Source organism: Notolepis coatsorum (genome assembly GCF_963971535.1).
Source record: "Notolepis coatsorum genome assembly, chromosome: 16".
Taxonomy (NCBI): domain Eukaryota; kingdom Metazoa; phylum Chordata; class Actinopteri; order Aulopiformes; family Paralepididae; genus Notolepis; species Notolepis coatsorum.
Window position 1 is genome coordinate 115,190,532 of NC_140180.1, and position 72,089 is coordinate 115,262,620.

Here is a 72,089-nt window from a genome sequence, read left to right on the forward strand (position 1 = left end):
TTCCCCCAAACTTAGGTCTGTTATGATAAGCTAAGAAATCTGCTAAGAAGCATATTATTTATTATTATTTTATTTCATTGGGTTTTAGCCCTAGTTGCACTTTTGTTGCAAACTCAGTTATCCCATTAGTTCCCCCAAATTTAGGTCTGTTATGTTAAGCTAAGAAATCTGCTAAGAAGCATATATTATTTATTATTCTTTTATTTCATTGGGTTTTTAGCAATAGTTGCACTTTTGTTGCACTTTTTTGTGTTTATTTCATGTTTTGAAAGATTGCGTATTACTGCAAATTTTTTTTTTTACATAAATCATAGTGGTTCAAAATTTTGGGTCGCGACTTAATGACTAAGGAAAATGTTGGGTCCCGAGGCTAGACCAGTTGAGAACCACTGCTCTAGATGATCATTTAGGAGTTTGTACCAGTTCCTTCCGGACTGTTTCAGACCATAAAGGGATTTCTTTAATTTACATACCAACTTCTTCCCAGTCTCTGATACCTCTTCATAACCCTCAGGTTGTTCTAGGAATATGTCTTCCTCTATAGGAGCATGTAAGTATGCCGTTTTGACATCCATTTGATGGACAATGAGGTCATCTTGTACTGCGACCTGCATCAATGCCCTTACTGACGTAAGGTTTGCTGTTGGAGCAAACGTCTCATGGTAGTCTATGCCTTCTGTTTGATTGTAACCCTTAGCAACGTATCTAGCTTTATATATTTGGCCTCTTTCAGCATTTTCTTTAATGGCATAGACCCATCTACCCCCCACTGTGTTCCTGCCCTCAGGCAAAAAGGTCAGTTCAAAAGTGTCATTTTCTTTCAGTGAGTTGATCTCATCGTTCATCGCTTGTTCCCATTTGGGTGACTCTGGTGACCTCAGAGCTTGTCTATAGGTTTGAGGGACTCCACAAACCGCCCTGTAACAGTAATCAACACATGTATCGGTTACATCATCATCTGTAAAATCTGATACATAGTCGTGTAAGTATTGTGGTTTCCTCCTCTCTCTTTTTGGATAGCGGCGTTTTTCACTAGGACTAGGTTGTGGATCTGCATCGTTTTCATCCTGTTGATCTGTATCTGTATTTACAGTCTCGTCGCTCCCCTCTAGAACCTGACTCTCTGTGTTCTCCTCAACCTGTGGCTGTGGTACATGAGTGCTGTTCTTACTACCAGACTCTCTGCCTTGTGTCAGGAATTCTGTATCATCCTCATCAGTTTGAGTCTGTTGTTCCACACCGGGGTTCACAACCGAGGCGCCCAGCACGTCGCGGGGACAAAACAGCGAGGCATCGCTCCTCACACCGGCACCGGCCGTCGAGATCAACAGCATCCACGCAACAGCCAGCAGTTGCACCAGCCGACCAGCAAGCGGCGACACACCCTCACCGAAGCCCCAGCAGACTTGGCGAGAGGCTAGAGGGAGAGCGGCGCAGGACATCGAGACCACCAAGGACCCAACGGTTAGCTTGGCTGGCCCCGCCATGCCAGCTAGTCTACCGGGGCCAGGACAAAAGGCACCCCCCCTCCCCCACAATGGAGTACAATCAGACACATCTGTAAACAACCAGCCCCCCCCCCTACATCGCGGGCTTTCACACAGAGGAATACAGACTCCAGCAAAGGACAAAGAATCACCCCCTCCCCCCCTCCCCACCCACGGCACAAACAGCAACAACGCCCCCCCTCCCCCCACCACAGGACAGGACACAAATGAACAGAGTTACCTCAAGTGTGACGACGTCAATCTGATTACCAGCAAAAATGGACTTCACATATTTCATCTTAATACAAATAGCCTGAGACCTAAACTGGCTGAAATCAAACAGTTGTTTTTAAACGGTAAGGCTAACATATTGTGTTTCACAGAAACAAAATTAGACTCATCTGTACAGGATCCAGAGATTGAAATTGAAAACTACTCAATAGTCAGGAGGGATAGGAACCAGTATGGGGTATGGAATCCAACATGACTTGGATTCAAAACCAAATTCACAGCAATACTCAACAACATGGCACCCATAAGAACCACCAGGGTTAAAAATCGCGCTGAGGCATGGATGCACACTGAAATACTGGCCGCTATGAAAACCAGAGACAAAAAATGCTCTGAACTTCATAAAAGTCAGACAAAGCTTTCCAATAGCTCAAACAGTGAACTCCAAGCCCACGTGGTTGAACTAAAAATCCAAAGAAACAGACTAAGAAATGACGTAAACAACATGATCAGAACCGCAAAAAGAAATTTCATCAACGACAAAACTGAGGAAAACAAAAACAAACCCTGCGAACTTTGGAAATTACTCAATAATCAACTAGGCTACAGTAAAAAACTTAAAACCAGATTCTCAAACATAAACATAAAGACGGACAACACGCTCATCACAGACAAGCTGGATGTAGCCAATTACTTAAACATCTTCTTCACAAACATAGCCACAACACTGGTGTAGTAACTTCCTAGCTTAATCTATGCTAGGAAATCTGCTCTGCGTTGTGTTAAACCTTAAAAAGCCCTTGATGTACTATATCTACAAATGCAGATAACCAGGTAATGGTTTCTGCTCGTTACCAACAGAGAAAACGGCGCGGCGGTTGAAGAAAACGAGTTCCGAGCAGATCGATCTTTGAAGAATCCGTGTTTAATGAAAAGGATTTCAACAGATATTACAAAAGAATAAATGCAATGAACCTACGAGATGCATCCAATATGCCGGAGGATCGTAGAATTCAGACTAAATATTCAATATAACCTAAAAAGCTTGTCTATAAGCATCTCTCGTCTCGGCTTCTTCTGATGGTAGTTGGAATTGCCGTGTCTCTCTGCCGGTCGGTTTGTCCTTGAGTCAAAGGGAGTGTGTAGAGTGAGCTGTTGAGCGTTGTCTCGTTTGTGGGGTTGTGTCTCTGATTTCTCCGTGGAGCCGGCCATATTCAAATCTAGACTCCGCCCCTAATTTTACGTCAAGCGGGCGTATCCGTCTGATTCGTACCGAGCTTCCTGATTGGAGAAACAATAGCTCTGGCTGTCATAGGCTAGTCCACTACAGTGACGTCAGAACTGAATTTATTAGTGGGCGTTTTTCCAACAGTTTCAAGAACCCCAACGGGGCAAAAGGGGAACTCTTTGATGTAGGTTATTTACGTGGTTCCTTTTGGTCACCGTGGGGGGGGGGGGGATAGTCATCGCCACCCTTGGCAATCTATCCCTCCCCCCCTTGTGAACCCTAAGGCCTTCCTGAGTATATCCTGTGTATTCAAACTCACAGGCTAGATGTCTACTGGAGGTTCTTTGATCTTAAAACTGTAAACCACGCAGCTGCTGATCTCATCACCTCCTCAGGAGATGAGACGACCACCTGGTTCTGGTTGAATTGTCTTTGAATTTTCTAATTTGTAGTGTGCATTATGTTGGTGCAAATTACCTGTCCCATTTTCGCCATTCTGTGCAGGCTGGTACATTTTTACACAGATTGGTTGATAAAACTACCACAGTTTCCCCGGTTTGGGGATTAATGATCCCCAATATACTTGTTAGTATTTTCTCAATCAAACTGTTTACAATTACCTTAACCTTACTGTTTAGCCAAATCACCTAAGAACCAAATATTTCCAGAATCCTTCTAACTCATTTTTCATATTTGTTAGTATCAATTGCTTTCAACACCCACATTAGCTCCCTTTTCCACTGACCGACTATGAATCCATTTATGTTTACACGGGTCACGGCACCAATAAATGTAGTAACTTCCTAGCTTAATCTATCTATCTACCTGCTCTGCGTTGTGTTAAACCTTAAAAAGCCCTTGAAGTACTATATCTACAAATGCAGATAACCAGGTAATGGTTTCTGCTCGTTACCAACAGAGAAAACGGCGCGGCGGTTGAAGAAAACGAGTTCCGAGCAGATCGATCTTTGAAGAATCCGTGTTTAATGAAAAGGATTTCAACAGATATTACAAAAGAATAAATGCAATGAACCTACGAGATGCATCCAATATGCCGGAGGATCGTAGAATTCAGACTAAATATTCAATATAACCTAAAAAGCTTGTCTATAAGCATCTCTCGTCTCGGCTTCTTCTGATGGTAGTTGGAATTGCCGTGTCTCTCTGCCGGTCGGTTTGTCCTTGAGTCAAAGGGAGTGTGTAGAGTGAGCTGTTGAGCGTTGTCTCGTTTGTGGGGTTGTGTCTCTGATTTCTCCGTGGAGCCGGCCATATTCAAATCTAGACTCCGCCCCTAATTTTACGTCAAGCGGGCGTATCCGTCTGATTCGTACCGAGCTTCCTGATTGGAGAAACAATAGCTCTGGCTGTCATAGGCTAGTCCACTACAGTGACGTCAGAACTGAATTTATTAGTGGGCGTTTTTCCAACAGTTTCAAGAACCCCAACGGGGCAAAAGGGGAACTCTTTGATGTAGGTTATTTACGTGGTTCCTTTTGGTCACCGTGGGGGGGGGGGGATAGTCATCGCCACCCTTGGCAATCTATCCCTCCCCCCCTTGTGAACCCTAAGGCCTTCCTGAGTATATCCTGTGTATTCAAACTCACAGGCTAGATGTCTACTGGAGGTTCTTTGATCTTAAAACTGTAAACCACGCAGCTGCTGATCTCATCACCTCCTCAGGAGATGAGACGACCACCTGGTTCTGGTTGAATTGTCTTTGAATTTTCTAATTTGTAGTGTGCATTATGTTGGTGCAAATTACCTGTCCCATTTTCGCCATTCTGTGCAGGCTGGTAAATTTTTACACAGATTGGTTGATAAAACTACCACACTGGTAAACAAACTACCCTCCCACTCAGGGCATTATGGGGTAGAATACATAGTAGCATACTACAAAAACCTAGGGGTCCACAAAGACGACTTCAAACTTGAAATGGTAACAACCGATGAGGTACTCAAAAAATGTTGCGCCCTCCAACCTAACAAGGCCACTGGCCATGACAACATCCCCTCCAAATTCCTCAGAGACGCAGCAGCCGCCATCACCCCAGTCATCACACACATAATAAACCTCTCTATAAAACAGGGGCACGTCCCCAAGGACTTCAAAATTGCGAGAGTGACCCCTCTGCACAAAAAGGGCAGCAAATTAGACCCAGGCAACTACCGCCCTGTTTCTATTCTTACCTCCATCTCGAAAGTCATGGAGAAAATAGTCTACGAACAGGTCGAAAAGTACCTGGCGGAAAAAAATCTAATCTACGAATTCCAATCTGGCTTCAGAACGTCCCACTCCACTGACACATGCCTCCTCTATTTGAACGACCACATCAAACAAGAGGTGGACGCGGGCAAATACTGCGGCATTGTCATGCTGGACCTACAAAAGGCCTTCGACACTGTCAATCACTCCATTCTAATGGACAAGCTAAAAGCAATTGGTTTTGATAGCTTATCAGTGAGCTGGATGCAATCCTACCTGGAGGGGAGAGAACAGATGGTAGAGGTAAACGGTACTCTACCCCCCCCCCCTCACAGTGAGCTGTGGTGTTCCACAAGGAAGCATACTAGGACCGCTACTCTTCCTAATTTATGCAAATGACATGTCGTCAGCCTGTGACTGCAACTTGTTCCTGTTTGCGGACGACTCAGCCCTGCTGGTCTCTGACAAGAACAAATTACAGGTTGAAAAAACCCTCAGCACGGAACTAGTCAAAATCTGCATATGGCTCGCTGATAACAAACTATCATTACACATGGGCAAAACAGAGTCCATTCTCTTCGGTTCAAATAACAAACTCAGCAAGACCGACGGCTTCTCAGTTACAGTGGGTGACAATATTGTCACAAGGAAAGACGAAATTACCTACCTGGGTTCCATCCTAGAGGCAAATCTTTCCTGTGACAAAATGGCATCCAATGTAATAAAAAAAGTCAACCAACGAACTAGATTCTTGTACCGGATCTCCTCTCTGGTAAACAAGAATACCCTGAAGACTCTGGCAGGAGCACTCATTCAAGGGTACTATGATTATGCGTGCACCTCATGGTACCAAAGCACCTCAAAGGCGCTTAAAACAAAATTACAAACATCACAAAACAAACTGGTCAGACTACTACTTGACCTGAACCCCCCACCCCCACCCCCTCCTAATAGACAGTCTCCTCCCCACCGCATGTGATCCCAAGGGGATCAATAAAGGAATATCTTATCTTATGTATATATTCTCTCCCCGCCGTATGTATATTTCCCTCCCACCCACCCACCCCCTCCAAATATACAGTCTCCACCCCACCGTATGTATATTTCTCTCCCACCCACCCACCCCCTCCTAATGTACAGTCCCCTCCCCATCATATATACTCTGTCAGGATCTATGTGTAGCAGGGTGGATTATCCCTGCTTCGTGGGAACGGTTGCTGGCAGTCACAAGGTAGCTGGACACAGTAGAGCTCCGTCTGACTGCACCCTCGTCTTTGGGCCTGGAGCGTCGACTGGAGGCTGGTAGTGTGAGTGGATGGGGCCCGGGATTTACCAACCTGGTCTGGTACTCTGGTCTTCCTCCCCTGCAGCAGGGCGGTCAGCAGTACTCCCCAACACGCTCCCACTTCCCCCAGTTGCTCCTTAAGCCCTCCCACACCTAGTGACTGAATTGTAAATAAATACCCTGAGTTCCCCCCGCAAGCAGTACCCTCCCTCAATGACCCTAGAAACCTTACAATGAAAAGGGAAAGGTGGAATAGGAAGGGGTTAATTATGTTAACGTTACCCACACCAAAATAGTCGTTAAACGGCTCATGGATAGACACGCATACAGAGCTCCCATCCAATTCTTTACTGTTATTTATACTGTCAGTTACAATGATTTACTACTAGTGACCAATTGGACTGAAGTCCCACTATAGTTCCGTTGGTAACTCCATACCTCATAAACACGTATATTATACACCCACCTCTGGGTTAATATCAGGGATCATATACTTCAATGTGTTTGACTCATCGCCCACGTCTGGGTCTTCACCCTGTATAATACCTCCAAAAGGCTTTAATTATACAGCAAGAATAATACCTCCAAAAGGCTTTATCTATAATGCACCAGGTCTGTAACTTCCCCACAGGGAAAGGGTTAATTGGATGGGAAAATATTATTAAACACACACATGTTATCACACTCAAAGAAAATGAAAAGAAATCAAAAGGTGGGCCCACAAATACCTTACAAAAGCCCTATGCTAATGCCGGCATATATTGTTTGGGGTTCCCCTTATGAACTGTATTAGCAACGTTAACTTCGCCCGCAGGCTGCACCACACTGTATACTGTGTAATAGCTCCGGGGAATAGACGCTCAATTGTACTCATCCAAAATGGCGGCCTCGCCGCACCACCACTGTCCGGGTGGCAAGATGGCGTCGAACGCTCTCGTCATGGGCGCCAGCAAGCGGGGCTGGAGCAGGCAATAGTATCCAGCTGCAGAACCCCAGAACCACCACAGTAGCGGCGGTTTGAGGCCCCGGCGGTTAGAGACCCCGGCGGTTACAGACCCCTCGCTTCCATTGGCTGATTTGGGTCACGTGACCGTCCCACCCAATGGCTGAGGTCCGGCGGGCGGAGACCCCTCGCTTCCATTGGCTGATTTGGGTCACGTGATTTGGGTCACGTGACCATCCCACCCAATGGCTGAGGTCCGGCCGCTCGATTCCATTGGCTGATTTGGGTCACGTGATTTGGGCTAACCAAAACACGGAAGTGAACACTAACAGATGTAAAGTTTGTAAACAAAATGGGGGCATCTTTGGACACCCCTGCGGCGTGTCCTTTGTGTAGCTATGCATATCGGGACCCGATCACGTTGAAGTGCAAGCATCGTTTCTGCAAGCGCTGTATTGGAGACTTGTGGAGTGACTCCACGACCGGGCCGTATTATTGTCCCGAGTGGCGGCTGGCGGTGCAACACCTCGTACAAGACGCTGCCCTTTGAGCGGAACGCAACACGGCCGTCCGCGTCTGGACCCCTCGCCCTCGCTGCACCGCAGGTATGTCAGAGCTTCAATTGGTCATTCAAAATTAAATTAAAAGATAAACATGTTTACCACATGCCCCCCCAACCTCCTCCAATGTACAGTTTCCCTATCCCACCTACCCAACCTCCTCCAATGTACAGTTTCTTCCCCCTCAAATGTATACTCTCTTTTTTAGACCCTTTTTGTATCACAAACAGTACTGTATTTGTAGATCTGGTATGTCATAAATGTATAGATGTAGCAGTACTGTCTATCTGTATGTCATGTATGTCATATGATGAATTGAAAATGGGGGACCCTGATGTAAACAAGACAAAAGTCTTTCTCTGGTCTGCATCCCCTTAACAATTGTGTATTGAGCTGTACTGTACTGTACCCATTGATTGATTGATTGAAAAGTTTATTAACAGATTGCAGAATGGGTACAGTACAGTACAGCTCAACAATACATACAATTGTTAAGGGGATGCAGACCAGAGAAAGACTTTCGTCTTGTTTACATCAGGGTCCCCCATTTTCAATTCATCATAACATACACGACATACAGATAGACAGTACTGCTACATCTATACATTTATAACATACCAGATTTGCAAATACAGTACTGTTTGTGCTACAAAAAGTGTCCAGAAAAAGAGTGTATATACATACTTCCTTAACTGTCTCAGGTGGTAGAGGCGCTGCTTCGCCTTCTTTACGACTGAGTCTAATAATAATAATAATAATAATAATAATAATTTAGGACCTGCTCAGAGGCCATCAATCGGCACACATGCGATGCATGCATGCAATTCGTATCTGCGATTAACCCATCCCGTCGTCCTTCCCCCCCCAAGGGCAGCCGAGAGCAGACAGGCGTCAACGTGAGCCGCGCCAGGGGACCAATCCAAGTGCTCCTGTCCGTCTTCGTCAAGGACGCCACAGCGTTAGCGATCTATTGTTGTGCATGTTTTTCCATTGGGTTTATCTTATCGGGGGGGAAACCCTTGCGAGCACGGGGAGAACATGCAAACTCCACACAGAAAGGCCTGGGAGATACCCCACCTGGGTAACTGGCATCATGGAAACCTGGTCCCCAAGCGGGAATCGAACCCTGGACCTTCTTGCTGTGAGGCGACAGTGTTAACCACTACACCACCGTGCCGCTATCGTCTATGTGTGTTGTCCATGTCAGGTCCTCTGAGATGTGGACCCCCAGGTACTTGAAGCTGCTCACCCTGTCCACGGTAGCCCCGTTTATAACATTACATCTCTAATATATTATATAACATTACATCTCTAACATACTGTAGTATTATAACATTACATGTCTAATATATTATATAACATTACATCTCTACCTACTGTAGTAGTTTAAGTAACAGGACATGTCTAACTCATCTCTGATCGCCTGTCTTCCTCTTGTATAGCTGGGCATATCTCCACTGTTGTTCCATGAGGTCTACCTGCCAAAGAAGGACGATGGGGTAAAGACCGTGTCCCGCCGCCTGGACAACCAGAAGGGACACGGAGGCAGAGAGGACGGGGTAAAGACCGTGTCCCGCCGCCTGGACAACCAGAAGGGACACGGAGGCAGAGAGGACGCACTGCGTCGCGAAGCGGCCGACCCGGGTTCGATTCCCGGACCCAGCGTCCTTTGCCGAATGTCTTCCCCCCGCTCTGTCTCCCGTTCTTCCTCTCTCTCTCCCTCTGCCGGACTGCCCGGTGGAACAAACAAATAAAAACCTACCAAAAACATAATTAAAAAAAATTAAATAAACACTCACCTTAACACCCACTTTAGACACAATTTAATTTATATTTATTAACAAAGAGATTTGCACTACAATTCATACCTCATTGCACCTTACCCTACGTTTTACCTCATCCCATTTCTGCATTGTACCTCACTGTTACTCTTTTTACTCTGTATTGTGTATTGTATATTATGTATATATTGACTGAACACTTTATTTCATGTACTTTTGACTTTTTCTATTTGATACTTTTTATCTATTTTTATCTAGCACACTCCCAGGGGCTCATACAGGAAAAAGCATTTCATGATAAAGTATTATGTATTTTACTATGACAACTAATAAACAAACTTGAAACTTGAACTTGAAGAGGTCACTGTTTGGCGATGTTACAGATTCTACCTTCAAACTAAATGTTTTTTTTGTTTTTCTCTTTAAGGTTTCAGAGAGAACAGCTGATGTGTGATGGAATATCGGGGGATGATTACCAAGAAGGCCATCGGGAACACCAGGAATATGGCCTATACTACTAAACTGAATCAGTAGCACTGCAGGCCCTGTCCTCTACTCTACACGCACTCCGCTGCTTCTCCTGACGCAGGACTGAACCCCCTCCGTCCACATCGCACACCTTCCCTTCCTCTCTGGACCACGGCGACGGAGAACCGATCCGTCTCTCTTGACCTCTGCGACCTCCTGCTGCCCTCTTCGAGGGGAAAGTGCGATGTGAACAGAAGGGGATTACACGCCGCTTGGATTAAATTATTTATCTTAATTACTGTGTAATAATAATAGATGAAACTTTGTTTTGTTTTCAAAGAATAAACGCCATCGTGATTCATTGTATGCTGCAGCGATACTGGGGGGAGGGGAGGGGGGTGTACGCATTAAACCCATGTCGATTCGCCATATGATTGGTTTATTAAACTGTTCTTAGGCTTTTATGTAGCCTATTAGTAAGATTAAGAATACATCATGTGTTGTGTTTATTTTGACCTTTCCGTTTATAAAATAAAAGTTTTGCCATACAATTAGCCCCGTTTTTGTATTCATCAATGTATGTATCAATATCTGGAATTACTCCTATTTCCTATTAGTTGGCTATTTATATATTATATGGTTATTGTAAGGAAGTTATTGTATCTTATTTCTCAGGCTACACACATTGATATGAGATATAACCAAACCCTTATGCAAGCCTAGCTTAATACAGGAAGTATCAGTAGGCCTACCGACCATAAAGCAATAGTCTCAATGGGTTTCAGAATAACCAGGGAGTGATACTGGAGTCCCTAAACAGTTGGTTGTTGTTCTGTATCGTTAGGGCTCAGCTTGGCTTCGCCTTCTGCACTATCTCGCGTACGTGCACGCGTACTGAATAAACCACAAATGTACCTCTAATACCAGTATTAGTCTGACCACACCCCTCATCAGCTTACCTTCATAAGCAGGTGTGTGGTCACCTGCTCTCCTCCTTCTCGCTTTCACCACAAGGAAGAGGTGCCTCGGTAGATCCCCACACTTGACACCATGATGGAAGAAATTGGATTAGGAACAGCTTGGGAAACAAGGATACGTTGACATCATATCTTTATTTTCTCTCTCACTATTTTCGAGAAAATACGGCGATATTGTCTTCGTACTGGAGTGTCTAGAAGATGATGATCATTCTACAAACCCTCCACCGGTTTTCGTATTGGGAGCACGCCGCTGCATGCTTCTCAACTGCAGTTCCTTGCTGTGTTTGTTGGGGTGAAACCTGTCAAGCCACAGCTGAACTGTCGGACATGCCGCTGTTGTGAGGAGCGGTGCGTTCCAGGTTGGGTGAGTAGTGTTTGCTGGCGGGCTCCACTTGTCTGTTAGTGCTATGGGGGCTACTAGACGAAGTTTATGGAAACCGGCCCCAGGCTAGGGTCCTTTGTTTAGCCGTCTAGGCGACAGAAGGCCTTGGTCTGGCGACCATTATAGTTTTAACTAGTGGGCCGCGACCATTGACACTGGTGATCCCTGTGTGTTCTGGACGAGTGGATTCTCTCTGTCACCGTGTTAAGACCCCATCTTTCATATCCAAATGAGAGTATTCCTTCACGAGGGGATATGTGCATGTAATGTGCGATAGCGGCAGATTCATGTTCAAAGTCAGCTATACAGGCCAGTTGGTACTGTGCTGATTCCGCCGGACGTGTTATTATCACCGTTGTGAAGCGGTGTTGACGTCTTGTTTTTCCTTTTCTCTTAAAAAGTGAGGAGGGTTCAGAACGGCGGCCTGTCTGGGTGAGTGTTATGTCATTGTTTACATGTTCATAGCTTACGGTTAGCCGGTCGGTGGCCTGGCGCGGGGTGGCTTGGCTTCTCGCGCGCCGCCGGGAGCTCGCTCCTGATCGCGTGCGTCGTAGATCGGCGTCTCGCGAGCGGAAGCGATAGCACCCGAACGGCTGGAGCAGCCGTTAGCTTGATGCTATTCTGTTGAACGTGCTTTGATTTTTAACATGTTTTACACTTTTGACCACGACGTCATCCTTGACAGGGGATGTTCGTCAACCCTGCCCGAGCCTAGACGGGGATTGCGTCAACAAAGAGGACTGTAGCGACTGGTGGAGCGGCGACGCTGCCCGGATCGAACAACACGGGACGCTTGTGACTGCACTTCGCTGATCTGCGTTCCGGGCAGGTACGGGGTTGGCCAGACCCTCATAACACGTCTTCTGGTTTTACCTTGCTAAATGTATTGTGAATGACGGTGTTTTTTCCCAAAACGTGTGTTGTTGCAATGCATTTGAGATACGTTGCGGGTTGTGTGTGAGCTGTTTTTGTCACTGGCAGTAGCTTCTCCGTGCAGGTCGTGATGTATTGATCTGGTTGTTGTGTGAGAAACATCATGGTGTTTATGTGTACCGTGTACTCACTACTAAGGCAACTAACCTATGAAGCTATGCTTGGTGACGAGTGAGTAAAAGAATGTTCTTTCTCAGACTGTAATGACAATGAACAGTGAGTTCACACATTAACGGGTTTTCCTGTTTTAACTGGCCGTATTGAGGGTGAAATAGGAGGATTGTGTTTCCCCCCCCGGTTCCCTGGGGACTTTATCACCTCCTATCAGACATGTTGTGCATTAATTGTGTCTTTTGTGTGGTAGGGATACGATGTAACTCTCAGCTTGATTGCTGAGGTTGTGCTAAATCTGCTGGAGAAACTTATTTCCTAAAGGGAAATTGGTTTGGTTGCTGTCGTGTGCTTAGCAAGGCCTGTGGTCGATACTAATCAAGAATGATGTATTCTCTCATTGTGATGATGATGGGTTGTGTGTGTCATGTGACCTACAACTGGGTTGTACTGGCCACAGAAGCACATGTGTATGTTGGACCGGGGTTCTTAGAGCCCTCTCTATTCTGTGTTTTTCCTTAGTAAAAATCAGATAGCAGGTTAGCTCGTGCGCTGTGTGGAGCTGTGAAACGCTTCATAGAGCTGACTATGACTGTGTCATATTCTCTTTTTGTCGTTACGTCGTATCATGGGTGTGGGGTCGTAAAGGGGTGAACTGGTAACCTTTCCTCTCCCCATTGTTCTGTCGGTCAGGGGTACACCCCCTGTCCTTCAAGGTTCCCGTCACGTGGCGGTTCGGCACGTTACGGGGGGGGGGGGGGGGGGGGGGGGAGGGAGTTCCTGGTCCCACGGCCTGGTATATTGGGCGTGTGCACCGCAGGAATTCCCCCGCCATAGAGTACGTCACCGTGCGCGTCTCTGTTGGTAGGACTTCCGTGTGCTGTTCAGGTCCATGTGATGGATCTGTTTTCAGGGGGGGTGGTCAGGGCTCCTCCTCACCAAGCGCCTACTCAGGCCTTCTGTGAGTTCGGACTCCTTCTTCCATGTGATCCATGTGAGGAAGCCTCCATCAGAGTACAGAGCCTTCCTCCTCAGATTGTCAAAGTGAGTGGACCCTCTAGAAGGGTCCTTTTCTATTGTATGTATATTCGATTCAATTCGTTTATTGAGTGTGTATGGGTTCGGTGCCTCTTCCCCGGAGGCCCTAAAACCAGTTTTTTACATGGCTCAAGGTGCAATATATTCTTTTCAATCTGTACAGCTCGCGTGGGAAGTCTCTCTGGGGATCCCCGTCTCTTTCCTATGGGAGGGTGGTGGGATGTAAAAATGTGTACATTTTTTACCCCGGCTGTGTAGACTGGGATACATACTGTTGATGCTTCCTTCTTTCTATTCCAGAAGTGTTGGAGTTAGGGAGTGTCACACCCCTCTTGTCGTTCCCCTGGGCGCCTTGGGGATTCAATGGCAGGTCTAAATAGCCTGTTCATTGATGGGGGTGTGTCCCGACGCACGTATAGTGCTAGCTCGCTGTAAACAGGCGATTGACTGGCACGCCTTAGTTGCTTGTGGTTGAAACAGCGTTTTTATAAAGCAACTGAGATGGGGGTTTTTCCTCTTCCGGCGACCACATCCCATGACCTGGGTGGGTTGTCGACGGATCCTCGTTCATGTCTGGGGGATGATGACGGGATGGATCTGAACATATGTAGTGGGGTCTCACGCCCTTGGGGTGGGCCACCAGGCGCGGTTCGTCCCGACGTCTGGGTGGCGCCTTCTTTTCATGTTAAGATCAACACGCATATCTGCCCTTTTCCTGGGGCATGTCGGCGTGGTTAGGGCACGGGACTGGTTCTGGTCACGCTGGTCCAGATCAGTTGAACCCGTTGTCCGCCGGGGATGCAGATCTGCTGTTCTGGTACCCTGAGGGACTTGGGCTTTTTTCAGGGGGAAAAATGCCAGGTCGGTCTGGGTGTCACAGGGTTAAGCGCTATGGAGACCCTGGTTGGGTATGTTTTTACTCAGCACTGTCGTCATGGCTTACAGCCATGCCATTCTGTACGCGCTCGATCTCGTCGGATCTCGGCCGCTACACAGGTTGGTCCTGGTTAGTACTTGGTTGGGAGACCGCCGGGGAATACCAGGTACGGTGTGCTTAGGGGCTGGTTCTCCATTGTTTTTCGCTCCTCTCTCACGCATGGCGAAGAGGGGCCTGTGGGGGTGGTTTTTTGACCTCCTCTGGTGACCCTGTGCTTCCCGTACCGCCAGGCCCGGTCCGAAGTGATGTTTGCGACCCGTAGGCCTGGGTTAACCCTTTTTGGAAACTGAAACACTTGTACTGCGGTATAGCCGGTGTATACCCGCAGGTGTGTTTTGGAGTTTTTTCTTGAGGGGTTATAGGAACAACCACCGCATTGGGTAACACCGAGGTGGTTGATTCCCTGGTGTGTTGGAGCAGTGTCAACTCCCGGGTTCACCGGTTGAGGGTGCCCCTGCACGTTCATGACGTCTGCCAATCGTGTCAGCCTTCTCTGCCTCGACCCCTCTGGGTGGGGGTTGTTGAATGGAGGCTTGGTCATGCAACACCGCCAGCTTACGCTCCTTCCGCCGGGGCGGCTGTGTTCAGCTGTCCCCTCTGGCGCCTGTCTCGTCCGCAGTCTCCAGGCTAGGGTTAACAGCCTGTTGCCTGGTTTTTCCCCGGTGCGCTGCCTGCTTCCGTTGGTTAACCTTTTTTGTGTGCTTACGGCCATGCTGACTGCCTATTCTGCAGGGTCAGTGTGCCAGGCGGTGTACTATTGGGGGGACGGGGCCCGCTCGGCTTACTGGCCTGGTTGGTTCCGCCTGGGAATACCAGGTGCAGTAACTGAGGGGCCTTTGTCCGAATACGCTGGCGATGTGGGGGGCGGGGCACTACGTGCCCACCTGGTGGGGTCTTGATGCTGGCATCATGGACTTCTCCGGGCCCCCATTCCAGGGAGTCCAGTCCTTTTGGTGGGTCTGGGTCTTCCTTCGTGCTCCGCTGCTACGGCCTTGCCACGGGGTTGGGTTTGCCCTTGACCCCGTGATTCTGGGGGCAGTAACGAGGTTGTTCCTCCGTTCGTTCCCGGGTGGCATGCGGGTTGTGCGTGTGTGTAGTCGTGGGTCAAGCCACGGTCTGCTCACCCTGTGCGTTAAGTTGCTTGAGAGCTCTTCGCACGGTCGGGTCCGTCGCCTTCCCGTGAAGCCTCTAATAGGGGGGATACCCTCCATTAGGGGGGGTCGGGGGGGCTCGGCCCTCCCTGTTCTGATGGTTTTGGGGGGCTGTCAGCGGGGTGTATTTGTCAGCCAAGTGGCTCCGCTTGGCCTCCCTTGTGCAGAAGGCGAAGCCAAGCTGAGCCCTAACGATACAGAACGTTAGGTTATGACTATAACCAAGTTCTGTTAGTTAGGGCGATGCTTGGCTTCGGACGGCCGCTGCAGCCCTTGACCTCACCTTGTGGTGAAAGCTTGGGAAGGAGGAGAGCAGGTGACCACACACCTGCTTATGAAGGTAAGCTGATGAGGGGTGTGGTCAGACTAATACTGGTATTAGAGGTACATTTGTGGTTTATTCAGTACGCGTGCACGTACGCGAGATAGTGCAGAAGGCGAAGCCAAGCATCGCCCTAACTAACAGAACTTGGTTATAGTCATAACCTAACGATATATAGTCTATCCACCGAAACGTTTGTTTAGGCTTCGATGTTCTTTCATGATAGGATATAATAGCTTACGTCTTCCATTGATCTCGGGAGGAAATTGGTTGTTCATGCCAAAGGTGGTGTTCTTTAACTCCCTGCCCCTACCCTTGACAAGCTCCTTCTGCTGGTGATGCTCAAAACGAGCCACTATTGCCCGTTAATCTCGCGAGGATCGGGGCAATATTCGGCCCGTGGGAGCAGTCACAGGTTAATACAATGTTCAGAGTGCAGAGAGGAGGTGTGCAGAGGGGATTCCACACTCATGATTCTTATCACAGCCCCGTTTTAAACTTTTAGGGTGTGGCAGTCAGCTCGAATCTGATTGGCTAGGATCAGTTTTGGACTCTAGATACATGAATCACATGGTTGAGGCTGGAGAAAGAGACCTACCCCCTGCCTCCTCTCCTCTATAGCTGCACTGAGCACAGTGAGTCTGACAGTGTGTTAGAGGGAGTGAGAAGGAGAAGAGGGAGACATTTAAAAAAAAAATATATATATATATATAACACAGATGCACAGATGAAAAAGAATGTAAACTATATTAAAAAAAATATATATATATATATATATTTTTTTCTTCATATTTCATATTTGATATTAATTCATATTTTAATAGGGAGGCCTGGCTTCCGTTGGCTTCCATAAGGATTCGCCACTGGACTGTTCACAGCAACATCCCAAGCAGAAGAGAGGGTCTCTCCCCTTCCGCTTCCATATATCTCAGGGAATATGTTCCCAGTGTCAGAAATATTGTGTCTGTTAGTAGGCTTGAGTAAATTGTAATGAACCAAAGAATTCTATATATATATATTTTTTAATGTTGTCATCTTTGACGGTGAATATCACCATGCTAAAATTGACCAGACATGGAAAATCATTCAACACCTTCTTGAGATCACGTGTACAAAAAATCTAAGTAAATGAATAAAGGGAAGATGATTAAACAGAAGGTTTTGTAGATACAGTATACTGAATTCTGCCATCCGGACATATGCAATTTGAAATATGATTATAGAATATCAGAAATGTTTTATCAGATTGCAACGCCGTTTTTTGCTAGACGTCACAGAAAGGTAGAGAAACTAACCGCGTTGTTTTATGGCAATAACGTTAAAAAAAATTCTAAAGTAAATTGATTGATTGATTGAAAACTTACATATTGCAGACAATACAGTACGGCTCAATACAAAACAACTGCTAAGAGGATGCAGACCAGAAAAATACTTTTGTCTTGTTTACATCGGGGTCCCCCGGCCATTTTCAATTCATCAGGACATTTATGACATACAGATATAATGAATGAATGAAAACTTTATTTAACAGATTGCAGAATGGGTACAATACAGTACGGCTCAATACATACAATTGTTAAGGGGATGCAGACCTGAGAAAGACGTTTGTCTTGTTTCCATCAGGGTCCCCCATTTTCAATTCATATAGACATTTATGACATACACAACATACATGACATTTATGGCATAGGGACATATAGGTATTTAGTACTGATACATTTGTGACATAAACGGTATTCAAATATACAGTACTGTTACCCCTAGATCCTGACAGAGTATATATATTATGATGGGGAGGGGACTGTACATTAGGAGGGGGTGGGTGGGTGGGAGAGAAATATACATGCGGTGGGGAGGAGACTGTCTATTAGGAGGTGGTGGAGGTTTTGGGCATTTACGGTGGCCAGTTTCGAATTGCAGCTTCCCGTAGGTGCTCTTTAAGAGCGGTTTTGAATGTGGGTAGGGATTCACATTCCTTTACAGCTTTGGGTAGGGCGTTCCACATTGTTGTGGCATAATTGCGAAACGTGTTTAGTCCCTTGTTTGAGCCGAATCTGGGTTTAACATGATTTGTTGAGCTTCCTCTGGTGTAGTGGTTGTGGTATTCACTGACCTTTGGGAAGTATTTTGACATGTACATGGGTACCCCGGTCGTATAGTGTATCTTGTAGACCAGGCCCATTGCAAGTTGCTGTACTCTGTCGTCTACTCTAAGCCATCCTAGGTTGTCAAAGTGGGCAGGGGTGAGGTGGGTTCTAGGGGTAAGGTCAAGTAGTAGTCTGACCAGTTTGTTTTGTGATGTTTGTAATTTTGTTTTAAGCGCCTTTGAGGTGCTTTGGTACCATGAGGTGCACGCATAGTCGTAGTACCCTTGAATGAGTGCGAGCCATATGCAGATTTTGCCTAGTTCCGAGCTGAGGGTTTTTTCAACCTGCAACTTGTTCTTGTCAGAGACCAGCAGGGCTGAGTCGTCCGCAAACAGGAACAAGTTGCAGTCACAGGCTGACGACATGTCATTTGCATAAATTAGGAAGAGTAGCGGTCCTAGTATGCTTCCTTGTGTATTGAGCTGTACTGTATTGTACCCATTCTGCAATCTGTTAATAAAGTTTTCAATCAATCAATCAATCAGATATACAGAACTGTGTAGTAAAAAGAGATAATAAAAAAATATATACATCGGAAGGGGAAGAAGCTGTACATTGGTAAACAAGACAAAAGTATTTTACTGTATTGTACCCATTCTGCAATCTGTTAATAAAGTTTTCAATCAAGCAATCCCTGCCCGCCTTTTCTCTTCTTTTCGCTGCCTCTCTCTCTCTCTCTCTCTCTCTCTCTCTCTCTCTCTCTCTCTCTCTCTCTCTCTCTCTCTCTCTCTCTCTCTCTCTCTCTCTCTCTCTCTCTCTCTCTCTCTCTCTCTCTCCGCACGTCTCAACCGAGCCTGGTCAAGGGGGAGGGGCTAGAACCAATGTGGAGTGACGTCCCCTCTCCGCCAATCAGCGCGCGGTCTCTGTGGCCGCCTCCATGAGCTCAACGTAACGCGGAAGTGCAGACAGTTAGCAGAACTCTACTGGAGCAAGACTTCACATCTGGAGCAAAACGTTCTTCCTGAGAAAACACACATCACACTGTGGACACCACAACATCTGTAAGTACCATTATGTTCACATTGTGTTCCTCTCTTGTGCTGCTTCCTTGCAGCAGCGGCACAGTAGCTGTTAGCCCCTTACGTGACTGCGAGCTGTAGTTTCACGTTTATTTAATTGTATTTGTCACATATAAGGTACAAGTACATTACAGTGAAATGCTTGGTTCTGTGTGGCCCCTGAGATTGTGCTTCATACAGTACAAATGAACCAAATCCAGCAACATTTGGACGGAGCCCCAGAGAGACAGAACACTGCGGCTCCATCTGGTTGACTTGTTGTTGTTCACTGTTCACTGTGTTCAGCCAGACCGACGTTACGGGGAGCTGCTGCCATTAGAGGTTAACTTTAACGTGATGTTAACGGTAGTTCTATCCGCCCATTCAAAGTGTATTACATGCCTCACCGGGTTGTATTGCTATTCAAACAGCGAGGCATCGAGCTAACGCGGCTAACAACAATGGACATAGGACCCCCTCCCCACCTACCACCCCCCTCCCCACCTACCACCCCCCCCCCCCACCTACCATCCCCCCCTCCACACCTACCATCCCCCCTCCCCACCTACCATCCCCCCCCCCACCTACCATCCCACCTACCATCCCCCCTCCCCACCTACCATCCCCCCTCCACACCTACCATGAGATCTTGTTAGAAAGGGCGAAATCTGTACTAGTAGGCAAATGGTATATATTCATAAAGATACCAAATCCATCAACCATACTGACCTGAACCATGATGAAATTGAAACTGTTTGGGAGTGGATTGATTGATTGAAAACTTTATTAACAGATTGCAGAATGGGTACAGTACAGCTCAATACATACAATTGTTAAGGGGGATGCAGACCAGAGAAAGACTTTCGTCTTGTTTACATCAGGGTCCCCCATTTTCAATTCATCATAACATATATGACATACATGACATACAGATAGACAGTACTGCTACATCTATACATTTATGACATACCAGATTTGCAAATACAGTACTGTTTGTGATACGAAAAGAGTCCAGAAAAAAGAGTATATACATTTGACGTAGAAACTGTACATTGGAGGAGGTTGGGTAAGTGGGGGGGACTGTACATTGGAGGTGGGGGGGGGAGGTTGGGTAGGGGGGGGGGGTTGTGTAGGAGGGGTGGGTGGGGGTGACTGTACAACTGTACAAGCAAAACTGTACATTGGAATATTGACAAGACCATACTTGGTAATTTACTGTACATTGGAGGGGGTTGTGTTAGGACATTTACAGGGGCCAGTTTCGAATTGCAGTCTCCCGTAGGTGTTTTTTTAGAGTGTTTTTGAAAGTGGGTAGTGATTCACATTCCTTTAGGGTAATTCCATGCAAATGTCAACCTCACCATGAAAAAATTAAAATAACATGATCATAACCTAACCAATTTCAAATGTATCATCAAGGTATATATTTTGAAGTACAAAATAGATTTTATTGTAATATTTATGAGAATGCATGTTTTTTCACACTACAGGAGGAGACACAATGATGTAAAAAATAATTTTTCGATTAACCTAATTGTATGACTTTCTGAATGGCCAGAATGGCACAAAAAAATCAACAGATATTTGTCTAACCTCACCTTTGGTCATGAAGGGCTGTTGTATCAATATGTGAATCAATTATGTACTTTGTGTCTTTCCATTGGCAGGTGAAGCATGCTGTTATAATGCCCCTTTATGGGACAGCGAATGTAACATCCATAACGTTTTCCAGGAAAAGTTGTCATAAAACATGCATCTGGAATGCAATGTCAACCAAACTTCCTAAGCAAAGTTAACTTTTATAAAGATGACATATTAGCAACAATTAGTCATTCTGGTCTTATTTTTTGTATTCTTTACAAGTGTTATGGATGTTACCGTTATGGATGTTACATTGCAAGTGACGGATGTTACATTGCGAATGTGTGTTGTTAAGTCCGATTATGACCCCTTTGTTTGAAGTATAATTTACATATTTTAGTTACACTTATTGAGATAAAGATGAGCCTGCAATAAGAAATGTTTTGACCTTTTGGATTTTGAGATAGGTGACAATACACAGCGTTATGGATGTTACGGAAATTGACAAGCTTTTCGGACTCACTGAACACATGATGAAAATTCTGTGAATATCTTTTTCAAAGAATAACATGTTTACTATCACTTTGTATGGAAGGGTTTGAGGTACCCAAAAAGCACATTCAGAAAAACCTGGCATTTCCTCTCAAGGAATGAATCACAAAAAAGTGCCGTTATGGATGTAAAAATTTTGCGTTATGGATGTTACACGTCTGAAATAGACAAAACACTATCAAAAATGTGTGTTAAGTCCGATTATGATCCCTTTGTTTGATTTAAATCAGAAGTATTTTATGACTCCTTGTTTGATTAAAATCCAACATATTTCCAGACACAACTTTTTCACACATTGTTGGTCTAGGCAGAGCAGTGTCCACGTTAGCCTACTGCTAATCGGCTGCTGTCGGCCATCTCCCCCTCGCGTCTGCTCAGCCTACATGTGTATTTGTTATTGTTTTGCCGAGTATCGTGACAAGAAACCCACCCCAAAAAACACAGAAACCCCAAATGAAACCAAACAGAAAGTAAATGAGTATTATTCCAGGGACGACATTTCAAGACAGGCCCCAGGAATGAAGGATGCAGTGACCATAAGAGAAGGAGTCAAGCAGAGGGTTCAGAAATGCCACATGTCCATGTCCCTTATGGAGGCTTACATGTAATTTGCATAAATTAGGAACAGTAGCGGACCTAGTATGCTTCCTTGTGGAACACCACAGCTTACTGTGAGGGGGGGGGGGGGGGGTAGGGTACCGTTTACCTCCACCATCTGCTCTCTCCCCTCCAGGTAGGATTGCATCCAGCTCACTGATAGACTATCAAAACCAATTGCTTTTAGCTTGTCAATCAGAATGGTGTGATTGACAGTGTCGAAGGCCTTTTGTAGGTCCAGCATGACCATGCCGCAGTATTTGCCCGTGTCCACCTCTTGTTTGATGTGGTCGTTTAAATAGAGAAGGCATGTGTCAGTGGAGTGGGATGTTCTGAAGCCAGATTGGAATTTGTAGATTCGATTTTTTTCCACAAGGTATTTTTCGACCTGTTCGTATAAAAAAATGTCCATGACTTTCGAGATGGAGGTATGGATAGAAACAGGGTGGTAGTTGCCTGGGTCTAATTTACTGCCTTTTTTGTGCAGGGGTGTTACTCTCGCTATTTTGAAGTCCTTGGGGACGTGTCCCTGTTTTATGGAGAGGTTTATTATGTGTGTGATGACTGGGGTGATGGCGGCTGCTGAGTCTCTGAGGAATTTGGAGGGGATCCGATGTTGTCATGGCCAGTGGCCTTGTTAGGTTGGAGGGCGCTCAGTTTTTTGAGTACCTCATCTGTTGTTACCATTTCCAGTTTGAAGTCGTCTTTGTGGACCCCTAGGTTCTTGTAGTATGCTACTATGTGTTCTATCCCATAATGCCCTGAGTGGGAGGGTAGTTTGTTTACCAGTGTTGTGGCTATGTTTGTGAAGAAACTGTTTAAGTAATTGGCTACATCCAGCTTGTCTGTGATGAGCGTGTTGTCCGTCTTTATGTTTATGTTTGAGAATCTGGTTTTAAGTTTTTTACTGCAGCCTAGTTGGTTATTGAGTAATTTCCAAAGTTCATGTGGTTTGTTTTTGTTTTCCTCGGTTTTGTCATTGATGATTTTTTTTTGCTGTTTTGATCATGGAGTTTACGTCATTTCTTAGTCTGTTTTTTTCCAGTTTGAGTTCAGTCATGTGGGCTTGGAGTTCACTGCTCGTGCTTATGGTAAGCTTTGACTGACTTTTACGAAACTCAGAGCATTTTTTGTCTCTGGTTTTCATAGCGGTCAGTATTTCAGTGTGCATCCACGGCTCAGCGCGATTTTTTACCCTGGTGGTTCTTAATAATAATAATAATAACTTTATTTGTATAGCACTTTTCATACAGAGGTTGCAGTTCAAAGTGCTTCACAACAGTAAAAAATACAGGCATAAGCGGGCATAAAAAGATAGACAGGTAGCAAGGTATGGCAAATCACAGTGTTTCACATTAGGATCTAGCATCCCAATAGGCTCTCCGCTTACAGTTTTCAGTAACGCAAATAGTAAAAATAGTTTAAAATGATTCAGTTTAAAAATAGTCAAAAAATTATAAAATAGAACGGACATAAAAAATACAGACATGAGCGAGCATAGCAAGGTATGGCAAATCACAGTGTTTCACATTAGGATCTAGCATCTTAATAGGCTCTCTATTCAGTAATACAAATAATCACAGTGTTTCACATTTGGATCTAGCAAATAATAAAAATAGTTTAAAATGATTCAGTTTAAAAATAGTCATCAGTAAGAAGTAAAAAGTGCAATAACCGACACATGAATTTGATAGGCAGTGTATAAGAGTAGGCAGGGTAAGAATAGTGCAGGTAAATACAAGTTGTGTCAGGATATCCCTGATGTTTCCTCTTGCCACTAGGTGGTAGCAGATATCTATCAGTGAAATGCCTGAGCAAAGAGATAGGTTTTAAGCTGTCTTTTAAAGATGTCTAGCGAGTTGGCTTCCCTGATGTTTTGGGGTAGTTTGTTCCATAGTTTTGGGGCCTAGTTGATAAAGGCTGCATTACCGATCCTCTTTTGACTGCTTCTGGGAGCCTCTAGTAGTCCAGCAGCTGATGATCGCAGTGTTCTTGCTGGTGTGTAATTTATTAGAGTGTTGGCGATGTAGCTAGGTCCCTGTCCATTTAGAGCTTTGTATGTAAGGAGAAGGACCTTAAAGTCAATTCTAAATGTTACAGGAAGCCAGTGTAAAGCAGCTAAGACTGGACTAATGTGCTCTCTCCTTTTGGTTCTAGTTCTGGCTGCAGAGTTTTGGATTAGCTGAAGCCTCTCTGTGGTTTTCTTAGGGAGACCTGTGAAAAGTGCATTACAGTAGTCTAACCGGCTAGATATGAATGCATGAATTAGCTTCTCAGCATCGTTCTGATTAATAAATGGTCGTACTTTTGCTATATTTCTGAGATGGAAGAATGATGTTTTCGTCACTTTGCTAATATGAGAATTGAAGTTCAGTTCTGAATCTATGATAACCCCAAGACTAGTGACCTCAGATTTGATCCAAGGGGTTAGTCCCCCCAGGTTCTTTATTAATGTTTCTTTTTTAGTTTTGGAGCCGATAATTAGAATTTCTGTTTTGTTCTCGTTTAGTTTCAGGAAGTTCTTACTCATCCATTTATTTATTGCCAGTAAGCAGTCTGTAATGGAGCTAATCGCTGTATCATTTGGTTCAGCAGATATGTACAGTTGTGTATCATCCGCATAGCTATGGAAATCTACATTATGTTCTCTGATGATATCACCCAGCGGTAACATGTAAAGGGAGAAGAGTAAAGGACCTAAGCAACTCCCTTGTGCAACTCCATAGTTGTTGTCGTATATATCAGACATGTGATCTCCTAGTTTAACATAGAATTTCCTCCCTCTGATGTATATTTTAAACCAGCCCAGCACATGTTCTGAGAAACCGACATGGTTTTCAAGACGATCGATTAGAATATCGTGATCGATTGTATCAAATGCTGCACTGAGATCTAACAGGATAAGGATGGAGATCTTATTCTCGTCAGAGTTTAGTCTGAGGTCACTGATTATTTTGGTGAGGGCAGTTTCAGTGCTATGATATTTTCTGAATCCTGACTGAAATTCTTCTAAGATGTTGTTTTCTTCAAGAAAGGAATTTATTTGAACTGAAACTATCTTTTCAAGTACTTTACTAATGAATGGTAGGTTGGATATTGGACGATAATTTGCCATTTCATTACTATCCAAGTTAGGTTTTTTTAGTAATGGCTTTACAACTGCTGTTTTAAAGGCATCTGGGAAAATACCAGTCCTAAGGGAAGTGTTTATGATATCTAGCACAGGGCTTGAAACACTATTAAACACCCGTTTGAAGAAAGCTGTAGGTATAGGGTCAATGTCTGAGGTGGAGGAGTTACATTCTGAGACAGTTTTGCAGAGTACATCTAATGTGATGCATGTGAAACTTCTCATGGTTACATTGCACGGTTTGCCGCAATCAGCTTTATTTCCATCATGAGTAATGCTGGCCCTGATCAAGGTTATTTTGTTGTTAAAGAATAGTGCAAGTTCTTCACACTTGACCGTTGATGACTGAGGAGGTGTAGGGGCAGTGTTGAGTAGTACATTAATAGTGGAAAAAAGGATTCTGGAGCTTCCAGCATTTTCTGTAATGATTTTAGAGAAGTAATCTTTCCTTGCTAAGCGGATGGTTTTATTTTAAGCAGTTAAAGCATCTTTGTATATATCACAGCATATGGTGGTTTTAGTTTTTCTCCATTTTCGCTCCGCTGCACGACATTTCCTTTTTTCTTTGTTGACCGTATTATAGTTCAACCAGGGCGAGGCTCTAGTTTTTTTCTTTTTCGTTTTTAATGGGGCGACAGAATTTAATAATGACATTGCATCATTGAGATTTTCTACCATTTCATTTAGAGAGCTGTCATGATTGTGTGGTTCATGTAGTCTGATAAGATCAATGAACTTTGATTCTTAGGGGGGCCATGTTGTTTAGTATCGTTGAAAATTTGGTTTTGAAACCAAGCCATGTTTCTTCAACAAGTGTACTGTAACTGAGGGGTACAATTCCCTGACTGTATTGATAAGTATGGTATCATTAAACCACTACCGCTTTATGTACTTTAATTACTGGCCATACAGTACATGATATATAAATATGATGAACACTTCCCACAATGAATCGGTTCCACACAAAGGTGTAATCAAGTATTTATTGCAGCAAAAGGTACATAATATACTTCTCTATTTTACTTTGGATGCGCTTATAAGGCAAAGGAATGTGCGTAGGCAAATCAATAATGAATGTCCATTCTCTGGTTACGCAGGAGGTAATTATACAACCTGAATCTTAGGGAATTATATCTATGGTACACTAGTAATATATATCGGGAGATACTGGAAGGGTCCCCCCGGTTGTAAGCCAGCAGGGGTAGAGGATCTGTCGGTAGTAGAGAGTCTGGTCAACGATGACTAAGGAGACTCCAAGTACAGGAGACGGTGCAATAGTCTCTTGATCCACAGACGAATACAGCTGTTCTCCGTAGACTGTAGCTCCACAGTGAAGAAAGCTAGCCGGCCTCAGGCTCTCTGAGGCGCAGACTCGACGTGGCTCCTCACAGGGTAAATCCCACACGTGTAGGCGTCGGCGATTCTCCGCTCCATAAATCACAGGACCAAAACAAATATAATCCAGCCGCAAAGGGCTATGTAGTCGTTGGGTAGATTAATCCAGTGTACATGTCCACACGGTTCTCGTCTAGGTCTCCTCGGGTGAAAGCGCCATGAAAGCAGCCCAGCCTGGATAAGCACTCTAGCTGATACGAGGAAGTAGGGGTGGACGGTATAAACGGTATACGGTATAAACGGTATGAATTTGCTCTACGGTATGGATTTTGAGTATACCGTGTAACCGGTAGTGCAGCTCTAAAATAGCAATGACGTCATGTAACCACAGCGCGACTATTTCACTGGCATTTGCCCCTAAAAATAGATAGAATTAGTCATAGATAATAGATATGTGCGAACTGGAAAAAGTTATTTAGGAGGCTTCGCGCAGTGGGCGTGCCAGCCCCTACCGCACGCATGTAAACACGGGTCTAGTAGTCTAGTGGGACGGGACACGGGAGCTGTCGGCGTCTCCCTGAGCTAACGTTAGCTTAGCTACCGTTACAAAATGACCCAGTCAACTATTCACTTTTAGTTTAATACATGATGGGGCATTGTCTAACCGAACGGTATCTAGTCGGCCAGCTACCGATAGCTCCTGACATCAACAAACGCTCCACAAAGTCTAGTACTAGAGACGTGTATGCTACCTGTTAGCTCACGTTAACACAAGTTAGTTCACCGTTCAAAACGAAATGTCCCATTGAACTAAATAATTCACTGAGGCGTTGTATTAACGTTATATATGCAGTAGCTACAGATAGCTCATGATATCAATGTCTTATAACACTGATTCGATGCGTATTCGAGCTGAGGGCTTGCTAACGTTATAATACCAATACAATAGGGTCCAGGTGCAGCGCCGGAGAATCCTGGCCGTAGCTCTGCTCGAGGCTACTCGAGTATAGGTCCAGGTGCAGCTCTGGAGAATTCTGGCCGTAGCTGGAGGCTACTAGAGTACACACAGACAGTGGAGCTTGTTGCGTGGTGGCGATGTCTCGCAGATAATACCAGTACAAGTCTAATTATATAATATATATATTTTATAAAAAAAATATATATATATATAAAATAATTATTTTTTTTTTATCAAAAACGATGATACCGTGATATATACCGTTACCGTCTATGCTTCAAATTATACCGTGATATAAATTTTAGACCATACCGTCCACCCCTACGAGGAAGCGTTGGTGATGCTGGTCACTGTAGAACTTTAGCCGCACGATACACTATACACAAATAGACTATTACTGACTTAATAGAAATATGTCGCACTCGACGGTATAGCGCCAAACTCTGACAATTCAGTTATTAATTCGCACGCGGTCTCAATGCTCTTATTTGGGGCCAAACAGGCCATACTTCACCGCACGGAGTATCGTGGGTGAGGCTTCAACTTATTGGGTAACTCTACTTCTGTATTCACCTGCGCCATATTTATATGCACGGCGAACAATCTAGTGCCAACCTCATTTCTGTCTCGTATTCCTGGGCAAGGCCGGGCATGTACAGACATGTCTTGACGGTGGCTTTGAACCTGACTCTGGAGGCATGGCCCTGGCGCCTGTGGACCGCTGTCCAATAGGAGAATGAAATATTATGGTCTGTACTAGGCTAAAGGGATATTCCGTGTATATGTACAAGGAATATACAAGGGATATCAAACGATATACAAATACTATGCAATATACATCAATCAATAAATATATATATTCGGTTTAATCTGAGCCTTTGTAACAGCCGCCTCCTAATTAGTCCCACCTAATTAGCTAAGCAGAGACAGATTAACCGCACTGTCCACTACTCAATGTCTGTTGTGAGGGGTCGGGCAGTTCACAAAGTCATGGGGTCATGGTCGTCATCGATAGTATCGGGGAGCCTTGGCAGTTCTATTAGCCTCGCCACGGGTCGGGTGTAGATCCGTCCTTGGACGAGCACTTCGGCTGCTCGGACCTTTCCGTCTGCACCGGTGATCACTTTGCTTACGCGGCCAGCCGGCCACATAGCTCGGGGTAGTGACTGGTCGATAATCATGACGACTGTTCCTTCTGTCAAATTGTCTCTCTCTTTCACCCATTTCTGGCGGGTCTGTAGAGACGGTAGATAGTGGAGTAGGAAGCTGTTCCAAACTTGTCAGCCAATACTTGACTGTACCTCCACATTCTTCGGCCGTTCGCTTCTTCAGGCCTGTACATTGTCTGCGGTAGCGCGGGGTCCAGCCGCCCCATCAAGAGTGTGTTGGGGTGACTGGGTCGACATCTGCTACATCACTTGAGATGTAACCGAGGGGCTTTGAGTTCAATACTCCCTCGATCTCCGTGAGGACTGTCATTAGGACTTCTTCCGCCACGGTCTGGGCCCCAAGCACGGCGTACAGGGCTGTCTTTATTGAACGTACTTCTCGTTCCCAAGTTCCACCGAAGTGAGGTGCGTTCGGGGGATTAAACTGGAAGTCAATCTGGGATGGAGCGAGGTGGGTCTTAAGTTCTGGGCCCATAGCTTGGAAGCTCTCTCTCAGCTCTCTTTCTCCGCCTTTGATGTTTGTCCCGTGATCAGACAATAATATAGAATATAGTTTGCCTTTCCGCGATGTGAATCTTCGGAAGGCCATAAGGAATGAGTCTGTGCTCATGGTTGGAAGGAGTTCTATATGCATCGCTCGGGTGGTCATGCATTTGAATACAATACCCCACCGCTTCTCGGTTCCTCTTCCTTTCTTTATATACAGCGGGCCGAAACAGTCCATACCGGTGGAGTGAAAAGGCTTGTCGCCGAGTCGGAGGCGACAGGGAGGTAGGTCAGCCATCCGGGGTACACTGGGCTGCGCTCGCCACTTACGACACTCTAGACAGGTTCGCTGGAAGCGCCGCACTGCTTCTCTCCCTTGCAGTATCCAATAACGACGTCTGATCTCCGCGAAGACTCTCTCTGCCCCGGCGTGATGCACATCCTCGTCGTATTTCTTTATGATCAGCTCTGTGACCTTGTGTCGGCTGTTTAAGACTATCGGGTACTTGACGTCATCCGGTAAGTCTGGAGCTCTCCGCAGACGACCACCCACTCTGATGAGACCATGGGCGTCGCTCTCGGGGGCTAGGTGGAGCAGTCTGCTGTCTGATGGGACGGGCTTTGCTCCCTGTAGACAGTCTAGCTCATCGGGGAACGAGTCTCTCTGGGCTCGTTGTAGGAGAAGAAGTTCTGCTTCTTCGTAGTCAGCTGCAGTAATGTCAGTAGTGAGCTGAACCTCTGGGTGGTGCCACAGGAATGTCTTTAGCTGCGCACTCTCTAGGGTGAGGCAATCGTCTATGTCGGGGTCTGTGGAGACGAGTGTGTTCAATCCACAGAACATAGATTTCTTGTTTTCGGCCTCCTCTTTACTCGCTTCCCGTGGGGTGGGTGTAGGCCACTCTTCTTCCGGGAGCTTGAGGAACTCTGGCCCGTCACTGTATAGGTTGTGACGGGTGAGGTCATCCAGGGACATTCCCCGGGTGATGACGTCAGCTGGGTTGTGTTTTGTGTCCACATACCTCCAGCTTGCTACTTCTGTTAAATCTTGAATCTCTGTGACTCTGACTCCCACGAAGACCTTGTATCTGCACGAATCAGACCGGATCCATGTGAGTACTGTCGTGGAGTCTGACCACAAGATTGTTCTTTGCACCGGAATGGTGAGTTCACGTTGGATTAACGTGGCGAGTTGCGCTCCTGCTAGGGCTGCGCAGAGCTCTAGACGCGGGATAGATTGTTGCTTTCGTGGGGCTATTCTTGAGCGAGCCAGGATGAAAGCAGTATGTATTTCTCCTCCCTCCTCTCGGGCACGCAGGTCCATCTGGCACGTCTCCGGCCTCACTGTGGGTGGGAAGTAGCTGCGGCGTATGTTGACACCTGGGAGTGAGCTGAGTTCCGTCTCCCACTCTCTCCATGTGGATGCAAGGTGTTCGGGTATGGGGTCGTCCCAGCCCTGGTCCTTGTCCCATAACGCTCTTACAATCATCTTTGCCCTGGTGGTGTAAGGTAGAATACATCCCCACGGGTCATATTGTCTGGCGAGTGTTCTGTATACACTCCGTCTGGTGGTCGGTAGTGCAGTCGACCTTCCCTGCTCCTTGGTCAGGGGTGTGTGTTTATAATGGAGCGAGTCTGTTTTGAAGTGCCAGACTAGTCCTAATGTCATTTCTTGGGCTTCTCCTGGGATGGTCGCCATCCAGGTCTCGCTGCTTGCTGCCTTGTCCTCGGGGGAGAGGCTGCGCAATACTTGCGGGTCGCTGCTGGCCCACTGCCTGAGATCAAAGCCGCCTTTGATCAGGGAGGCGCGGAGCTTGAGTAGAAGGGCCTCGGCTTCTTCTTGCGTCGAGACGCTTTGCAGACAGTTGTCCACGTAGAAACTATTTCCTACACTTTGTCGGACCTCTTCATCAGCTGCTGGGTCCTCTGCGACGTGTTTTTGCAGTGCAAACGTAGCACAGCATGGGCTGCATGTGGTTCCGAAAGGGAGGACTTCCCATTGATAGATGGCTGGTCGCTCATCCCCGATCCTCTCTCTCCATAGGAACCGCAGCAGGGGCTTATCCTCCTCCACTAGTCTCACCTGCAGGAACATCCCTTTGATGTCGCCGCTGATGGCCACCTTGTCTTGGCGGAAACGTAGTAACACGCCCAGTAGAGAGGGGCCGAGTGTTGGGCCGGGCAAGAGCTCTTTATTCAGATTTTGTGATCCGATCTGGTAGCTGCAGTTGAACACAATACGATCCTTGCCGTTGTGGTGGACTTTGTGGTGCGGCACGTACCATGATTCGGTCGTCTGATCGGCCTCTTTAATGTCAATTTTCTTTGTGTCCCGCTGTGATTAGCTTGTTAATCTCAGCGCGGTACACCGTCTCTTGAGCGGGGTCTCTGGCTAGGCGCCGCTCTGTGTTCAATAGATACCGCTCCGTCGCTTCTTTTGGGGCGTGGAAGGTAGGCATACCCTCTCGCCTCAGGAGTGGAGTTGCGTATCTCATCACTCCGTTGACTTTGACTCTCTTTGTCCCCTGCTCGAGGAGGGCTATAGCGTAAATGTCTTCCTTGGGACGAATGTCTTTCTTTTCGTTCTTAAAGGGCATTGTCTCTAGTGTCCATAGCCTCTCGACATGCTGTAGGAGGGTGGTGTCTTCTTCTGTCACTCTGGAGTGGAGGCAGCTAGTGGCTGCTGTTCGGTTAAGAGACTTAGCGAGGGGGCCTTGTAGTGTCCATCCTAGGCGGGTCTCGACTGCTGCAGGACAGCCTCTGGGCCCTGTGTGGACCCGGTCAATCGGGACGATGAGGTCTGCATGGTCGGAGCCTATCAGCAGGGTCGGGGTGGCACCGTCTATGAGCGGTATAGGTAGTTGACGCAGGTGCACATATTTATCCATCAGCTTGGCGATGGGGTAGGTGTACTGCGACAGGCCTATTTCTTGGCTGGTGAAAGCGTTAGTAATCCTATACCGTCTCTCTGGCTGCCCGCTTGCTGCGATAGTGAAGGAGACATTCTCGCCCTTTATCGTCTTTAGATCTCTTCTTATTGTCCGAATCGTCATCTGGTTTTCGCTCCCCCGCAGCCCCAGCTGGGCCGCAGCGGACGCGAGGAGAAGGGTCTTCTCTGACCCGTCGTCAAGGACGGCGTAAGTGTCCATGACCTTATCTTGGTAACTCAGTGTTACGCGGACCACCTTTAAGAGCACCCGGGCGCCCCCGCTGCTGGCGGGGTCAATGTACATAACACTTGCCTTTGTGCTGCTTGAGGGTGCAGGCTTTCTTCTGTTACTGTCGTGTAGGACATCTAGGTGGGCTCCGTCACACCGACTACACCTCTTCTTTAAGCGGCAATCGGCTGCCATGTGACTGCGCGCACATCGGTAACAGCGTCGGTTGGACTTTATCCATTGACTCACCTCGTCGGCGGTCATCTTCTTGAACGTGTCACATTGTGACAACCAGTGTTCCTTTTCGCAGTACGGGCACACCATCTTCCACTTCTCTTTCATCGAGGGGGTACTGTGGTTCTTGCTGCTCGGTACTGATTCTGATTGGTGCATGACGGTCACCAATCTTCAGCCATCGTTTGCTCTCCTAGGTCCCTCTCTGGAGCTTGGGGTGCTCCGCATGAACGTATCCAACCGTAGGCTGTTGACTTCTCTTGCCAGGAAGTCGGCTAGGTCTAGGAGGGATGGCTCGGGACCGTTAGGATCACGGTGGTCTCTTTGCCGCCTGAAGCGCTCTTGTCGGGCGGGCGGAAGCTTCTCTAAAATCCTCTCGACATTAGAGTTCGCGTACAGTTCGTGCATACCCTTTTCTCTTTGCGCCCCCAGCATCCCTACCAGGGATTGTACCTTGATAGACAGGTCATCTAGTGAGCGATTGTCTGTGGCTGGGGGTAGGCGGTCAATATGCCTTATCTCTTGTATTACGTAGTCCCATATGCGTCCATATCTTTGGTCGAGTGCTGCTAGAGCCGCTGTGTATGGGGTAGTAGAGGTGGCATAGGTCAGCGCTATATTGTGCGCTCGGGGCACCTTGAGGTGCTTCAGTAGGATAGCATACTTGTACGGTTCATCAGCTACATTGGACATCATTGTCTCTAAGCACATTCGTAGCTCCGTGTACTGTGCTCTGTTCTCGTGGGTGAAGTCTGGAAACGTCGGTGTGCCAATGTATGATGCCATGGATGGCTGGCACATCGGTGAGCGTTGGAAGAGAGGCCTCCTAGGCGAGTCTCCTCTTACGCCTCTTGGTGGGCTGGTACCTGCTGGGTACCATTGCCCGCGTATCCAGGTGCTGTTCCTCGGGGCTGGTCGTGCGTCAAGCTCACCCGTGAATTGAGTCGGGGGTCTGTAGCGCAGAGCCGCGGGGGTAGAGCCTGGGCTGTACTGGACCTCCTGGTCCTGTGGAGTACTGTGCTGCTGTCGGGCTTGACTCTCCTCCTCTCCCTCTTCTTCTTCCTCTGGCAGGTCCTCTAGATCCTGTAGTCGTCTATTTAGCCTCTCCGCGGTGTAGACCGTTTCTTCCTTGTAGCTGGGTCTCACTTGGACCGGTCGGGGAAGGGGTTCGGAGGGGGGTATAGGCTCTCTCTGGTGGTCGGGCTCAGGGTCGCTTGATCGGGTAGGGGAGGGTGCCCTTGACCCTTGTCTTGACGAGGCCCTGGAACCCCGTGCGGAGGGAGGGGGTGTTGCCCTGGTGATCAGCTGCTCCATTATCTGCGCTTGTAATCGGTCACGCTCGGCTGCGCGCTTGGTGAGAGCGAGGTCGCGCTCTGCTTCTCTTTGGGCACCAGCAGCGGCGCGCTGGGCTTCGGCGGCGGCGCGCTGGGCTTCGGCCCGGTCCCTTACCATATTCTCTTCCGTCTGAAGGCGTCTAATCTCTAGACGTATACGATCTTCGTCGCTCCGTTGCTGCGCCTGAAGGCGTTCTCTTTCCATGGAAGAATGTTCGCGCTCACTAAGCGTCTGTGCTTGGAGTCGATCGCGCTCTGTTGAGGCTGCTAGGCTGGCGAGGAATGCCTGTGCCAGCATCTTGTCCGCCTCGCTGGGGGAAGACGCTGGTTGAGGTGATCCGCTCCTGGCAGTACTCGTTGGAGATCTGTTCTCCTGTGGCGAGTCCTGGAGATCCATCTCCGGGGTGCTCTCCTCTTCTTGTAGCGGGTAGAGTTCCATCCCTGGAGGGCTGTCTTTATCCTGGAGCTCTCCGGGGACTACTTCTTCGGTCTTGGCGGGGGGTAAAGTCATGTCGGGTCCCTCCTGGTCCCTACCGTGAGCTTGGTCAGTTACGTTAGAACCCACTAGGGCCTCTATTGGCGGGGTAGCCTGGTCGATAGGGTCGGACATAATTTTACTATCTACTTTTTCCGCGTTTACCGTCTGTAGAAGCTAGGTAGTATATTGGCAACGTAATCCTCTAAGTACTGAGGTGTCTGCCGTCTACGCTGCGGGCGATCTACTTTAGGAGAACCGTTTTGTGGAGTGTTCATCATTGGCCATGTCAATATTAATACCACTATATTAATATTACACTAGTTACCCTCCGGCTCGAAGGACCAATTGTAACTGAGGGGTACAATTCCCTGACTGTATTGATAAGTATGGTATCATTAAACCACTACCGCTTTATGTACTTTAATTACTGGCCATACAGTACATGATATATAAATATGATGAACACTTCCCACAATGAATCGGTTCCACACAAAGGTGTAATCAAGTATTTATTGCAGCAAAAGGTACATAATATACTTCTCTATTTTACTTTGGATGCGCTTATAAGGCAAAGGAATGTGTGTAGGCAAATCAATAATGAATGTCCATTCTCTGGTTACGCAGGAGGTAATTATACAACCTGAATCTTAGGGAATTATATCTATGGTACACTAGTAATATATATCGGGAGATACTGGAAGGGTCCCCCCGGTTGTAAGCCAGCAGGGGTAGAGGATCTGTCGGTAGTAGAGAGTCTGGTCAACGATGACTAAGGAGACTCCAAGTACAGGAGACGGTGCAATAGTCTCTTGATCCACAGACGAATACAGCTGTTCTCCGTAGACTGTAGCTCCACAGTGAAGAAAGCTAGCCGGCTCTCTGAGGCGCAGACTCGACGTGGCTCCTCACAGGGTAAATCCTAGGGATGCCCCGATCGAACGGCCACCGATCGTTATCGGCCGATATTCAGTATAAATATGCGATCGGGGAATTCCGATAATGAGTCATATTCGCCGATCGCGGAAACTGATCAAGTGGATATCTCACTCGCTTGTCTCAGACGCACAGGACCTGCACACTGCTCCTCCTCCCTAGCCCCGCCCGCACCTGTGTAGAGTTTGTAAACACAGAGGAGGCGGCTCCTCTGCTGAGTCTAGATAGTGCATTTGACCTGAGCTAACGTTAGCTACCTAGCTATCGTTACTGTTTTATTTTCGCCGATCGTCAAAACAGATCTCACTCGCTGAGTTCTGTCTCAGACACCGGGAGCTGCACACAGTGCTGCGCGTCTTCTGCTCCTCCTCCAGCTCCTCCCGCACGCATGTAAACACGGGTCTAGTCTAGTCTAGTGGGACGGGACCTCCATGAGCTAACGTTAGCTACCGCTACAAAATGACCCAGTCAACTATTCACTTTTAGTTTAATACATGATGAGGCATTGTCTAACTGAACGGTATCTAGCCGGCTAGCTACTGATAGCTCCTGATATCAACAAATGCTCCAGCAATAGTCTAGTTATCTAGTACTAGTGTATGTTACCTCTGTTAGCTCACGTTAGCTTAGCTCACTGTTCAAAACGAAATGTCCCATTCAACTAAATAGTTCACTGAGGCGTTGTCTTAACGTTATATTTCCGGCTAGCAGTAGCTACAGACAGCTCCTGATATCAATGTCTTATAACACTCATTCGATGCATATTCGAAGCCCGGCTTGCGTCGCAGTCATTAACGGGGATAGCTGAGGGAGTAGGGTATATCTGCAGAGCCTAGGGTAAATCTGCAGAGCCGAATGTGATTTGATCAAAGCAGAGTATGTACACACAGACAGTGGAGATAGCGAGCATTTTGACTTGTTGCGTGGTGGCGATGTCTCGCAGATAATACAAGTACAAGTCTAATTATATAATATATATATTTTATAAAAAAAAAAAAAAAAAAAAAAATTATATAAAATAACGTTTAATTTCTTTTTAATCAAAAACGATCGGTATCGGATCGGTATCGGCCGATATGGCTCACGACGATCGGTGATCGGTATCGGTGGCAAAAAACGTGATCGGGGCATCCCTAGTAAATCCCACACGTGTAGGCGTCGGCGATTCTCCGCTCCATAAATCACAGGACCAAAACAAATATAATCCAGCCGCAATGGGCTATGTAGTCGTCGGGTAGATTAATCCAGTGTACATGTCCACACGGTTCTCGTCTAGGTCTCCTCGGGTGAAAGCGCCATGAAAGCAGCCCAGCCTGGATAAGCACTCTAGCTGATACGAGGAAGCGTTGGTGATGCTGGTCACTGTAGAACTTTAGCCGCACGATACACTATACACAAATAGACTATTACTGACTTAATAGAAATATGTCGCACTCGACGGTATAGCGCCAAACTCTGACAATTCAGTTATTAATTCGCACGCGGTCTCAATGCTCTTATTTGGGGCCAAACAGGCCATACTTCACCGCACGGAGTATCGTGGGTGAGGCTTCAACTTATTGGGTAACTCTACTTCTGTATTCACCTGCGCCATATTTATATGCACGGCGAACAATCTAGTGCCAACCTCATTTCTGTCTCGTATTCCTGGGCAAGGCCGGGCATGTACAGACATGTCTTGACGGTGGCTTTGAACCTGACTCTGGAGGCATGGCCCTGGCGCCTGTGGACCGCTGTCCAATAGGAGAATGAAATATTATGGTCTGTACTAGGCTAAAGGGATATTCCGTGTATATGTACAAGGAATATACAAGGGATATCAAACGATATACAAATACTATGCAATATATATCAATCAATAAATATATATATTCGGTTTAATCTGATCCTTTGTAACATGTACCATTGAGCTCATCTGACCAGTCCAGACTCTCCAGTTCAAGGTTAAAGGCCTTGCTAGAGTAGGTTTTGAGGTCTCTAGATGTGACTGTTTTGTGACAGCCAGCCTTTTGTTTTAGCTTTTTGCGGGTACAGAATATCATATAATGATCACTTAACCCGCATGCTATAACCCCTTTATTGGAGATCTTGGACTTGTCAGAGGTCAGGATGAGGTCAATGGTAGTCTGAGTTGACTCACATACATGTGTGGGTTGGGTGATTAGCTGGCTGAGGCCGTGCAGATCACAAAACCTATTGTAGGATTTGAAGACGGGGGCATCTTTTTGTTGCATATCCGTGTTCCAATCACCAATAAGAATCTTTTCTGCATCCTCAGCTCCAGCTAAGCACGCATCCAACACATCATAAAAGCCATTTTGGTCTGGCGGTCTGTAAATTGTGCCGACTAGAACAGATTTAGCCCTTTCAAATAGAATTTCTACAAAAACAGTTTCAATAGCCTCATGATCTAGGTCTGTACGGTTAATGAATTTGGTGTCTTTATGAATGTACATGCAGACACCTCCTCCATGCCTGTTCCTGTCATTACGGACTATAGAATAGTTCTCCAATTCTCCAATGGAGAGGTCAGATCTAGCCTGGAATAGAGAACATAATGTTGATTTTGTGATGAGTAACTAGTACAGTGCAGGGGTGTCCAGGGCCCAGAGAGCTGTGTGAGAGTGGTACCAAGTTTCAAGTTTCTTTAATAGTTGTCATACAGAAGTACAGAATACTTTTATACAAAATGCTTCTTACTGTTACGCTCCAGAGACTGTGCTAGACAAGATAAGTATGAAATAAAATAGTATAGCATGTTAAATAGAAGTAAAAAAAGAGGTCACAGTGTTCAGTATAGACATATGTACAATGTTCGATGCAGAATAGAAGTAACTGAGTTACCATACAATATACTATGCAATGTACTAATATACAATACTATATAGTGCAAAGCAGAAATGGGATGAGGTACAATTTAGGTACAATTTACAGTAAGGTGTACGAGTTGTAGTGCAAATCCTTTACCAATAAATATAAAGTGTGTTTAGGCAGGGTACAAAATAGTCACACGCCCACCGCCACAGGCTTGTAGATATAATGTTTGGCCGTCATAAATTAAGGCCTGGGCGCCATCTGGCTGCCAACTAAATCCACTGCATGATGCAGGGAGTAGTCCAGCTGAGCGGGAGAAATGTCGTGGGAGCGGGTGGAAGTTGCCCAATCTGGAACAATCTCCGGGGCTGCAGCTGGACCCTATTGGATGCGGGCGTGGTGAGTTGAAACGAAAGTGAAACTGTGTGTGTGTGTGTGAGATGCGCTCTGCTCACGAGATCAAGTTTGTAACATGAGACGCACATGAGATCTGTCTTCATCCGTTCTTTAGCCTACTACAAAAAAAACCTGCAATCGCGTTTTTGATTGTGCTCTGATATTTAATTTTGCATTTGATTTGACCAAATATGTGGAGGCATATTCCCGGAGTAGCTCCCCCGGGTCCCCCCTCAAAATTAAGAAAAACAGGCGACAACATTAACGTTGACGAGTCAGTTGCTACCACCAGCACCACCGATAACACTGCACCTGCTACTAGCGTCGGTGTAGTTAGGAAATTTAACCAGAAATGGTACACATCTGATTCCGGGAAACCACGAGAATGGCTTAAATTTGAGGGGGGGGGGGGGGGGTAAAGTTTTGTATACCATGTCGTGCCAAAGCAACGGATAAAAGAAAACGAAATTCATTTGTCATCGGGACGTCGGTGATGAAACTGGAAGCCATCAAAAGCCACGAGACGTCACGCTGTCACAGGGACTGCTCTGTTGTATACAAAGCACAGTCTACTCCGCTCCTGGCTGCTCCGACTGTTGACCAAGCTGTCAGAGTCGACTTTGGCTAAAATGCGGATACTATTCCGTAACGCCCACGCTATAGCGAAAAAATCAAGACCATACAGGGACTTGGATGTGCGAGTAAGTTTATTGTGTTTTTTTTATAACGTTAGTCCAGCATGTTCATATAGGTGTGTCGGCTTTCACTTTCAGCTAATTATGGTTGTAAAGCCTACCCAGTGGAATTGTTTACATAACAATGCATGATATTATATATTATTATATTATTATTCCATACAAGGCTGGATGCATTACAGACTCCGCTAACATCCCTTGTTGCCTTGTAGGTGGCAAGTATGGATTTGTTTATCTTGTTTGAAGTTGTTTTAATATGTTCTTTAATTCTTTTGCTTCCATATTGTAAATAAATTCGCAATAAATTATTTGCATTTAAAACTATTAACGCTGACTCATTCCTTCAGTCCACTCAAAATTAGGCTAATATTCCTTATGTTGTTTATGATATTAATTGAAAATAGCATTATTATATAGTAATAATAACACATGGCGATATACTAAAAAGCTATTTATAATTTTTGGCTTGTAAAAAATCTGGATGGCTGGTAGTTTTTAAAATCTACCAGCCAAATGGCTGGTAAGTCAAAAAGTTAAGTTTGTTCCCTGGTTTAGGTGATCTAAAGTGTGGAGAGTGGGTGCTGCAGTGTGTTGTTTGTTTAAAGTGAGTGTGTGTGTGTGGATGTGTGTGCTGTGTGCATTTGATGGTTGTTGCATAGTGTTTATTGTTCGTTGAGCAGCCTGATGGCCTGGGGATAGAAGCTTCTTCTGAGTCTTTCTGTGCTCGCCTTGAGACTCGCTTGCCTGACCGCAGCAGTTCAAAGAGGCAGTTGTTCGGGTGGCTGGAGTCCTTGATGATTCTCTTAGCCTTACCCCTGCACCGCTTGTTGTAAATGTTCTGGAGGGTGGGAAGCCCCCCTCCAATTGTGCGTTCGGCTGAACGTGTCACTCTCTGTAGTCTGCTTCGGTCTTGTGCAGTGCTATTCCCAAACCAGGAGGTGATGTTGCCAGTCAGGATGCTCTCTATTGTACATGAGTAGAAGTTCTTAAGGATCTTCTGACTGACTTGGAACTTCCTTAGGCGCCTGAGGAAGTAGAGGCGTTGTCGTGCCTTCTTCACAACACTGTCAATGTGTGTGGTCGATGTCAAGTCCTCGGATATGTGGGCTCCGAGGTACTTAAAACTGTTCACTCTCTCAACCGGTGCCCCGTCGATGCTGAGGGGGCTGTAGTCCCTGACCCCCGACCTCCTAAAGTCCACAATCATCTCCTTTGTTTTGCTGACGTTCAGGGAGAGGCTGTTCTCCTGGCACCATCCCGCCAGGACCTTGACCTCTTCCAGGTAGGCCCTCTCGTCGTTTGCAGAGATCAGGCCCACCACTACTGTCGTCAGCAAATTTGATGATTGTGTTGTTACTCCGCTGAGCCACACAGTCGTGTGTGTACAGGGAGTAGAGGAGGGGACTCAGAACACAGCCCTGGGGGGCCCCTATGTTGAGGGTGATGGATGAGGAGGTGCAGTTGCCTGCTCTCACCACCTGGGGTCTGCCCGTCAGGAAGTCCAAGACCCACTGGCAGAGGTCATAGTTCAAGCCCAGGTCCCTGAGCTTGGCTATGAGTTTGGAGGGGACTATGGTATTGAATGCCGAGCTGTAGTCGATGAATACCATTCTCACATAGTTCCCCTTCCTCTTGTCCAGGTGTGATGCTGCTGTGTGCAGCACATGGGCTATGGCGTCCTCCGTGGACCTGTTGGGGCGGTATGCAAATTGCAGGGGGTCCAGGTTGATGGGGAGGGAGGAGCAGATGTAGCCTTTTACTAGCTTCTCAAAGCACTTCATGGCTATGGAGGTGAGAGCTACAGGGCGGTAGTCGTTGAGGCAAGCAGGCTTGAATTTTTTAGGTACAGGGAGTCAGGGATGATAGTGGACTTCTTTAGGCAGGTGGGGATGACAGCCTGTTCTAAGGACAGGTTAAATATGTCAGTGAATACCGGGGCCAGTTGGTCGGCACAGACTTTTAGGACGTGGCCGGGGATACCGTCCAGTCCTGCTGCCTTCCTGATATTCACTTTCTTAAAGGTCCTCCTCACCTCATGCTCTGTTACCCTGAACACTGAGTCTCCATCAGCAGACCCCCCCCCCCCCCCCCCCCCCCATTGCCGTGGCTTGTAGGCTGGTGTTGTTATTACCAGCCTCAAACCTCGCATAGAAGGTATTGAGATCATTTGCTAAGGAGATGTCACTGTTCAGTTTGAGGGAGGTGCCTTTGTAATCTGTCATCGTTCTGAGGCCCTGCCACATAGCTCTGGAGTCAGCCTGTTCAAACTGAAGTTCAATTTTACCCATGTAGCGCCGTTTTGCCTCTATTACTGTGCTCCTTACGTTGTATCGCGCCACCTTGTGGTCATTCATGTTGCCTGCCACCAGGCCGGCGTTGTATGCTGTGGTGCGCGCTTTCAGAGCTTCACGGACGGATTTGTCTACCCAGGGCTTTTGATTTGGGTAAACTTTAATTATGGTAGTGGGGATTGTTTCTTCCACCAAAGTCCAGCACTGTCTCCGTGTAGTCATTATTATTATCTGTGTCACGGATAGGGGTGGGACGATACATCGATCCAGATCGATATATCGATCTATTATCAATAATCAAATAGGATCGATGCAACGTAAAAAGATCGATTCATATTGCGATACTCTTATTTTGAAAATCCGGCGACGGCTACGTAATCGCCCCGCGCCCAGTGTTGTGAAACTCCGTTTAACATCAACAGCACACAGCAGTAGCGTCTAGACCGCCACTAGAGCAAGACTAGTGTGCCTATTCTGTGACCCAAAACATGTCCCTGCTGTTTTATTCTGCAACGGGTCCAATGCATCTAACCTGCTTTGCAATCCTTGTCACTCCATTATGCCCACGTCGCGTTAAAGATCAAAGATAACGTTACGTTAGCTAACAAGCTAACCCAGAGCCATAGGCAGAGAGAAGTGGGGACGGACTGGGAAGGAGGGTGCATTCTCGGGATAGCCCCACTAACAGGATCTGGCCGGTACTGCACCTTAATACTGCTCTGTGACAGTGAATAGGATATTAATATAGAAAAAAAAGAAAAACGAACCAAAAACAGTGAACAGGAGGTATATTTGTATTAAAAACAACATTGTTTTTCATTTAAATGTCTGGAAGAGCTCAAAAATAAAAATGTCAAATGATATTTCCATTGCCTTTTTGTTTATTTAAATGTTACTGATTGTGTTAAATGGGCATACAATTGTCTCATATCGATCGCAGGCACCTGAATCGAATCGTATCGTATCGTGGCAGACTTTGTGATATCGGCAAATATCGTATCGTTGTCCAAAGAATCTATATCGTATCGTATCGTGATGCAACTGGTGATTCCCACCCCTAGTCACGGAATACACTCCAGTCTGTGCATTCAAGCGCAGCCTGTAGCGTCTCCCCTGACTCCACATCCCATTTCTGCACCTCTCGCGAGACTACCGGACAGCATCTGTAAGAGGATGAAAATCCTTATCCCCCATGTTCAAAAGTTGAGCTCTGCAGATTAGCCTGGGCCCACTTCTATCCAGAACAATATATAAGGGGACTGCATGTTGTTTATATTCACTGTAGGGCTGACCAGGGTTTCCGTTAGAAAAAATTGTTGCCGGCCTCAGTGTCCGGTAGATTTCAATCTACCGGTCAAATGAGAGAAATTCCGGTCAGAGTTTATTGAGCTTAAAAACAATTGATAGGCAAAAGAATGACAACAAAACAAAAGAATGACATCATCAAGGCATGTAGATTTATAATATTTTTACTTAAAACTAGGCTACTTTTGCGTATAAAGTCATTATATTCCAAATAAAATAAGTCCCGAGACTCGTGCTGCTGCCGACTTTAAATCAAATAGGTGTCTGTGGGCAGTCGCCCGACATTAATAAACAACAGTCTGTTATAATCACATTTTTATGAGCTAACGAATTCCGTTATATTGGACATTTGTATTAATTATATCAAGCGAAGAACTGAGAAATTTGACAGAGAGAGACGGCAACATTATCGTGGGTTTGCGTGACGACTCTCTCTCTCTCCACCTCCCAATGACTTATTTGCGAGAGTATGTCGATGCAGAGCAGCAGATTCAGCTGTTATTGGCTCTTTTCTGGGGACCGCACAGCAGTGCCCCCCACCCAACATTGAATTGAAAATGGCTGAATTGGAGTACTGCACTGTGCCGCTGCTGCTCCGGCTCTGCAGCTTCACAAAAGTTCGCACACCCAGCACTAGGCTCTCGCTGACAACGTCGTTGTCATTATTAGAAGCAACGATGAAACAAATGTAATGATTGTTTCGTTCATCGCATAGGCTATTTAATTTTAGCCTATTTTAATACAATTCAAATAATCAAATTGTGCTTAGACTCAGGGAATTATTTTCACCGGACATTAAGACCGGAGAGATTAAATATGTCGGACTTCAACAGATTTTGCCGGTCAAATACCGGTAATTACCGGCTAACGGAAACGCTGGGGCTGACCCCTATTAATCGATTAGTCGACTAATCGGTCGAAATGAGCCGTAGTCGACTGGCCAACCTCTTAGTCGAATATAATTTAAAAAATAATAATAATAATATTATAATTTTTTTTAATCATTCTTTCCAAAAGAAAAGAGGCCTAGAAGCGTGGCTAACGCTAATGGCACACATACCAGAAGCTAACTGCCTACGAAAACAGACACAGAGGCACTGAAAGAGGATTTCACCTGTCTAATGAACACACTAGACTAGACAAATATCAAGATGTATCCATCAGTGGACCAATTGCATGCTTTTGCAGAGGACAAGAAGCCTTCAGTCGACTCCTTCAGATATTAAGCACCCCCCACAGCCCAAATAGAATGATACAATTTAAAACATTATATATATATATATTTTTTTTTAGTCGACCAATAGTCGAATAACGGCAAAATTTGGCCAATCCTAGTCGACCATCCAAATCCTTAGTCGGGCACAGCCCTAATTCACTGTGCTGTTTACCATGGCCTCTCATTCAATCATGATATATATATATATTAGAGCTGGGCCGTTAACGGCGCTAACGTGCTGCGTTAACGCTATACTAGTATCGCGCGATAATATAATTAACGCATTAATCTAATTTTTTTTTTTTTTTTTTTTTTTTTTAACTTTTTCTTTTTTTTACCTTTATTTACCCAGGGTAGGTTCGCTGAGCACAGATGCTCTTTTTCAGGAACGCCCTGCTTCACATTCACACAGTTCCATTCACACCTGGGAGCTGCCCAGTACAACCACAGTTGACACCATTGGCCACTGAGCACCTCCACTGGAGCAGTTGATTCAAGCCATGTCACATAGTTCAAGTTTGAAATGATTCTTTCTGTTTTGCTCCTGAGAGTGCTAGATACTGTACTGTACTGGTAATATTATTTATTTGTGTTAACTTCTGAATAAAACAACTTATTAAACACAAGTACATCTTATTGAACATTATTTTGATATTTCATTACCAATTATCATAGCAAAACAGCTGTAATGGACCACCTGGCCTGAGAAACATAAGGAGGAAAGAAAAAGTAAGGACTTACTTCTGGTCATTATTTGGGTAGAACACACATATTTTGAATGCCTTCGGCAGTTTTTTTTTTTTTTTTTGAGCCATTTTAATCTAGATTAATCTAGATTAAATCCAGGATTGCAGATAGATTAATCTAGATTAAAAAAATGTATCTATGCCCACCTCTAATATATATATATATATATATATATATTTTTTTTAAAGACCTGTATAAGTGCAGTTGCCACTCTGATAATGGTTCTGGATATGGAGCAGGGCCAGAGTCACCCCAAGAGCTCAATCTTTGCAAGAATACGATAGACCCATCAGGCTAGTTTAGATTAGGCCTAGAAGATATCTGTAGTGTGGTCCAAGTCAAGTCAAGAGTTTTATTTGTCACGGCATACAAGCATACTAGGGGTGCACCGATATATCGGTCGGGTATCGGTATCGGCCGATAAGTGCCTTGTTGACTGCTATCGGCCTATCGGCCGATAAGCTCAAATGTGCCGATAGCAGTCGCCGATAAATAAGCATCAATTTGTGTAGCGTCAAAAGGCAAAAAAAAAAAGTTCACTCGCGACCTACCTGCACAACGCCCGCCATCCCACACACACACACACAAGCTACTGCATCACAGTTACTACTTATGATTAACAAGGCATTCGTTTTGTGGCATTAACGGGATATAGTTAGTGTTACACGGACAATAACATCAGCATATTATTATTACCCATAGCAGCAAGGCATTACTCGGAGTCCGTTCATAGCTCAGTTCCATTCCGTTGCTCATTCCGTACCCAACTACCCACTACTAGTTAGTTAGGCACATCCAGGCATCAACGTGAGCTCCCGGTACGGTAGCTAGTTAGTTAGCACCATCCAGGCATCAACGTGAGCTCCCGGTACGGTAGCTAGTTAGTTAATAACGTTATATAGTTAGTGTTACACGTTCAATATAACATCAGCATATTATTTACCCGAACACAGCAAGTAAGCAAGGCATTATTCCGTTCACAGCTCCGTTGCTCATTCCGTACCAAACTACCCATTCTGCAATCTGTTAATAAAGTTTTCAACCAGACAAATGTATAGAAAGGCTTTGTTTTATTATAACATTTGTTGCAGTAAAATCATTATGTCTCATTTGGTCATGCTGTAGAGCGCTGGTCGGCGGGCCGGGCAGCTAAGGTATTAGCTACGTTAAGTTTGTTGTGATGTGCTCTCGAGTGAGTCGCAAGCAGATCAATGGCGGCATGCCCGAAAGTAGAAAACGCTTGCCGATTGGTGGTAAGAACAGCAGGAGGTGGGTGCTAGCGGTGTGTCGTAATTGGCAGAATCGACTGTCAATCAAAATGGTTCCATTGCATTGGTTGAAAGCTCTGGTTGAAAGAATAGTATCCCGCTGCAGGCCGCCAGAATGGTTCCATTGCATTGGTTGAAAGCTCTGGTTGAGAAAATAGTATCCCTCTGCAGGCCGCCAGACGATACTGGGAGAGAGATAGTGATACCATAAACATATTTATTGATGTTTCCTTTTTTTAAGTAAGTAAAGAGGCCTACAAATACAAACATACACATACAAATATACAGTAGTTTCAAAAAAAAAAAAAAATAATAATAAAAAAAAAATAAAAAAAAAATACAAATACTTATATACAAATATACAAATATCGGTATCGGTATCGGCCGATAGTGTTAGTTGAACAATCGGTATCGGTATCGGTGGCCAATTTTCATATCGGTGCATCCCTAAAGCATACAGTGAAATGCGGGAGGTCATGCCCGCAGCGATTGTGCAATTGTCCAAGGTTGAGCATCTGGGAGTGGGGAAACAGAAAAACAAACAATACATTTGGGAGCATTGCTACTACAATAGATAATGTAACACCCAACAAGAATGTGAAACAACTATTATTAGCATTGGTTTAGGGTTGTTTGATTTCCACTAACGTTAATGTTAGATTGCTATTTCAGAAAGACGGTAAGGCGGGCGGTCAGGTGGCGTAACGGAGATTGCGTTCGTCACCAACCCCGGAGCAGCTGGATTCGCCTGTTCGAATCCAGCTCACAGCTCCGGGGTTGTCACCAGCTTGGCTGGCCGTTCACACTAATACAATTGGCAGTATTAGAGGGTGGGAGAAGCTGGCGGGGTGGGTCCGGGTCGTTGTAAACAGCGACTCCTACAGTTCGGTCGGGGCGCCTGCTAAGCGCGGATAGGACCTGAGTGGGATAGTGTGATCCTTCCACACGCTACGCCCTCTCAGTGAGAATCCGCGCTGCCAGGTGAAAAGAAGCGGTTGATTGGCTGGACGTGTGTCGGAGGAAGCATGTGGTAGCCTCCACTCTCCCAGACCGACTGTAGGGGGTAAGTGCGCAGCGACCAGGAAGGGGATTGGGAATTGGCATAACGACTAACATTGGGATGGGAGAAAAATCGGAGGAAAAAGGAGGGGGAAAAAGATCAATAATAATAATAAAAAAGACGGTAAGGCAAAACTAGGAGTTACTGTAGCTAACGTAACGTTAGTCTCTGTAGACTGGCTAGTATTCATTGCCCACACTTTGCGTGTAATCTCTGAAGCCAAAATTTGAAAATATATATAAACTGCTGATGACTCCTAACATCCTATCACGTTTTAATAATGCTGTAAAGTTAAGTAAAAATACTAGTGCTGTCAATAGAATTATCATGGATTGATCATGGAATTAATGTAAAATCAACACAAAGAAAGTATATTTAGATTCAAAGACTATTTTAATAGCTTTCTTTGAATACAGTTTCTCTCCTGTGAAATACAAATGTTCAACAAAACCATCAACATTGACTCAGCTAGACCTCTTTCTTATATCCGCGGCGCTAACAGAAATAAAATAACCCAGATCCTGCTGAAAGTTCAGAACGTTGAATCTTTCACTCCATAGAGTAATCTAGATTTTTTTTTAACGCTTTAAATAATTTTAATTAATCTCCAAAGTTAAAGCATTAACTTTGACACCCCTAAAAATACATTTCAATATTAATATGAATTAAGACCTTACCGAGTGCAGAACAAAGTCCAATGTTGTCAACACAAAACACACAGAAGGCGATATTTACTTCCTACTTCCTGAGCTGGAGGAATGCCATTGGGAGACATCAAGTCATGTGACTTTGTAACAAGTTTAGATTGGTTCTGCAGCAACACCCTAGGTCCAGAGGTCTGTTGTGTTTAGCCATCAAAACTTAAAACTATGACCCAAAAACCGTTCCCAACAAACTGAAATCTGTTAATATAGCATATATGTAGTTCAAATGAAATATCATATCCTCTCTACACCCAGATAATTCATTTCACTAACGAAAGCCTCTAGCAAGCTTCGGCCCGCCGTCTATAGAGGAGAATAGAGATTAGTGTTTTCTTTTGCTTGTCCTTTTTTGATACGTGAATGACGATACGGATGTATTGTTTAGCCTAAGAGTAGCCTATTGATCATTTGTTTGTAATATGTTTATCAAATCAAGCATAATATATTTAAATAACTTAGTTAGTTCTGTCATGGAATACATTGTATTCAGACCTATACAACTGCATATACACATAATTAGTGCTGGGCCATTATGGCCTAAATTTGACATCACAATATTTGTTTGCATAATGTCGATATTTGATATGACTCGATATTTATCGTATTAAAGTTTATAAATAATATTCCTGTATAAAACTGAACCAGACCAAATTGATTCATGTTATAAACCAGAATGTTTATTTAGCAATTATAATCATCACAAAGAAAAAAATACCTTTTTCCTGCAGGTATTTAAAATTATAATAATCTAAAAATAAAAGAAGCCACTGTAGCGAGCAGGGTAGGGGCCTCTATTTCCTGATCAGTCATGTGGTACCGCCGGCACGTGAGGCTTCCAACGTCTTCCTGGATTACTCTACAAACGCTTTGTGTGTTTACAGTGTAAAGATTCTCTGTAGCAGAACTCTACTGGAGCAAGACTTCACATCTGGATCAAAACGTTCTTCCTGAGAAAACAGACATCAGACTGTGGACACCACAACATCTGTAAGTACAATTATGTTCACATTGTTTTCCTCTCTTGTGCTGCTTCCTTGCAGCAGCGGCACTCGAAAGGAGCCTTGAAGTACTTTACCATCTCCATCTCTCATCACCATTAGATGGTTAACGTGATATTAACATTAGTAACATTAGATCTATCCGACCACAATTTTATTCCATGCCTCACCGGGTTGGAGTGCTACTTCCTGAGCTGGAGGAATGTCATTGGGAGACATCAAGTCACTTGACGTTGTAACAAGTTTTGATTGGTTCTGCAGCAACGCCCCTAGGTTCCGAGGTCTGTTGCGTTTAGCCATCAAAACATTAGTTTTCATAAAACTATGACCCAAAAACGGTTCCCAACAAACACCCCGATACTGGAAGCTACCTCTGTTAGCTCTATCGTAGCTGTAGTAAGTTTTTTTCTTTATTTTATTTGTCACATATAAGGTACAAGTACATTAAAGTGAAATGCTTGGTTCCAAACCCTGCTTCATACAGTAAAAATGAACAAAATCAAGCACAATTTCGACGGAGCCCACAGAGAGGCGGGACAGTGCGGCGCCATCTTGTTGACGTTCTTTGTCAATGAATTGGTCGTAATAGATGGCGTTTAAAGGGAACTTGATTGATCTGCGTCGATAGAGGACACAATTCTTTGTGTGATATCTAGTTATCATGTGAAGTCAAAAACATTTAGCTGGGAGCTGATTTGTGGTCATCGTTTTTCTCAATCTTACATTTAAATGAAATGTTTGCTCATGCATATCTTTGGACACATCTAGCTGATAAACCTATACGAATTTGCATACAGGGATTAAGGACCCCCAAAATGCTTTCAAGACTATGCTCCAACTTGTGTCGTGTTTTCATAAAATGTTACTAAGATTGTTGAACCCTGACATATTCCCTCTTGTATTTTGCAAACTGTATTCAGCCATACCGACGTTACGGGTGAGCTTGCTAGCCATTAGATGGCTAACATTAACGTGATATTAACGTTAGTAATGTTAGATGTATCCGACCACAATTATATTCCAAGTTTTTTTTACATGCCTCACCGGGTTGGAGTGCTATCCAATTCAAAACAACAAACCAAGGTGGCTAGCTCTCACATCTTGTCTGAATCAGGGCTGTACAGTGCGACGAGGTCGTCGCATATTGCTCTTAAATATAGCCTGTGCGAATTGAAAATAATATTTGGGGGCACGCTTGCGAGTACTGATTCAACCCTTTCATTCGCATTTCACTCCTAAATTACCCGCAAAATGCTTTCCTCTCTCTCTCGCCTCTCCTCTCGCAGAAAAAAAAGTCAGTCACACACACTCGTCCAAATTACGTCATCTACATGCACATACATGCACGCAAGCGCACACACCTAGCCAGAGACACAGAGGGGTGGCTCGGTGTGGTGAAAACTAAAGCGAGGACTCCGTAGAATTAATTCCAAAAAAGGGTTCTACATCAGTGATATGGACCTGGTTCGGCTACACGCGAACAGACGTGAGTCAAAGCACCATTCTGTGCAAACTTTGTAAAGCTAAACTCGGGGCAACGGGAGGAAAGAAAACACCCAAAAGAATATGCCGAAAGCATTAAGTTGTGCGGTAGCCCTACTACCTCGAGTGTTTTAAAACCACAGCCAAAACAGACGACGCTAACTACATTTTCCAGCAGCAGCATCCCTTATGTGTGGGTCGTCTCATTCATAACAATGGACGCGATTAAAGGTCGGTCGCCTGTAGGGGTGGGAATCGCCAGAGACCTCACGATACGATACTATCGCGATACTTGTATCACGATATGATAGTATCGCGATACTAAATATATCGTGATACTTCATGATATTTGCAAAACATTTTTTATTTTAATTTTTTATCCAATTTCATTTATTACCTTTTTTCAACTGCAAAGTAAAACTTTGTCAACATGTTTTATCTAATAAAATAAAGTTCAGTCTTTTCATCTTGGAGATCACTTGTTGACGGCCTATGCCCCAGAAGGGGTAGCAGGCGTAAGTAAGTAAGCTGTTCATCTCACTTCAATAATTTTTATTGCAGAACATGGTATTTTCTCAAGCAGACAGATGTCAACACTGTAATCTGTGTTGCATGTACCTGACAAACTGAACTGTTTGTATTACAGTCATATTCCAACTTAACTGAATGCACATGTGTGTGTGTGTGGACTACTGTACTATTACAGGTATTGAAATGAACAATGCAACTTCCTTATACAATTTTTTTTAAATTTAAATTAAATTTTTTTTATGAATAATTGAATATCGATACTTGGCGTCCCTGTATCGATACAGTATCGCCATGCAAAGTATCGCGATACTACTACGTATCGATTCCCCCCCCCACCCCTAGTCACCTGGCAAAAATCGCCCGCCGTGTGCGGCTCACTTTATGACAAGAAGAGCAAGCGATGGGGGGAGATCACAGATGCGGTAACGTTCCACATAGCCATAAGGAAAGGACATGGTTCAATTGACAACCGTGGAAAAGACAGCACAGCCAACATTGTCAAAGCCTTGGCTTTGAACAAGTGGACTCGACTCCAGTGTTTTGGGCACAGGCTTCACCTGGCCATTGGTAAGTGGAATAGTTAATATAAATGTATGCAAAAGCATCCGATTACCAGTTATAAGCTATTAGTTTGTAGATTTACATAAACAATATCAGTATTTATATCTAATGTAACAATTAAAGAAAATAAATTAGTCGTCATGTGTGAGTGTGGTGGTTCATTTATTTTTAAACAGTCAAACGTTTCAGTAAACAATAAACATTACAATTATGACAATGTGGTTTGACATTTTCATGTTTTGCTAATGAATGCTTTGTTTTTTAATAAGATAAGTACTATGTATGCCCTCAGTTGTATTTGCCCTACAATAAATAGTTACAATATATAATCTAAATCTAATCTAATATATAATAAAAAACAAAATGCTAAATATATGCAATACTATATAATCTAATAATCCAATAATCTAAATCTAATATATAATATAAAAATGCTAAATGCATGGGTCTTTTGTCTTTAATGTTAGCTTGCAAACTCAAATACTGTCTTGGTAAGCCTCATAAAGAATTGTTTGGGGAAAAAAGGAAAAACATTGTGATGTGTTTCGCCGAAAGGTCAGAAAATATCGTGATATCATATTTAGGCCATATCGCCCAGCCCTGTGGTGTGTTTTGCTTTAATAAACCACAGGAAAAGCCACAAGAGAGCGTTGTTTGAGTGTTTTTTGATAATCCATTCCAGTTATTGCCATCAACAGCAGAGCAGCAGATACTGACTATGAACACCGTTCACGTAGATCTACGGTTCTGTCATCTGATCGTTGAGTGCCGGAAACGTATATCTACGTTTCTGTCACGGTATTTCTTTTATTATCTCAGGGGTTCCCAAACATTTTCAGCTCGAGACCCAAAAGAGAAATTTGGTGTTTCCCCGGGACCCAAACTTACAAAAATACATCATGAATTGCCATAACATACATTCATAGGGCGGCCGGGTAGTGCAGCGGTCTAAGCGTCTGTCTACCACCACAGAGACAGTGGGATCGAATCCAGCTGTGGTGCTTCCAGGTTGGCCGACCGTCTATACTAACACAATTGGCAGTGTTAGCGGGTGGGAAACCCGGCGAGGGTGGGTCCTGGTCATTGTAAACAGCGACTCCTACAGTTCGGTCGGGGGGCCTGCACAGCAAGGTGTTAGATTCTGATCAAACTGGCCAGTATCACGTCTTCGTCTGTTTGGCTCTCCATCCAATTCCTCTGCGTTGTGTACTTTTAATGGTCCTGACGTCTCCGATACTGGTAGATAAGATCCTTATCTTCCCCCATTAGTGCAATCCATAAACCATAATACTCCTCCACTTCCGTAAGAATTCGACACTTCGACAACGTGAGATACCTTGTGAGGAAAAGCGTTGTTTTATTTCTCTAAACAGAAACCTCATAATCAGATGTTATCAGATGTTATCAAATTGTATCGTCCTTGAAGAGTCTATTCTAATGATCTTTCGGTGTGTTCAGATTGTCCTTTTGTGATTCAGTCCAATAGTGTTCAGGCCTGTTCGTTAGCCTAAGACCATCCTCGTGGTAGCCGAAGCTACTGATGTCGTGGCATTCTTCCTCCCCCCCCCCCCCCCCTCTCTCGTGATGAGAGGAGAGAAGGTCCTCTGTGTGATCTCAGTCCTACTCGCTCTCGGTCAGATTCTAGTCTGCCTTACACCCGGAAACACCGTCCGACTTATAGATGTTCGTCGTCGCAACGACGGCCCCGCCTTCTGGTTGTCATGCGACGTGTTGTCATGACAACTGAATAACCTTTAACACTAATAAACTCACGTTTCATTAAGATGAACCTCTCTCCCTCCTGTCCTGGGAGACAGTACACTCTAATCTCAGATGTTCCTCTAAGGAATTCATAACAAAACCCTCGCTGACGCGGCCTGTGCCTGTGAAACCACTGGTTCCACCACCGTTCTATCACCGTCTCCTGCTTCCATGCACATTTCGTTGTTTTACCATTTTAGCTGTCATCTCTCCCCAATCTATACATCACATACATTGAAAAACCACCATTTTCTCTCAATCCCCCCTTGATTCTTATCACCCCTTCAGAATCATAATCATTATTTGGTTTTTTAATTAATTATGCCAAAAATAGCCTGTGGTTGAAGCAAACCAACCTCGTCTCTCGTGCACAAGAAACGAAGACGGCCCACGGTCAACCCAGTGATCCTGCTGCCTGATGTCTGTTTGCGCCCCCCTTCGTGCACAAAGGGAACCGAAACCGACCACCAAAACCAACAACATCCAACGACTCATAACCATTGGAGCCCCCCTGTCTGCTCCCAATAATTATATCCTGTTGTTCTACTGTTCTCCCTCTTATCTACCTTCTATATATATATATATCCTTCTATACATATATCTTATATATGAATCCTCCATTTATATCTCATACTCCTAATCAATGAACACAGGACTTCTCGCTGTTGTCTCGTCTCTCGATCTCCTGATTGACTCTGAAAGGAAGTCCCTGTTTGTTCATGATTCACCGCCCGTGCTCTGTTGTTTCAAAACGCTCTCTAAACAGCGTCTCCGCAGGGAAACCCCCTCCAATGTCTGCCTCGTTCTCCCCTGGGCAAACACCGCCTGCGACCGCTGGACTCCGCCTCGTCGGCCGTCTCCGCCCCGTCGGTCATCTCCGCCCCGTCGGTCATCTTGGTTGAGGCTCATCTCCACCGCCGTCGTCTCCTCCCTCTCGTCGTGGATCATCTGTGTACCAGGCTGCGGTGCCTGGCCCCTGCGGCTTCCTCCTCCTCCAGTCTGTCTCCTGGCCATCTCCATCGCTGTCGGTGTCATTCCCCCCTTGAAAGCAGAAACACAACACCGGCAGTCTTTCTGTACACTCGACCCTGTGTTTTCTATTAGTCTACCGTGGCTTTGGGCCTGCAGCTCGTTCTCTATATATTTTTTTTCCTCTGCAAGCCCCTGCCATGACCACGCCCTTTCAGACTGTTGGACGGTGTGAGTGTCCTACAGCCCATGGCGCTATTTGTTCTCTATTAGTCCCCCACCTTCTCAACACCCATATCTAATCCTACAGGGCTGTTCCCTGTTTTGTTGTCTTCCGGCGTGACACCAGCAGCTAAACGATACCCACTCGGCGCTCTACGTTTGTCCCACGGGTGACCCCCAGCGCGCGCCAGTTCTTTCTGGTGACGTGTCCCCTCAAGACTCTGCCTATTTATTAGGTGTGAGAAGGCCCCACTGGAATTCAACCTCCCTCTTTATTCAATAATTAACCCATTCAAATAACTGCACCATCTTTCTGTGCAATTCTTATTTAATCAATTAATAATTAAACTTATTTAATTAACCTGTATATCGATCTTATTATTATGATAATAACATACAACCGAGCACACAACATAAGCCCTGTCCCCCTATCTTTTGGCATCCCACGCACTTGGTATCCTCACGCACGGACCCTCTTCCCGCCTCTTTGTGATAACCCAAAAACAGTGCAACAACCAAAAAACCCAGAATCAGTGCCTAAAACTATTTGCATCGCTCTAACATACAACAGAGCAGGTTGGTTCCCTGCTCCTAACTCACATACGTACTCGTACTATCATCTAACATACAACAGAGCTGTCCGTCGCCCTATACCCTACGGGGCTGTCTACCGTCGCCCTGGAGCTGTCACCGTTGCTCTATACCCTACGGGGCTGTCTACCATCGCCCTGGAGCTGTCACCGTCGCTCTATACCCTACGGGGCTGTCTACCATCGCCCTGGAGCTGTCACCGTCGCTCTATACCCTACGGGGCTGTCTACCGTCGCCCTGGAGCTGTCCCGTCGCTCTATATACCCTACAGGGCTGTCTACCGTCGCCCTGGAGCTGTCCCGTCGCTCTATACCACACTTTGAGTTCCTTTACAAAGTTCTACATACACCACCGTGTATACACACAAGCAGTTGGTAATCTTGAAAAAATTAAACTCCTTAATTAACTTAAACTCTAAATATTCCCCTATGGGTAATGGAAACTCCCCAGCACTACCCCCCCTCCGCCACTAGGTGGCGACCTACTCCTCCTCCATGGTGTTTTAGTTGACGTGTCACTTCCTGGTTCTTTATCTGTTGTTATCTCCTCGTGGTGCTCACGGCCATTTTGACTCGCTCATAATGGCTACTCTCTCACAAACAAAACGAACGCTGCCCCTCCTTCCAAGGCCTAAAAACACTGCTGTTTTCCTCTCTTTCCTATCCATTATCAGGGGACGCTTTCTCAGACTAATACTCTTGCCTGATCGGACATAATACACACTGGTACAATCTCCTTTCGACTTTCCTTCTGTTATGAAAACAGTCCCGCCATAACAATTTTTCGATCTGATTCAAGCGCCCCCCCCCCCCCCCCTTTCCTCATCTCGCATTTACCCTCCTTAAACCAAAACTGTGCAGCCTGCCTCGTTTGCTTTTCATTCTCTGTAGATAACACCCTCGATTTCCACCATGGCTCTCTGCTCATATTATCACAGCTGGCATTCTCTGTGTCGAACTAGAAATGTTTACGTTTACGGATTCACTATCTGTTCGTTTTTATTTGGCGTTAAAATCAAAACAACCGTGTGCACAGTGAACTCACATTTTTGATCGGAGCGCTGTTTCCCCTACAGCGCTGGTTCGCCTCCTGACCGCTCGACTCGCCGCTCTCTCCCAGGGCTGACCGGCCTTGCTTCGATCATGATTCTCCCACACATTGATGACTGTTGTCCACTGTCGCCCCATTATTGAAAAAGTCTTTATCCGTTGTTCTTATCTCTTGCTTTCTGGCTGTCATCAACAACCAACTGTTCCCGTTGTTTTAATCTCTTGCAAATCCGGGTCCCAACGGCATCATCTGTTAGATTCTGATCAAACTGGCCAGTATCACGTCTTCGTCTGTTTGGCTCTCCATCCAATTCCTCTGCGTTGTGTACTTTTAATGGTCCTGACGTCTCCGATACTGGTAGATAAGATCCTTATCTTCCCCCATTAGTGCAATCCATAAACCATAATACTCCTCCACTTCCGTAAGAATTCGACACTTCGACAACGTGAGATACCTTGTGAGGAAAAGCGTTGTTTTATTTCTCTAAACAGAAACCTCATAATCAGATGTTATCAGATGTTATCAAATTGTATCGTCCTTGAAGAGTCTATTCTAATGATCTTTCGGTGTGTTCAGATTGTCCTTTTGTGATTCAGTCCAATAGTGTTCAGGCCTGTTCGTTAGCCTAAGACCATCCTCGTGGTAGCCGAAGCTACTGATGTCGTGGCATTCTTCCTCCCCCCCCCCCCCCCCCCTCTCTCGTGATGAGAGGAGAGAAGGTCCTCTGTGTGATCTCAGTCCTACTCGCTCTCGGTCAGATTCTAGTCTGCCTTACACCCGGAAACACCGTCCGACTTATAGATGTTCGTCGTCGCAACGACGGCCCCGCCTTCTGGTTGTCATGCGACGTGTTGTCATGACAACTGAATAACCTTTAACACTAATAAACTCACGTTTCATTAAGATGAACCTCTCTCCCTCCTGTCCTGGGAGACAGTACACTCTAATCTCAGATGTTCCTCTAAGGAATTCATAACAAAACCCTCGCTGACGCGGCCTGTGCCTGTGAAACCACTGGTTCCACCACCGTTCTATCACCGTCTCCTGCTTCCATGCACATTTCGTTGTTTTACCATTTTAGCTGTCATCTCTCCCCAATCTATACATCACATACATTGAAAAACCACCATTTTCTCTCAAAGGTAAGGATCTAGGAGAGGTAGTGTGACCTTCCACACGTTACACTCTCCCAGTGAGAGTCCGTGCTGCCAGGTGAAAAGAAGCGGTGGGCTGGGTACACATGTGTCGGAGGAAGCATGTGATAGTCTCCGCCCTCCCGGACCGACGGTAGGGGGTAGAGTGCGCAACGACCAGGAAGGGGATTGGGAATTGGCATGACCACTAGGGGTGGGACGTTACATCGATCCAGATCGATACATCGATGTAATTATCAACGATCGAATCGGATCGATGCAATGTAATAAGATCGATTCATATCGATACTCTTATTTTGAAAATCCTGTGGTGAGTCTCATATCCGCCCAAGAACAACAGCAGTAGCTCCGTGTGTGTAGACGTTACAGCATAGCATTCTCCCTTTCTGTGTGTGTGTGTGCGCGCGTCTTTGGAAAGACCAGATGAGGTCAGAGGAGTTGATGTTTAAATGTTATTTAAACATAAACAATATAATACATAATAAATGTAGGCCTATACATGATCATGCAACATCAACAGATTGTTGTAGGAACGGTTTGGGAGAGGGAGGTAGGGAGGGGTTTTAGGTTGTGAGTTTTGAGTTCCAAAAAATGGAGCTTAAAGTTTAAAGCTCAATATATCAAAACGTGGCACTTTACAGTGAACAGGAGGTCTATTTGTATTAAAAACAATAGATTGATTTTCCTTTAAATGTCTGGAAGAGCTCAAAAATACAAATGTCAAATGATATTTTCGTTACCTTTTTTTAGTTGATCTAAATGTTACTGGTTGTGTTAAATGGGCATATGATATCATCTCATATCGATTGCAGGCACCTGAATCTAATCTAATCGTATTGTATCGTGAGAGACTTTGTGATATCTGCAAATATCGTATCGTTGTCCAAAGAATCGATATCGTATCGTATCATGATGAAACTGGTGATTCCCACCCCTAATGACAACTAACATTGGGATGGGAGAAAAAACGAAAAAAGAAGGGTCGAAAAGAGAATTAAAAAAAAAATACATACATTTATAAACTACTGATAAAGAACACAACATACCATGAATTTCAAATGTATATGAAATGTATTTATTTAATTTAAGGGCGGTAGTGTGATCCTTCCACAAGTTACACGCTCTCAGTGAGAGTCCGCGCTGCCAGGTGAAAAGAAGCGGTTGATTGGCTAGACGTGTGTCGGAGGAAGCACGTGATAGCTTCCACTCTCCCAGACCGACTGTGGGGGGTAAGTGCGCAGCGACCAGGAAGGGGATTGGGAATTGGCATAACGACTAACATTGGGATGGGAGAAAATCGGAGGAAAAAGGAGGGGGAAAAAAGATTAAAAAAATAAAATAAAAAATAAATGGGTTACCGGTAGTTTATTTTCTATACCGAGCTGCGGCGTGGGGGCGGGTCCTAAACACTCCGGCAAAACACACGCTTATAGGGATGGCTTGGACAACTGACCCCGCCCGCTTGTTGAAGAGCAATGCCCAATAACGTCGGAGGGACGATCGCTGTGGATAACTGGAATGGCGATGAGATTATTGGATTCTTTTTTTCCCCATTACTTCAGAGACCAGGGCCCTATTCCCCGTACCTGGCTAACTGAGTTAGCCGGATAATTTTCAGCATAGCTTGACTTAAGCCAGACATTTCCGTTCCCCGACATCGGATTTTCTAAGTCGCTATGGCAACAGATCGAAAAGTTTGAACCTGCTCCGGAGCAGGGTTTAGTTGAGTTAGCTGGATATAAGCTGGCCACTCCCTCGGAACAAAATGGCAGCTCCCTTCCTCAGAGATTGATTGATTGATTGGAAACTTTATTAACAGATTGCAGAATAATCAACATTAACCTGTGTCTGGTCTTGACTTCCTACTTCATATACACTATCACCAAAATAATCTGGCTTCTTCCGGTCCCTGGAAGGATAGCGTGGAGACTCCTGTTTGACCTCCTGTTCCTCTTTAGCCTGATCCTGGCTGTTCTCTGGCCTGGTCACAGGAATCTGCTGTTTAGCAGACTCTGGACTAGCATCCATTTGCTTGCTTGTGCTAGCCCTAAGTGGCCCACCAAAATCCTCATCATCCTCCGTAGCCCTTGGTACTCTTTTCCAGTGTATTCTGTACCATTATCAGACCAGATGCGTCTGATCCTCCCATATGAGGCGGTGTCAGCTATGAACTGCTCTGTTGCTTGAACAGTATCACTCTTATGCTTCAGATGATAGATAAACACAGTACCTGAGTAGTCGTCTAGTGTAAATCTATGCCCATCTATGGACACTGGGTCAATAGGACCCGCTAGGTCTGTGTGCACCAACTCTAGAGCCTTTTTGGCTCTCACATCAGGCTTCCTGTTGAAGCTTTGGACAAACCCTGAGTGCACACTTCACAGTTCAGTTTAGACTTGTCAATTTTCCCCTTAATAGTCATGCCATCAACAATATTCTGGAGTTTCTCAACATCAGCATAATTGCAGTGTCCTAGAATTTCATGCCATGTCTGTATATCAAAACAGCCCTTGCTCTGATCACATTGGTCATTCACTATGGGCAGATAATATAGCCTATTATGCTCATGGATGTGAAATTCAGTACCGTCTCTGTGCTGTAGGACGTCTTCTCCTTGTCTGAAGATCACAGTGGCTCCAGTGTCAGTGGTGGCTGCTCTCACAGAGAAGATGTCCTGCAGGAATGAGGGGATGTACAGCGCCCCTCTCAGTGTTGTAGTCAGTCGCCTCCCTCTGCTGTCCATCAAGCACACCTCCGCGTCCCCTCTGCGCTCTGCGACCCCATTGCAAAATTTTAAATGGGCTTGCACCGCTCTATCTATCCGATCTCATCTCTCGATACTCGCCCGCTCGTGCTCTGCGCTCACAAAATGCGGGGCTTCTATCGATTCTTAGGGTTAAAAAGAAATCCGCCGGCCACAGAGCCTTTGTCTACCGCGCTCCCTACCTGTGGAACAAATTACCTGCCATCGTCAGGGGCGCCTGCTCTGTCGAAGCTTTTAAATCCCTGCTTAAGACCCATCTTTTCTCTCTCTCCTTCAACCTACCCTGATCTCACCTGGTTGGGGACTGACCCTTAGATTAATCTGTCTAGTTTAGTTAGGATGTCTATTTGCTCCCTTGTCTGCTTTTCTGCAGACATGGGAGAACCTTTTAACCTCTGTCTCTGTCTCAACCGGTCCCATGGAACAGCTGAACCTTCTGAGTGACTTCTCCTGCCCCCACGGGGCATACGGCCCTGAGCTATTGTCTTGTATCTCATCCTGTATCCATACGCTTGCAGTAGTTCTATCTATTACTCTATTTCACAATTTTCTTATATACTATGATTCTACTGTCACCATGTATGCATATTGTATTCACATGTATTTATTGCTCCATTTCCGCCCACTACAAACATGGGAACTCTCTAACCCCCTCCTATTGCTAGGTTTTAGTGAGTTTTTCCTTAACTTCGCGTGGGGTATGTCTGGGACTGTTGCATTTATTTATTTTGCATTTATTTGAAATTCTTTGGACCTTATGGTGTTCTTGTATTGTTCTTGACTTATTGTGATGTTTCTTCTTGACTTGTTTAAAGAAGACGTGTACGGCCCATGGGGACATTAACGTGTGTTGTCGGGCCTTACAAATAAATTAGATTTGATTTGATTTGAAAGTAGCCTTAAACTATGTAGTGTAGACCTAGTAGTGTAGCCCATAGTGTAGACTAGGCATGTGCCGGTATGACATTTTGAGGGTACGATAACCTTGGGCAAAAATACCACGGTATGCGGTACATAAAAAAATTCCCCATTGAACAAAACGTGCGCCTATCAGTAGCTAGCCAGCTACATAACGACGCAACAATAGGATAGGGTAAATACACAGTACACACTGATTGCAATTCTCACTGGGACCTACAAATTTCACACACGTCACACACATACATACCACAATGAAAACTATTAGTGCAACTTAGTTTACATGAATCGAAAAAAGCTAGATCAATTTAGATATAAAATATTTGTCCTTTACCAAATGGTAAAATAACATGATTATAATTTTTTTTTTCTCAAAGTATTTTTCTTAAATAAAAATATTTAAAACAATAAAATAATAATATTAATTAACAGCAGCTGGTCTAAATAATTTAAAGAACATAAAACGACCTCCTTATAACTGACATGGGGGCAAATTGGAGGCGGGTGGTGTTTTCCATTTATACTACATTCCAGTCAATTCCCTTTTGTCTGTCGAGTCGTACTGTAGATCGCTGACGTCACTTTAAACTTAAAACTTAAAATGGCGGCCTCCATCAGAGCATTACGCTAACGACATTAGCTTAGCGAACCTGCCACTGCACTTCTATGTGCGTAAAGTGTGCTAATAGTAACAAAATATCACAGCCCCTAAGACTGGGAGCGTTCTAACTCGACTGAGCATGTACCCAACATTATATGAAAAATAAAAAGTCATTACGATGTTTTAGTATGCTTAAAGCGCTAAAGGGATTCATTAACAACTAAGCTAAGCTGACCCTGATCAGAGCCATAGAGAGAATAGCAGAGGTCCATTAGTGGGGAATGGGGGGAGGGGCATTCTCCCTTTCTGTGTGTGCGTTTGGAAAGACCAGATGAAGTCAGAGGAGTATATTATATTGATAGTAAATTTACTGAGGATGGACAGATAATGTTGATATTTAAACATAAAAAATACAATACATAATAAATGATCATGATCATCATGCAACATAAAACAATTGTAGGAGCGGTTTGGGAGAGGAAGGGGTTTTAGGTTGCATGTTGTTAGTTCAAAAACACTTTAACTTATATATATATCAAAACGTGGCACTTTACAGTGAACAGGAGGTCTATTTGTATTAAAAACAATAGATTGTTTTTCATTTAAATGTCTGAAAGATCTAAAAAATAAAAATGTCAAATGATATTTCCGTTTCCTTTTTTGAGTTTATCTAAATGTTACTGATTGTGTTAAATGGGCATATAATATCATCTCATATCGATCGCAGGCACCTGAATCGAATCGTATCGTATCATGGCAGTCTTTGTGATATAGGCAAATATTGTATCATTGTCCAAAGAATCAATATTGTATCGTATTGTGATGAAACTGGTGATTCCCACCCCTAGTTATTGGTATAGGGTCAAGAGAGACCTGGGACGTGGATTTTAGCCTCGCGTAGCTTGGCTTTTAGTGGGCCATAAACGGTGCAGAGCTTAGCTATTGCCAGAAATGAGAAATGCTGAAATAACATGAATTATTCTAAAATTTTAAATTATTTTGTCTCATCTTGTTTTAGTCATCATAAATTAAGAGAGAATTCGTCATGGTTTTTGTGTCCTCAGTTGTAGTCAACAATATTGCATTAATTATTTAGTCACGTCAGTGTGACATGATCTACAATAACGTGACGTCACGTCTCGTTGTCGTCAGGGGAAAAATCTTCGCCGATGACCATATTTTGTCATAATTTTCGTTGACAAAATTAACACTGGATGTATGCCCCTCCTGCCATATATCCAATAAATTAAGATCTATAAGTTATTTTTAATTAAGGACCTTGGCCGCTGAGGTTAAAGGGTGGGGAAGGATTTATCCATTGTGGGGTCTAATACCGGGTTAAAATCACCACCAATTATAAGCTCTGAGGGGGTGCATGTCACTTTAAGAAAAAGGTTCACATAGAAGTTAGGGTCATCTTGGTTTGGACCATATACATTATCTTAACTGGCACCGACCCGGCCCGGGACGTTTTAAGGATTCTGGACACATCAGTAAAACGGAGTAGGTGGATCACTATGGCTCAGGGGAGGCTGCCTTCATCTGGTCGGCGTTGGAGTGTATGGTGAGCCCGTTCGATCGCAATGGATACAGTATATTTTTACTGTATTTGTTTACTGTATATTTTATTCAATTTAATTATACTCTTATCTTAGGCAATTTGACTTGTTTTGTTATTCTTATTCGTGACCTGTTCTGTCTAAATGTTTAATGTTGAGCGATTTGCAGTGTCAAATTTCCCTCGGGATAATACAAGTATTTCTATTCTATTCTATTGCCCGATGTCTAGGTCTAATATTTTGGGGAGCCATACTTGAAGGACAGCGATAGCGTTTTTACCCTCCACACCTTCTGGGAAGACTGCCAGTCTTAGGTTCCGTCTTCTCTCTCTGTTTTCCAAATCGTCAAGCTTTTCTTTCAGACCGCTGACAACTTCCTCTGTATTTTTATTATGTTCGCTGAGGTCTTGGTGTAGGGAGTTGAGGCTAGCACTATAGCTAGCATGCACTTATTCTATTTCCTTAACACGGTGCCCTAGCGCCCGGTTGTCACTGATAAGACTTTCCACCGAGACATTTAGAGAGTTCAACTTGAGTTCCATCATGGTTTGTATTCTGTCAAATACTTTTCCCAGTTCCCCAAGAAAAATCTGAACTCTTAATTGGTGTACTTCTCTCTTCTCCAGGTACAATTGCTGCATTGCTCCCACAACAAGCATGAATGAGTCAAGGCCTCACTGCTGTGACCAGTGTGGAAAGAGCTTCATCAGAAAGGCAGCTTTTCTAATACACCAGCGCATTCATACAGGAGAGAAGCCCTACCACTGTGACCAGTGTGGAAAGAGTCTTAAGACCTCTGGAGAATTAAAGAGTCACCAGCGCAGTCATACAGGAGAGAAGCCCTACCACTGTGACCAGTGTGAGAAGAGCTTCAGTCAATCTGGAGACTTAAAGAGACACCAGCGCATTCACACAGGAGAGAAGCCCTACCACTGTGACCAGTGTGAGAAGAGCTTCAGTACCTTTGCACACTTAAAGATTCACCAGCGCATTCATACAGGAGAGAAGCCCTACCACTGTGACCAGTGTGAGAAGTGCTTCAGTCAATATGGAGGATTAAAAATTCACCAGCACATTCATACAGGAGAGAAGCCCTACCACTGTGACCAGTGTGGAACGCGCTTCAGTAAATCTGGAAACTTAAAGATTCACCAGCGCATTCATACAGGAGAGAAGCCCTACCACTGTGACCAGTGTGAGAAGAGCTTCAAGACCTCTGTAGAATTAAAGCAACACCAGCGCATTCATACAGGAGAGAAGCCCTACCACTGTGACCAGTGTGAGAAGAGCTTCAGTCAATCTGGAGGATTAAAAATTCACCAGCACATTCATACAGGAGAGAAGCCCTACCACTGTGACCAGTGTGGAACACGCTTCAGTAAATCTGGAAACTTAAAGATTCACCAGCGCATTCATACAGGAGAGAAGCCCTACCACTGTGAGAAGAGCTTCAGTCAATCTGGAGACTTACAGAATCACCAGCGCAGTCATACAGGAGAGAAGCCCTACCACTGTGACCAGTGTGAGAAGAGCTTCAGTCGATCTGGACACTTACAGATACACCAGCGCATTCATACAGGAGAGAAGCCCTACCACTGTGACCAGTGTGGAACGCGCTTCAGTCAATATGGACACTTACAGATACACCAGCGCATTCATACAGGAGAGAAGCCCTACCACTGTGACCAGTGTGAGAAGAGCTGCAGTTCCTTTGGAGAATTACAGAAACACCAGCGCATTCATACAGGAGAGAAGCCCTACCAGTGTGAGAAGAGCTTCAGTCAATCTGGAGGATTAAAGAAACATCAGCGTATTCATACAGGAGAGAAGCTTTAACCTCTTAAGCCCGACGAGACCGGTACCGGTCCCAAAATGACATCACATCAGAAATCAACCTCTCCAGACTGTCTGACAAAAGTATAGTTTTTTTCTCAAATGTATTCAAGTATAAACATCATAACCATGCAGTTTTAATGTATATTATCATCAATACGTTAGTTTTTCTGTTTTTTTGTTAGCAAAAGTCAGCAATTTTGAAAAATGTACAGTCCGGAATTGTAGTTTTTTTTATGCCATTTTGAAGAGGACATTTATTCATACACAAGTAATTGCTTGCAGGAAGCTAGAATCCGTTGGGTAGTGTAGTTTTTCGAAATTCCAAAGCTCATTGAGAGCTCTGGATGTCCGCTTCTCATAATGACTACAATCGTCATCATTTGATCGACGGCCGCTAATTCAAAATGGCGGATCTCCACGGAAAATTACAACACATTTCAAAGACAAAAACTTCACTAACTGTTTCAGCGCCAAGCACGAGAAATGTTGGGTTTTAATCGTGCACGATTTTAAGTATTTGCATATGTGTCACCTAGCAGCGCTTGCGACCACAACTCGGCCCGCCCCTTTGTTGGCTAGACCTTCTAGAGTTTTCTCTTTTTTTTTTAGTGTTTTTTTCTTTTCTTCACATTATTATAAATTGAATGTATAAGTACTTGTTTACTATAAAAACGAACAGTTAGAATATCTAAAATAGTGTCAAACCTGTGTTTAAATTTAGGTTGTTCACGGACTTTATTTCAATGAAACGGGGGCGTAATTACTGTATTTGCATGTGAATCAAACCTAGCCTGCAGCCCGCAGAGATTTACATTGGGGGAGTGTTTGAAGCGACGCACTGGCTGTTTACACTTTCAATGGGATTAGCACTCTGGATCAGAAAGAGATGAATGCATTGGATCTAATGAACGAGTACATGAACTTTGTTAAACCAGTTGATTCAGTCTCTGGCTCTCTGCTCACCGGTGAAAACACCGCGCTATTCAACGAAATTAACTGAGATCGGTCGAGATGCGTCTGCATGGGTAAGTTTAAGAATGTTTGTTTATGTTTACAGTAGCATGTTTACAATTCCGCATCTTTGATAAAACTACACCAAGTTTTTCTGCCGACCACAAGTCCAACCATGTCACGTTTATTACATTAACGTTAGCGTTCGTCTTGTTTACATCAGGGTCCCCCATTTTCAATGCATCATAACATTGACATACATGAACACAACGCATTGTAACGTTAACGCAGCTGTCAACTGTACTTTACTATGGAATATACATGTATATTATCGCGACGCGTCGTCACAGACTAAACAGTGTTGTGAACACAACACATTGTAACGTTAACGCAGCTGTCAACTGTACTTTACTATGGAATATACATGTATATTATCGCGACGCGTCGTCACAGACTAAACAGTGTTGTGAACACAACACATTGTAACGTTAACGCAGCTGTCAACTGTACTTTACTATGGAATATACATGTATTGTTAGAAAATGTTTTGGATCTAAATCACTTGGAGTTTGAAAGTGATATCAGAAGAAACTACTCAACCTCGGCTGTCTTTAACTATGATTGAACACAACACTCTAACTCACCATGTTTAGATAATAAAGTACTCAACCTCTACTTGTCTACTGTCTGACTGAACACAACACTCTAACTTACCATGTTTAGATAATGAAGTACTCAACCTCTACTGTATTTAACTATGAGTGAACACAACACTCTAACTTACCATCTTTAGATAATGAAGTACTCAACCTCTACTGTATTTAACTATGAGTGAACACAACACTATAACTTACCATCTTTAGATAATAAAGTACTCAACCTCTACTGTATTTAACTATGAGTGAACACAAAAGTTAGAGTGTTGTGTTCACTCATAGTTAAATACAGTAGAGGTTGAGTACTTCATTATCTAAACATGGTAAGTTAGAGTGTTGTGTTCACTCATAGTTAAATACAGTAGAGGTTGAGTACTTCATTATCTAAACATGGTAAGTTAGAGTGTTGTGTTCAGTCAGACAGTAGACAAGTAGAGGTTGAGTACTTTATTATCTAAACATGGTGAGTTAGAGTGTTGTGTTCATTCATAGTTAAAGACAGCCGAGGTTGAGTAGTTTCTTCTGATATCACTTTCAAACTCCAAGTGATTTAGATCCAAAACATTTTCTAACAATACATGTATATTCCATAGTAAAGTACAGTTGACAGCTGCGTTAACGTTACAAGGTGCAAGGTGGAGAGCTGTAAACAAGACGAAAGTGTATGGATGCAGGGTCCATGTGTGTGTGTGTGTGTGTGTGTGTAATAACAACAAGTTTATAATCTCAGCACAGATTGCAGAATGGGTACAGTACAATACAGCTCAATACACACAATTGTTAAGGGGATGCAGACCTGAGAAAGACTTTCGTCTTGTTTACATCAGGGTCCCCCATTTTCAATGCATCATAACATTGACATACATGACATACAGGTAGACAGTACTGCTACATCAGTGTCTAAGAGAGGTGATGAGCATCAGATAGCAAGGTGGAGAGCTACATAACATTAGGTTGTGGTGGCTAGGAGGGATATGAGAACTGTGTGTGTGTGTGTGTAGTTTAAGATGCTGCATCACCGCTTAGCCACTGAGTCCAGCTAGTTTAAGATGCTGCATCACCGCTTAGCCACTGAGTCCAGCTAGTTTAAGATGCTGCATCACCTCTTAACCACTGAGTCCAGCTAGTTTAAGATGCTGCATCACCTCTTAACCACTGAGTCCAGCTAGTTTAAGATGCTGCATCACCTCTTAACCACTGAGTCCAGATAGTTTAAGATGCTGCATCACCTCTTAACCACTGAGTCCAGATAGTTTAAGATGCTCATCACCTCATGACATGAGGACCGTGCGTATGTGTAGCTAGGAGTGATATGATAAGCAGTGTGTAAGCAGCTTGCAGAGCTACATAACATTAGGCCCATGCCACTGAGTGAGGACTTTGTTGCTTTTTCTCGTTGTGACATAGATTTAACAATAATTCTGGTGTCAAAGCAGCATGGGGGGGGGGGGGGGGTACATAGCTTCACAGTCCTATACAGTCCAGATAGGGGGTCCTGGAGAGACAGGGGTCCTGAGGAGAGAGAACTCTGATTCAGCAGCACTTAATTATGTTAATGTTATTCAGGTGAGGGGCGTTGCTGGAGGGGGGTTTGTTGACGCCCAGTTGAAACTGTCTGAAGTGTGAAAAGTTGCCTTCCTTTGAGACACCTTTTCACCTCTTTGGTAATTTAGAACACAGCCAGTTTTAGAAGTTATAATTGGGCACATCGTGTTCAAAACATTCTCAGATGTCAACATATGACACATCATTTGAAAGCTTAGATTCTGTACTTTAGCAATCTGGAATAATCTGAAAAATGAAAATGTAGAGATCTGGCATAAAGCGCTGTGAGGTGACACATATAGAACCGCCCGTAATTAACCATATACGGATGCATGTTATGGGAGAAATACGCGACAGGCTGACAGACGTGTACACGGTGATGTCGGATATGATATCTATTAACTTCCTAAAGACCATTGCTGCCTGGGCAGCGCAAACACTAATAAAGACCGTTAACCACTGTTTGCCGTTGGTGTCACTAATAACCATGCTGGAATTTTTCGTTTAGTTCAATTAATACCGAGGGATTAAAGTTCTCCGTCAATTTGATTCCAAATCGTGACTGATTTTCCGTCCATTTTCTAGTAGAGGCATACAATCTATTTTGATGTCAGTAGGTAGCCTATATAAATTATATATAATAGCATAGCCTACATTATGCAACAGTAATTTGCGCATTACGCATTACGCAGCATGGCACAGACACGTCACATGGAGCCCCGTGAAGCCTGCATACAGTAAACTAACTTTATCGTTAATATAACTGTTGTCCTTGTATCTTTACGCGTATGAAAACATTTAATAATATTTATAGGCTATAGGCCCTCGTTTGGCCATAATAGCCTATTCTCAAATGGCTAAATCTCCTCGCTGACGGACCCAGTATAGCCTATATCATAGATGTCTAGAAGGAATCGTGGGGCTCTGGGGAAGAAAGGTTGGGAACCCCTGCTATAGCCTATATCCTTTATAATGTTATAGGCTATTTTATTTATAGTAGTCTATTTATGATTTTTTCCACTGCCGGTCTCAGTTATGCTGTGGCTGAGACGGATCGGGATTAATGAAGCTGATAGGAGACTGCTTCTCGGCTACGAATTAAAGCCACGATTGAAAATAATGTACTTCCTTTCTTGACAATAGCCTACTATAACAATAATACGAGAGCATACAAGAACAATGAATCTCACTGCCATGTAGCCTACGCCATGTGTAGCCTGCCTATATGTGATCAATACAAACTTGAACTTGAATTCCATCACATCTGTGTGCGGGAGCGCACAAGGCTGTTGTCACAATGTTAATAAAAACGTGCACTGAAAAGTTACAGTATGTAGATGGTTGATTATTTCTATGGCAGTCAGTCAACCCTTGCAAAAAGTATGAGTTTTATTTAATGAATTGCAAACATAGCATTGATATATGCAAAAGCAAACTGGCAATAGAAAATGTTAAAAATAATCTAGTTCCCTTAAAACGCTAACGCTATTAAATAAAAAATATATACAGTTTAAGTTCAAATAAGAATATGACTTGGCCTGGAAAAAAAGCGATTTGCACGCTCCATGGTGACTCTTTCTTGTGCACGAGTGTGCCCGGTGTAGATGCGCTCCTGTTGGGGTTGATCAGAGGAGTCATCCATGGCTTCAGTAGATGGCCCCGATCCCCTGCATTTAAGCGATATTTTAATTACAGATACACCAGTAATAACATTACAATTTAATTCAATACAATGCGTGCCTTCCTCCCGGCATGCAGCAACGACATGTATCAGGCAAATGTGCATTGCAACATTGACTGAGTGGAATCCCTTTCTATTCACATAACTGAATTTGTGATGGAGCTTTGACAGCTACATGGGTGGTACAGTAACAGTCCATTGCTCAATCCATCTCCAATATATCACAATGGACCGTGCCGGTGGCCAAAGACCCGAGGGTGGAGAGGACTTGAATGTGCACGGGGATGGCATTTGTGCGTTTTGTTCCACGCTCCAATTTGGGTCCCAAATTGCGGTACAAATCAAGGAGGTGTCTCGGTATAGCGGACTCTAGTTAATATTATGTTCTCTCTGCAATTAGACTGCCCCTCATTCATTCCTATCTGCTATCTCTGAAAACAGTTCCCCGCGGAGCACAGTCGGTGCACCCCGTAGTATTCCGATAACGCTATATATAAACCATGCTGCATTAATTCGGAAAGAAAGACCTATTCCAAATAGTGGTCTGCAAGGGCCTTGAAATAAAGCCTGAGCCCTGCCCGAGCCCTTGAACTTGAGGCCCTGCCCGAAAATAAGCCAGACTAAATAATATTTTAAGCCCTAGCCCGCTGAAAACCCGAAAAAAATAATTATTATTATTATTAAAATATAAATTTTTTTTTATTTGTTTTAAATATTCGAAACACGGTTTTATATGAACGTAATAAATATACAAAAATAAGAAGCATATACATAGCCTGTTTCGCAATGCCGTCTCTCCCAGTGCTCGCTTATATCTCTGACTCACACATCAGCCTCGTAAAATGTATTGAAGGCTATAGAATCTTCTTTGACACACACACACACACACGACACACAATAGCCTACTCAGTCAAACAAACAAACAGAAAACAGAAATCAGATTTCGAGCAGAGCAACGTAATGAAAATCACAACAAAACAGGTAGCGAGTCGAGACCCAGCAAATAATAACATCACTCACCAGACGTCAGCAACGCGTTGAACACCGTTAACAAAACCGGCTACATACTGTACATCCCAAGAACAAATTAAAACGTTCGCCAACTGGCTATATTCCAACACAACCAATCGAGTTGAACTTGTCCCCTAGCTGACTTCTCCCTGCGCGCTGCAGTCCAAATGTTTCTCTGGCGCAAAAGAGAAAGCGAATCTTAAAACGAAGGTTATCCTATAACCCTAGTTATATATATATAAAAAAAAAAAAAACGCAAAAAAAAAAACCTTGCCCCGGCCCGGCCGAGCCCGAATTATTTATTAAAAAAAAAGCCCTACCCAGCCCGAACCCGCCGGGCCGGGCCGGGCCCCGTCGGGCCTGGGCAAGGTTGCAGTGCACTAATTCCAAATGCTATATTTATAGGGTTTGACAATAATTACACTAATGTCGCTATTTTACAATGAACTATAATGAGTTACGGATCATATGAACACGTCAGTGTTGAAAGTAAACTAATGAATGAAAGTCCGTCTCATGGTGCATGCAGTCTTCATATTCTACCGCTGGGCGCCAGGTACGCATGGTCTGAGCTGTGCGTAGATATACGCACAAAGTCAAGCACACGTTCAAATTGATAAGTCCCACACTTTGCTTAGAAATTATCGTACGCGCGGGTTACGCACATATCTGTGCATACGCACCATTGATAAATGAGGGTCCAGGTTTTCCTTCTCGGGCAAGAGTAACGTTATAACACACGGATTGGGGGACACTGGATCAGCGTGGATTCATGTGTTTTGGTTGAGAAACGTTGGATCAATAAACGCGATCAATATTTGGAATGGCGATCAGGAATTGGATTAATCTTTTTGCAGTACATCAGATGTGAGGTAAGGACTCTTATGTTACCAATCTTGGGTTAATCCGATGTTTCTTTTGTAACGATCACAAGTGTCTGTGTTAAGGCTGTCAAAGTTAACACGGTATTAACGAGTTAATGCCCGATTCTATTAACACCACTATTTTTTTTCACTCACGATACATGTTTAAGAAAAAAAGAAAACAAATTTGTTGATCTGTTTTTTGCATGTTGACCGGAAGAAACTCACTGACAATCAACATGTTTATTAGATCCATAGCTATAATATTTAATATAGTTTTAGCACTAGCAAACACCGGCATTATCCCATTGAACAGAGTGCTGTTTACCACAAGGTAAACAGCGACCTCTAGGCGCGGAATGAGCTAATAACACTTTAACATATTGGTAAACAAACATATTGATACAAATATACACTAGTATGACTGTGTTTGTGACATGGTTAGGATGTTTACTATTGAATAGGTTTGAAAAAAAAAGATAATTATGTCAGACAGTCTAGAGAGAATGATTTATGACGTGATGTAATTTGCGGTCCGGTACCGGACCGCACAGGTGGAAGAGGTTAACCCTTTCTGTGCCAACCACGAAATATTACGTTTTTGGATTGTTTTCCCTTTTTTGTCAGGGACCCGTATGTTGCCGTTAGAAGGCATACTGCGGCGGCGAGGGTGCAGTACCAGCCAGATCCTCCCAGGGGCAGTATCGAGAGTGCAGTAAACCCTGTTCCAGACCCTGTGTTAAACTTGAATGTCTCCGGGCG